At 40.0% G+C, this 71,611-nt stretch overlaps 6 protein-coding genes across 6 annotated transcripts; 5 read left to right on the top strand and 1 right to left on the bottom strand.

Moving 5' to 3' along the window:
- Window positions 1-807: 807 nt before the first annotated feature.
- Window positions 808-3,493, bottom strand: LOC117302078 (trypsin-like). The gene is made up of 4 exons (XM_033785875.1): window positions 3,378-3,493; window positions 2,443-2,714; window positions 1,418-1,560; window positions 808-1,133 (listed from the first exon to the last, which is right to left on the bottom strand). Exons 1-4 carry the CDS (start codon window positions 3,452-3,454, stop codon window positions 945-947), a joined length of 681 nt encoding a protein of 226 aa, XP_033641766.1. The 5' UTR covers window positions 3,455-3,493; the 3' UTR covers window positions 808-944.
- Window positions 3,494-9,841: 6,348 nt separating this feature from the next.
- LOC117302572 (kallikrein-11-like) lies at window positions 9,842-22,495 on the top strand. The gene is made up of 9 exons (XM_033786549.1): window positions 9,842-9,866; window positions 10,729-10,897; window positions 11,419-11,693; window positions 12,522-12,664; window positions 12,942-13,122; window positions 18,574-18,736; window positions 20,368-20,636; window positions 21,344-21,492; window positions 22,088-22,495. Exons 1-9 carry the CDS (start codon window positions 9,842-9,844, stop codon window positions 22,274-22,276), a joined length of 1,563 nt encoding a protein of 520 aa, XP_033642440.1. The 3' UTR covers window positions 22,277-22,495.
- Window positions 22,496-25,618: 3,123 nt separating this feature from the next.
- Window positions 25,619-28,233, top strand: LOC117302571. Its single transcript, XM_033786548.1, has 3 exons — window positions 25,619-25,687; window positions 26,259-27,484; window positions 28,131-28,233. Exons 1-3 carry the CDS (start codon window positions 25,619-25,621, stop codon window positions 28,231-28,233), a joined length of 1,398 nt encoding a protein of 465 aa, XP_033642439.1.
- Window positions 28,234-30,057: 1,824 nt separating this feature from the next.
- On the top strand, window positions 30,058-35,277 carry LOC117302570 (trypsin-like). The gene is made up of 5 exons (XM_033786547.1): window positions 30,058-30,105; window positions 31,196-31,358; window positions 32,420-32,682; window positions 33,434-33,582; window positions 34,595-35,277. Exons 1-5 carry the CDS (start codon window positions 30,081-30,083, stop codon window positions 34,781-34,783), a joined length of 789 nt encoding a protein of 262 aa, XP_033642438.1. The 5' UTR covers window positions 30,058-30,080; the 3' UTR covers window positions 34,784-35,277.
- An 8,434-nt stretch (window positions 35,278-43,711) lies between these two features.
- LOC117302569 lies at window positions 43,712-45,111 on the top strand. The gene is made up of 2 exons (XM_033786546.1): window positions 43,712-44,245; window positions 44,419-45,111. The coding sequence occupies exons 1-2, from the start codon at window positions 43,712-43,714 to the stop codon at window positions 45,109-45,111; spliced, it is 1,227 nt and encodes a 408-aa protein (XP_033642437.1).
- A 1,495-nt stretch (window positions 45,112-46,606) lies between these two features.
- LOC117302568 (chymotrypsin A-like) lies at window positions 46,607-64,720 on the top strand. Its single transcript, XM_033786545.1, has 9 exons — window positions 46,607-46,631; window positions 47,780-47,942; window positions 48,775-49,034; window positions 49,571-49,707; window positions 49,957-50,110; window positions 61,667-61,829; window positions 63,488-63,747; window positions 64,001-64,146; window positions 64,532-64,720. Exons 1-9 carry the CDS (start codon window positions 46,607-46,609, stop codon window positions 64,718-64,720), a joined length of 1,497 nt encoding a protein of 498 aa, XP_033642436.1.
- Window positions 64,721-71,611: the final 6,891 nt, after the last annotated feature.

The following is a 71,611-nucleotide window of genomic DNA, read 5'->3' as shown; positions in this document are numbered from 1 at the left end:
TTGAATCATTATAATTATTCTTCTTTTAAAACCTCTTTGCAGCCATACTAATCTCATTACAAACGCTTTCATATCCCAGCATAGAGCCCAGCCGTCCGAAGGCAACGGTCCCCCTAAGGCAACGGTCCCCCTAAGGCAACGGTCCCCCTAAGGCAACCATTCTCTGCTCTCAAGACCAGATAGCAGAGTCGTGATTTTGTGCCCGGCAAATGAGCGTTTATACGTTTTGAAGACTGTGTGTATCCTTCGACACAAATCAACTGTTTGTTTTCTTTAGTCGTTAAATTATGCCAAAAATGTCACGTTATAAATTCTGTTTTGGGGTTGAACAAAGAACATTGACATGAGTGAGAGTCGAAGCAACGACCTCCGGATTAACGTGCGGTGCTCTACTAACTGAGCTATCTAGCCCATGTTGGCATGGCGGTCTCCCTTTGTCAATATATTGATATATTTATTTATTTTAAAACAAGTAAAAGGTCCCCTTCTGTCAGACGTCAGACTCTTGTGCCATAGAGAGCGGGGATTTGGACAAGGTTACATATCTGATATCCTGTATCGAGTATGCGGGTAAAAACAAAAGAAAATCAAACTCCGAAAAGACTCATCCCAAATGCCGTTTGCTAGTTATATATTTGAATAATTTCTGGTACAATGACTTGCTTAATAGTCACAATGTACCGCTTACATTTGAATTAGTTGCTATGTCAAATGGTATGGGGCAGGCCTTTGCATAGCAACCTATGATCATGGGCAAACCCCGGTATCATTGTGCCATACACATTCGATCACCGTTTCTTGCATAACTACGGAAAAGTTTGCCCGAATTCACGTGTCGTAGAAACTATCTTGAGTCTGAGGAATACAAATTTAAGTGGTAACTTGTGATCAAGCACGTGATTGTACTAGACAATAATCAAATCTAACACCCAGAATGGCTTTATTTAAACACATGTAACGTCTCCGTTGGTCTTTTCATTTATCCAGGTACAGTAGTTGGATATCTTTGTGTATACGCCGGGATACTTTGCCAAGGCGCAACCGATACCCCAGCTGACGATACCTCTAAGGCGTACTTCAGACACATGAGAGGACTTGGCGAAGTTACTGACAATTGGACCACCGCTGTCACCCTGTTGACGAATAATAGCAACCAGAAATCAACGATGAGAAGTAAAAAAAAAAAAAAAAAAAAATCAATGCAGTTCAATGAGCGACTTCTTAAGTGACGCTAGGTGGCAGCAGACTTACCAGGTAAATGCACCGTCCTTGTTTCTATTTCTGTGCGCTTGCTCCTAACAACGTAAACAATTTGAATTTACCTGATAAAGTATGCTGCCACCTAGAGTCCTAAAGTGCCCTATAGACAAAGTTCTTCCAATCGGGAACATTATTTGCAAGTTTTGAAATCACTCACTTGACAGGAACCTTTCCCTCCACTGCTAACACCAGCACAGAACATGTTAGGTGTTAGTTGTTTGAAGGCGTTTGTACACTCTTGAAGACTATTTGCGTACACGATAACCTCATTCAATGCAATAGGAGATTCCATTACGCTTGCTATATCGTAAAAACAAAACCACATATGTCATAGTTAAAGACAACTGGCACACTCGGGTGGGGTTACCGCAAAAAGTAATCACGCTAATTCGGCTTTTCGGGGTGGCTCGAAACTTAAAAAGTTTATTCCCTGGGCAAGGAAAAGGGAAGAGCGGCCGTCTTGTTTTTTTAATAGTCAACTCTGGAAATCGCGTTTTGACGGTGCAAAGCGACCAAGTTGAGTATCCTGAACAACTTTCCCGTGTGGAGACATGCAAAACTTGCAAAACCTTGGGAATTACAACTTTTTGGTGAAAAAGTGACGTCATAATTTGACCAAAAACCGTCGATTACCACCAAAATATAACAGTGGCGGAGTTCAAATTTTCAATGGACACCAGTCTTCTCACTTGGTGTATATCAACATATGCATCAAATAACAAACCTGTGAAAAATTTAGCTCATTGGTCATCGAAGGTGCGAGATAATAATGCAAGAACCGTTCCTGGCAGTTTAAGCAATTTATGTAATCCACCATACACAAACTGACAAACCTTCAGAAGTTTGAGATCGATCAGCCATCTGGGTCACGAGAGAATAGTGAAAACCGATTACAAATTTTGCAGTGCATCGATGGCAAAATATAAACAAATAAAATGCTTATCGAGCGATAAACTCCAATCGCGAAGTTAGATTATTTGTTTCTCATCAAATACGCCATTTCAGACAGAAATATTTCAAGAATGTTTTTAACTATCATCATCATCATTAGACCGTTTAAGTTGTACAAAAATCAGTTATCTTCACGATTTTTGTTTCTTACCAATTCTGTAATGTTCCTTTATATGATGTGCGTAACCAATTGAGGGTATTAATCATTTGTTTCTGATCAATCCTGCTTACCTTTTTCTAGTCTTCCCCAACCGCTAACGAGCATCTCAAGACCTTCCTTAGGGGGGCTAAAGCTAATGCTGATGGGTTGAACATCGGAGTTGTAGACGGCGGGAGTGTCTAGCTGGATTAGGGCTATGTCGTTATTCAAATTATGCCCGCCAGTACCGAAATCAGGATGAAGGATCCATTTGCCTGTAATAACCTGCTGGTTTGGTCCATCGTGTTGATCTCTCTCGTGATACCCGAGACCAACGCGTGCGACAACACTGGTGTCATCAGGGCTAAAGAAAAATACATTCAAACAATTGTAGTCAAGGTGTGACTCAATGTGGGACTTTAAGGACGCTTGATGGCAGCAGAGTCAGCAGCGGGTAAAATCTATTGTTCTCGGTAATCTTCGAATGCTGAGAGATGGAAGTTAAACCTGATCAGTCTGGTGCCACCTTTTTAAGAACACGTTGCCTTGGATCTGTCGAGTTGGTCTTTGAAAAACGTAACCGTTTGTTATAGAATGCATATGATTAGAAAGATATTTTTAAAGTAGAATATAATGATCCACACAAGTATTACTCGAAATTGCGTGGTTTTCCTTAAATAGATCTAGACTAATTTCTTTCCTTCAAACGAGGTTCGACGAAACAATGATAAGCTCTGCAATGTGGATACCCGTAGACGAAAACAGTATGCAGAACAAGTCCTGTGTTGTGTGAATAAAGACCTTCTTTAGTGTGTGGCCATCTTGATTGTTTCCAATTTGAAATTATTGTAACCAAGCCGAGGCTGGAAGGCAAAACAGTCTGGTATGTTTTGTACAATGAATAGAGCAAGCATTACTGTTGACTGGATACGGGGAACATGATCAAGATGGTGGGGTATGATAATGATGTGGACTACCGGGGTGTTATGCCTAAATATTATGAAGTTTGACGTGAATGGATACTTACGCGCAGTGTGCGGCAGTGACAACCCAGTTGTTGTGAATTAACGAGGCCCCGCAGCGTATTTTGATTTTCTTGGTCATGGTCGCGGCCTGGTAGGGTCGGCTGTGTGGGGTAGACTCTTTTCCACCCACGATGAGGGGCCGGGAACCCAAACAGCACGGGATCAACACAGCTGAAAGATAGCAATACATTGACAAATAAGGCCAACGACGCTTCAAACAACTTATCTTTAAAAAAATATCTTGATTTCTTTGACAAGTTGAATTTTTTAATGAAAATTTGTTTAGGTAGCCCTGGCGGCCGCGGCCTTGGACTTTCGTGTTTAATATGTGTGTACAGCACAAAGGAAGAGGCTCTGTATTGGGATAGGGGTTTAGTCAATGTGTGTTTTAGTCAATAACGAGGTTTAGCAGCACGTAACGCGAGCAAACACGTGAACGTGAACGTCAACAAATTGTGCTGTTTCTTGGTGACGCCAACACATTGGGCTTATTGCAAGTTCACGTATGACGTCTGTGCACACGTACCTACCTGACGTAAAATATGGTAATTTCACGTATATGCGAAAACTACGTGAGATTTTAACAACATAATTTGTTGACGTTCACGTTCAATCGGGACGTGCAGCTCAACCTCCCTATTTGTGCTTTAGTCAATCGTGTCAATGTATGTTACTGACATCCCACAGTCTACTGACACGCTCGGCCCACTATACACGAGTACTACGCAGGGCACTCTCCCACCAACCCCATGTCTCAAGGAGAATCAACCAGAGAAGTGACGGACTCTACATTGAAACATCTGAGCCCCTGTACATAGGACCACATCTCTCATTCTTCTGACGATGACTAGTAAGAGCAAGCTGTTCGAAACTTTGAGTCAACTAAGAACTGATCTCCGTGGTAGTGAAGTTAATAACGAGAAGTCCCATCGATCCACATAAAGCGACAGTAGTAGTAGAGAAAGAGATATCCCACCGATTTCCTACCTTTCTTTTCAGAGCTGAGAAATCGAATTCCGAGAAATGTTATTAGCGGTAGCCTGAAGACAAGTCCTCAACCGATATAAGTAATCTACCCAGCAAGTAGTAACACACATTCAAAAACACCCCGTATAAAAGGCATTCAACTACCTTTGGAGCAGCCAACCAAAAGGCACGACCACCAAAAAGAGTGCACTGTCTTATGATACTCAATTAGATCTCGGCCCAATTTCATACAGCTACTTAAGCAGAACATAATTATTGCTAAACAAATTTTTGCTCAGCAAAACAAATAGCAGGATACCAATCACATGTGCATGTGGCATGGTAGAATGGCTGGTAAATCTTATTCTTAACTACCTTTGGAATTTGAGCAGCTCTATAAAAATGGGCCCTGGGCATCATCGTCATCATCAGTTAGCATAATACATTTTTGCACCGGCTGCCTGACTTGAGAGAAGCTTCCAAACAGACCGATGTTGAGCCGCCACTTCTTCCTCTTCCACGGTCCATCCAGTGTCCAGTCAGGAGAGGTCCTTCTGGTTCCCACTGTTCTGTGTTGTCAGGCATGCCTTTTGTTTAATTTGAAATGAAAGGAAATATACTCACCTAGAGCAAAAATAACACACTTCATTGTCACGGTGATTTACGTCGTGTAGTAACAGGCTGTAATAGTGGAACGGGTCGGTCGGTGAAACAAGAGTGCACTGCCTGTCCACAATATTGGCCGAGATTTTATAACGCAAAAATTATCGTCGCCGATAAGACAGAAGAAAGATATCAGAGATGTAACAACACATTGTGTTTTCACAGCACCTTGTTTTAATAGTTCGTTCTGACCAGTTCAATTTGGATGATGAGGGCAAAATGATAAGTCGGCTACACGTGTCCAATTTCCAAACTTTTTGCTGAAGCTTTGGCTGTGACTGTCGTTACGGTTACGGCTGCATCACAATAATAATAATAATTATAATAATAAACGATACTTTTTAAAAAATTCAATGCGCTGGAAGAGTGCTACGGAAAAGAAGATTATGAGAATAGATGTGTTTTTAATTTACTCTTGAATGTATGGAGTGTGTTAGTGTTCCGAATATGACTTAGTAGGGCGTTCTAGCACCGGGGACCAGCGACTGAAAAGGACCGGTCCTCTGCCCTTTTGTGTGTGCGAGGGATTGTTAGATTCTGGCTGGAGTGGAGCCCACTCCGGCCAGGTTTGTTGAAATTTAGCGACTCTGTAAGGTATTGTGGAAGTACGTGAACAGAGAGTGCTTTGTGCATGTTCACTAAAGTTTTGAAGGTGATGCGTTGTTTAACTGGTAACCAGTGTAATTGTTTGAGAAGAGTGGATGCGTGTGTGTATTTGGGTTGCGAGAAAATGATACAAGAAAGGCATGCTCTTTTATTCTGCATCTGCAGTAAATGGCGATTTACTTTTAAAATCAGGGCCCAATTTTATAGAACTGCTTAACGGTAAGCAAATTTTTTCGCTTAACGTAGCAAAAATAATTGCTTAAAACCATTCGGATTCCATGCTAAACGTACACGAGCTTAAGCACGTTAACAATCTGCGCGCGGAGATTTTAGATCGTTTGCTTAAGCAAAACAGAAGAAGGCAGTGTATTTTGCACTGTGTGCATGGCCTAGGGCTGCTTAACGGTAAGCAAATATTTTGGCTTAACGTAGCAACAAAAATTGTTTAAGCGTAAACCTATTTCACCAGCGGTTGCTAGCCTAAGCACGTAAACAAACTGCGCGCGCAACATTTTAGATCGTTTGCTTAAGCGAAAAAGAAGAAGGTGCTGACAAAATGGCGGGCGAAACAAATGCGGAATGCACTCGAGTGGCGATAAAAAAAATTCATCACCTTCTGTGTCTGATATGTATTATTTGTAATGGTTCAAAGTGCCCCTCGAAAGGTTTACACACTAACTTGAAAGTAAACAAGAAGATAGTACATTGTACAGCATGATTCTGAAGCATTTTAGACACTCGTTTATTCGCTACACCTACCATACAAACGCACGTACAATCACCGCTGTGCCGGCACAACAACATCGTTTGCAATGAGTGTTGCACTTTGCGCTGTGTGAATAGGGTGCTTAAGCAAAATAGAGGCTTTAAGGACCCTTTTTGTTTGCTTACCTATGTAAGCAAAAAACCTTGCTTATTAAAGCAAGGGTATGAAATGAAAAACTTGCTAGGTGCACCCGTTAAGCACAAAATCGACCATTACGGGATGCAGCCCGGCGCTTAAACAGGGTGCTTAAGCAATGGGGCTTTAAGGACCCTTTTTGCTTGCTTGCCTCGCCGTTTTAAGCAAAAAACTTGCTTAAGCAAGGCTATGAAATGAAAAACTTGCTAGGTGCACCCGTTAAGCACAAAATCGACCGTTAAGCAGCTCTATGAAATTGGGCCCAGGTAGGGTCCTGTACAGCTACGTGAAAAAAAATCACAAGCTAATTGCTGAGATGGGATTCAGCAAATGACCTTTACAATATATAATATTCCATGGAAGTTTCTCACTTATACTAGACTACCAAGATTTCCCGGTAGCTATTAGGCAGTTCAAATTTTATATTGTCAGCAGCGGGTATCACAAATTATTTATTGATATTATTTAATTTATAATTCGGGGATAAAGAATAATAGTTGTGGTCTCACCCTTACACCGACATGGGTTAGCACTGTATACTCAGTATTATCCCGAGTTATGTTGCAAAAATGCGATCCTTAAGGTTTTCTTTGTTCTGGTGGTGTCCCAAAGATAATTTCTTCAGAAAAGAGAATTATCGAACAATGGAAGTAACCTGATACTATTAAGAGTTTGTGTGTGTTTACATACTATAGTTCAAGCTGATTGTTTTAATCGGTATTTTCACAAGGTCAGTTTCGTGCTATCACAGAGAAAAACAACTTTGTTATCACTAGTAAAAACAGGTCTTATTGACTTGTTGGCTTTGTAAGTGTTTTTTCCACAATTTTATCATCAAATAAATTATTCTCTAGGAAAAATACAAACAATTATATAACAGTAAGGGCATCTTCCCCTGTAAAGTTGACATGTGTCTAATTGGTGACGTTTACCCCGTGACGTCATAACGCTACTTCGTTACATCGTCATATTGAGTGGCGAATAATGCAGAATTGTTCTCTTTTGGTCTAGTGTTTTCTTCGTGTATAACGTCTAGAGTTATGTCACATCAACATATGTGGGCTGGGGGGGGGGTCTGTTGGCTTTTTTGTAGCATTGTGTAAGTTCGAATAATTCAAAACGTAGGTCACTATAAATTTGCTTTTCAGCTGAACGTTAATATATCTGCTGTTTTTTACACTGCATGGTCACTGGCAAGTTTTACTTATTAACAGACTGCTCCACATTTAGAACGAAATCTGTCCAAATTGTTTTTATGCAGCGCCCTCTGTTGACAACATGATACACGAAACCGTGGAGCGCTGTACGACTTTGATATGAATGCAAGTTGTCCTGTGGGCTTGTCATGCTGGCACCATTTTGTCAGTTTGAGATCGATTTCGAGACCTCAGAATTAGTGTTTGAAGTCCCAACATCAAGCATCTGAAAGCAAACAACTTCGTGTGACAATTTCTTTTTCTTCCATTATTATTTTGCAAAGTTGACACGACCAGTTGAGTTCAAAGTTGTACAGGTCTGTTATTTTGTGCATGTTGAGATACACCAAATGAGAAGACGGGTCTATGACAATTACCGAATGTGTCCAGTGTATTTAATGCTCGTGTAAATCTACCATTACCTTTGAAAGGCCTAATTAATTACCAATCATTGTTGTAGTTCATCCATGTTTATGGTTATCCATCATCGATTATGCCCATCTAAATCAGTGTCAAATTAAGACAGAACGGGCAATTCGTCTTGTCCCTTTTGATATATATTTCAACCGGTATGCATTGTTATTACGGCACACTGCATAGGGACAATTGATAAATAATTGCGTTCTTATCAAAGTTGCACAGCGCTCTCCACGATTTCGTAGCATGTTGACAACAGAGGGCGCTGCATAAAATCAAATTGGTGGACAGATTTCGTTCAAAATGTTTTTTTTTAATATTTTTTACCACCGCGGAAAATGCTGTGGAGAAGTCTGTTATTTGGTACAACTTATCAAGAACAAGCAAAGTGTAAAAATCAGCAGTAATAAACGGCTGATCAATTTCATATTGACGCTAGACGCTACACGAAGGAAACACAAGACCAAAAAGAGACAAACTGTGCCACTCATGGGCCCAAAATGTAACGAATGAAGCCAGATGACGTCACGGGATATACGTCACCGACAAATACATGGCAACTTCACATGGGAAGATGCCAATACTGTTATGATGCGATTGGTTTTATTCTTTCTATGAAGAGTAATTAATTTGTTTTGATAAAAATTAATAAATGCTTATTAGGAAAGACTTATAAAAAAAAGTTCATTATAACCTTTTTGTTTTAGTGATTAACGACTATTGTCTCTGTGATAACACGAAACTGACCTTATGAAAATATCGATTAAAAACAATCAGCTTTAACTACAGCACGTAAACAGACACAAACTTTTGGTAGTCCCAGGTAACTTCCATAACTTTCTTTCCTGAAAAAATTGTTTGTACGATATCACTAAGAACAAAGAAAACCTTAAGGGTAGCATTTATCAGAAGAACTCAGTATATTAGCGAGTATACAGTGCTAACTCTTGTCGGAGTAAGGGTTAAACCAACATTAATATTCTTAATCCCCGAATTAAATTACAATTACTGTTTGTATTTTGTTTTAAGTAATGTTTTCCTATTTCCTGTTATTATAACACAGTACCATAATGTTAAACAGCTCTTGTGCTGATTTAAAAAAAAAAAAAAAAAAGTTAACATCAACAAAAACGTTGTGGTACCTACCCGCTGCTGACAATTTAGGATTTGAACTGCCTCTAGCCACCAGGCAATCTCGGTAGTCTAGTTTAAGTAAGACACTTCGCTAGAATATTATTGCTAAGGTTGTTTGCTGAATCCCAACCGAGTAATTATGCTCGTTTTTTCCACAGAGCTCTAGATAGTTTTGATTAAACAGTGCTAACACATGTCGGCACAAAGGTGAAACCGACATTTCTGCAGATGCAGAATAGCAGAGCATGCCTTTCTTGTGATGCAGCCGTAACCGCAACGATAGTCAGAGCCAAAACTTCAGTAAAAAGTTTGGAAATTTCACACGTGTAGCCTACTTCATAGTTTGCCCTCATCATCAACTATGAACTGGTCAGAACGAACTATTAAAAAACGGTCATTACGTGGTGTGAAAACACCATGTGTTGTGACATCTCTGATATTTTTCTTCTGTCTTATCGGCGACGATAATTTTTGCGTAATAAAATCTCGGGCAATATGGTGGACAGGCAGTGTACTGTTGTTTCTCCGACTGATCCGTTCCACTATTACAGCCTGTTACAACACGACGTAAATCACTGTGACAATGAAGTGTGCTATCTTTGCTCTAGGTGAGTATATTTTCTAATAATGTATAACAACAAAAGGCTCGTCAATGGCCCATTTTCATAGTGCTGCTTAAACCCCCAAAGTAGCTAAGCACATCATAATTATGCTTACCAGAACAGGATAAACAGCCAAAGTATCGTGCCACACTAGCACCGAGTGTGATTGCTTTCCTGCTCTTATTTTTGCCGAGCATAACATTGTTAAGCAATAAGATGTTCTGCTTAAGAAGTTATGTTTGGCATAGTGCTACTTGGTACATTACCTATGTCTAAGATGCTGCACTCTTTTTGTAATCGTGCCTTTGTGTTGCTGCTCTAAAGTTGTTGAATGCATTACCGCCTTTTCTGTGCTCAATTTCCATGCGTGTTTCTACTTGTAGACTGTGGGATGTCAGTAACACACAATGACACACTATATAGTGAGGTTTAGCCGCACGGTTTGCAAGCAAAAACGTGAACGTGAACGTCAGAAAATTATGTCGTTAAAATCTCGAGTTTTAAGAATGCGTGAAGTTACCATTTTTAACGTCAGGTATGTACGTGCATACGTCATACATGAGCATGCAATAAATAAGCCCTAAGTGTTGGCGTCACCTAGAAACAACACAGTTTTTTGACGGTCACGTTCATGTGTTTGCTCGGCGCGTAACGTGCAGCTACTAACATCCCTATTGACTTAAACACACATTGACTTAAACCCCTATCCCCATACAGGTCTTTCTTTGTGCTGTATACAGTACACAAAACACGAAAGTCAAAGGCCGCCAGGGTTATCTAAACATTCAGTTTTCATTATGAACTCTTGTTTTAAGATCATTTATTTTAGGCATCTTTGGTCTAATGTTTATGTTTTGCTATATTTCAGCTGTGCTGATCCCATGCTGTTTGGGTTCCCGGCCCCTCATCATTGGTGGAAAAGAGTCTACCCCACACAGCCGACCCTACCAGGTGGGAATGATGTCAAAGAAAATGAAAATATTCTGCGGGGCCTCGTTAATTCACAACAACTGGGTTGTCACTGCCGCACACTGTGCGTAAGTATCCATTCACGTCAAGTTTATATTTAGGCATAAGCACACAATTATCAATCCCCTTATCATCATGGTCGTGTTCCCCGTATCCATTAACAGTATTGGATGCTAGTATTCATTGTACACTAGACTGTTTTCCCTTCAAGCCTCGGCTTGGTTACATTGATTTCAATTTGGAGAAAATCAAGATAGATATATAAAGCTATTCATCCACACAACACAGCCCTCGTCTGCATGTTTTCTTCTTCTTGGGAAAAACCCCATTGTACAGCTTTATATATATATTCCATGAACGTTATTATATTTTACCTGGTGAGTCTGCTACCACCAAGTGTCCTAAAAGTCCCTATTGAATCACACTCTTGACTTTAGCCTGAACGTCTGACGTCATTCTTCGAGGCTCGTGAATAACGCCAAAGACCGGCAGTGAAAACCGGCGTGTAGTATGACTTTTGACAAGGATAAAGACAGGGGCCCAGTCTATCCTTGACTACGTTTGTTTGAATGTACTTTTTTTCTTCTAGGCCTAAAGACACCAGTGTTGTCGCACGCGTTGGTCTCGGGTATCACGAGAGAGATCAACACGATGGACCAAACCAGCAGGTTATAACAGGCAAATGGATCCGCCATGCTGAGTACGGTCTTGGTGGGCACAATTATAACAACGACATAGCCTTAATCCAGCTAGACACTCCCGCCGTCTACAACACCGATGTTCAACCAATCAGCATTAGCTTTAACCCCCCTACGGAGGGCCTGGAGTTGCTCGTTAGCGGTTGGGGAAGATTAGACACCAAAGGCAAGCAGAATTGATAAAAAATACATTATTTCCCCTCACGTGTTACTTTGATTAGAGAACTGTCAAAACGCTCTACTATGTAATCGTGGTTTAAGAATGGGTGCGTTCGATTAGCTTCCCCGGGTCGACCCCGGTGTGTGGCGTTTTCTTTTCCAGGACGAACGTGTGCAGATAACTACCCACCTTCGTCCTGGAAAAAAAATCCGCCACACACCGGGGTCGACCCAGGGAAGCTAAACGAACGCACCATCTTTGTATGCGTTAAAGCGTTGGCCCAAACAAATAAATTCATTCCCACCCGTTTGCCCAATTTGAGCCAAGGCCGTGACTAGGCAGGTAAGGTAAGCGTCAACGTGGATTGTTTCACAAATTGCTCTGACAGTTTTTGTTTCCTTTATTTGAATGTTCAAAGTGTTGGTTGGATATTAATAGATGTTTGTTTCCATGTTTTTCTTGTGTGTATGTGATAAACTTTCAAATCACGAGTATTGAGGGTTGTAGTAATATAAGACAAAACAGCGGGTCGTTTTGCATTGACGCAGAATATGGTTTTTCATATCACCTGGCCTTGCCATGTGAATTGAATAATCCAGATTTCACTTTTTGACAATGCATCCAATGACATCAACCAAAAACTTAAAAGTCTACTTTTATACTATGCGCAGAAGTGCCGCTGTATGATCAAACGAGAACACATGGCAACAACTGTTACTGTTTTACATGTTCTAACCTGTGACGTCAGACTCCTCCTCGACAAGTTATTGGGCTGTAAGAGACAACAAGTCTGATTTGTAGATACCTAATTATGGTATCTTTGTTTTACTATAGCAAGCGTAATGGCAGCTCCTATTGAACTGAATGAGGTTGTAGAGTACGCAAAGAGTCTCCAAGACTGTAAAAAAGCCTACAAAAAAGCAACACCTAACATGTTTTGTGCTGGTGTTCCCAATGGAGGGAAAGGTTCCTGTCAAGTGAGTGATTTCAAACTTTTCAAATAATTGTCCCGTTGGAAGAACTTTTATTTGTATATGGGACACGTTGGGACGCTAGGTGGCAGCATACTTTATGAGGTAAATTTCAATCATTTTGGGTTGTTCTGAGCATGCGCATATTACAAAGAAGAGTGCATTTACCTGGTAAGTCTGCTGCCACCTAGCCCCACTAAAAAAGTCGCTCTTTGAACTGCATTGAAATTTTGTCCACGAATCTTTTCATCACTGATTTGTGGTTGCTATTATTCGTCAACAGGGTGACAGCGGTGGTCCAATTGTCAGTAACTTCGCCAAGTCCTCGCATGTGCCTAAAGTGCGCCTTAGAGGTATCGTCAGCTGGGGCACCGGTTGCGCCTTGGCAAAGTATCCCGGCGTATACACAAAGATATCAAACTACTGTGCCTGGATAAATGAAAAGACAAACGGAGACGTTACATGTGTTTAAATAAAGCCATTCTGGGTGTTAGATTTGATTATTGTCTAGTACAACGACGTGCTTGATCAAAAGTTACCGCCTACATTTGAATTCCTCAAGAAAGTTGCTATGACACGTGATTCGGGCAAACCTCTCCGTAGTAACGCAAGAGACGGCAAAGAATCATACAAATTAATGTGTTTGGCACAACGGTACCGGGGTTTGCTTATGGAGGTTGCTATGCAAAGGCTTGCCCCAAACAATTTTGACATAGCAACTATCTCTATAGTCTGAGTTATTCAAATTTAAGTGGTACATTGTGACTAAACAGTTCATTGTACCAGACAGTATCCAACTTGTAAACGGCATTTGGGATGAGTCCTTTCGGAATTTTTTTATTTTTTTTATTTTACCCGCAGACTCGATAGAGGCTATCAAATATGTAACCTTTTCCATATCCACGCTCTCTAGGGCACATAGTCTGAAAGAAGGGAACTTTTGATTGGTAAAAAAAAAAGTCAAAAACAAAATCAACATAATTATTGACAACATAGGGAGACCGCAAACGAAGAGTCCCACTCTTGTCAATGCTCTTTGTTCAACCCCAAATCAAAGAATTTAGTAAATAATATTTTTGGCATAATTTATAGAATATAGAAAATAAACAATTGATTTGTGTCGAATGGACATCGGTCTTCAAAACGTATAAACGCTCACTTGCCGGGCACAAAATTATGGCGCTGCTATCTACTCTGGAGAGCGGAGAATAGTTGCCTTAGAGGGACCGTTGCCTTAGGACGGCTTGGCTCTCTGGGATATGAAAGCGTTTGTTATGAGATTAGTGGTTGCAAAGATGTTTTGATTAGAATAAGAATAATGATTTGCCTTAATCCTTCTTAGCTGTGTGAATTTTCTCTCATACGTACGTGAACTAACATGGTCATTTAATGAGAGTGGAGTCAGATATTTGATCTACAAAATGAAGGATCCAAGCTCACCGATGATTTTAATTATACATTGTCATAATCACGCCAAGTTCGCCACAAACTCATTGTTGAAGGTATTAAATAAAGAAACAGTCTGTTATGTTGAGATACACCAACTGTGCAGGCTAGTCTTTGACAATTACCAATAGTGTCCACTGCCTTTAAAACTTGCCTTATTTCGTTTGGTTCTTAGCTCATTTTGTTTCTTAACGTATGTTAGGAAACTTACAAAGCAAATTGGCCAGAACTGCAAAGGGGAAACATACTCACCGAGATCCAGGAACAATAACTTCATGGTGTCAGTGATGCTATTATAGAGAAAAGATAATGAGTCGAAAAGTCGGTCAGCAGAAACATGTTCAGAGTTTTTAACTCCTCTTTATGGACATCAGCATTGACGAAGTCACCATATAATGTAAATCTTATCTGTTTTTGAACATGTGGCATATTTCGCATTGACGAAACTGTACGATTAGTCTCAGTCCAAGTCGTTACTGTTACTCTTGTTCTGACGTGGCATACGGCGAATTAAAAGCGGCCATCGAAGTTAAATCATACGAGGACGCTAATGGACTCGTTCCCTTTCTTTAGGCACTGGTCTTACATTCCAAATACAATGTAGTTTAATTGGATAAACGTGCTCTGACGTAAGGGTTCCGAATTTTGAAAGTTGTGATTAGTCCGAGAAGTGATGTTTTGGTCAGTCTTGGGCTTTCGATCGTCTGCACGCAGTGTGTGCATATATTGTGTACACGTAGGTTCACATATTGTATTCACTACTATGAGTACATATAATGCGAGGCTAAAGGGACATCTGGTCAGGCTGGTATCTGGTGTTATATTGATCACGACCCTCGGAGCGTGATGTCAGGGGTTCTTCACGTTTCGCCGTATGAAGGACATGCTATCTAAGGGACAACATCTCCTTCCACAACACTAGCGGGCAAAACTTCGAAAGTGTTTAATCCACAATTCATTGATCTCTATTAGAATGGCAGATTGGTGGCCAATGACATACCGTCATGAAGCACCACACGCAACCCTTTGGTTTGAAGGCCGTAGATAAGTTAGGAAAAAAAAAACTACTCAAACAAATTAAAACAAAATATATCACATAAACAACGCTTTCAAATCGTAGCATCTTGTGGCTGAGGCTATAGTTGCCCTTTGAACCGAGGGGGACGGTTCGGTTGGAGTTCAACCAATTGAGATTCCAAAAAGATTTTAAAAAGGAACAAATTCCATTGATTCGATATCTTGTTTTCCTTAAAATAATGGTATCATTTCGGAAAAACTTTGTAAATTGCACCTGGCTTAGCTGAAACTATGTTATCAACAAACACGATAACAAACAACAAACTGTGTTGTCTGTAGACTAGAAACTTTTATTCTGATGATTTTGTTTAGGTTTCAATCGATTGCAAATTTTAGCGGCTATTGAAACGTAAAAGTTTAACATACCTCACGAAAACGGGCAAGTTGAGTTTTCAGGCTTGCCCTTGCAAGAGATTTACTGACAATGTATTCGATAATACGGTATTTGTAAAATAAATTCACTAGCCCTACTAGGTTGAGTACTATTTGACAACCACAATCCAGTCCCTACAGAGACATTTTACGTTAATCACTCAAGATGGGCACCGATTTAACATTTGTACTTCACCCACCTAACTTAAAATAATGATAACTTCCAGATTAAACTCTCGGCGGCGCTCTATATTTAAGAGCCCCCAAATTAAACATACGGTACAGTTCCCCAACAGCTAATAAGCAATGTTAAACCCCTGTATTAAAGGTGCTTGGAGTAACGTCACGAATTTGTCTGCTATCCAATAAAAGTGGAACCCAAAAGCTATATTATTTTATACAAACAAGTATCGAAGTAGTTTGAGTACTTAAGAGCATTGCACGGCGCTGACGAAACTCAGTAACTGTGAACTTAAAGGGTTTATGTAACTTTTGTGGGACAAAAATACAATGTCCACAGATTAACACCAAACTTATACAGTTTGAAGATAATGATAGTAGAAAGCTTCCCTGAAAATATTACGCGCTGAGGTGCTGTATTTTTGGGAAATGAGTAAGACAATGTCATGAAAATAATTTTCGTCTCATGAGACGAAAAATATTTTAATAATTTACAAACATATTTTCATGACATTGTTTTACTCATTTCTCAAAAACTACAGCACCTCAGTAAGTAATATTTGAAGGGAAGCTTTACACTATCATTATCTTCAAACCCTGTAAGTTTAATGTAAATCTATGGACATTTTGAAAAGGTACCCAAATCCTTTAAAGTCACCTGGAAATATAATTATTTTTTCCCCTTCAAACATTAGAGTGTATGTTTATGAACAATGTAATATATTATTTTTGTAGTAAGTATTGTAACCATTTATATGTTTAGAAAAATAAACAGAGTTTTTTTTTTTTTTTTTTTTTTTGGGGGGGGGACACCGCCTATCCCCTTTTGTGACGCTAATCGAGGCAGACTTTGCCCCGATCGAACATCGAACACACGTACTCGTAGGTACGTGCAAGTCCTACTCGTGGGTTTGACAGTTTCGAAAACAATGTTTTTGTCTTTCATTTTTCCGGTAATGTCAACTAGGTGTATTGCTGCTGGATGCAGCAAAACAACTAAATATGGGGTCAGTTTTCAAAGTGGTCCGGTCCGACGTCTTTTCCATCGCTGAGCAGCCAACAGTCCGAGCCGTCGTGCTTCCTGCATCCGGAATACGCCAACAATTTTGACACGAAGAGAACAGTTTTTTTCTTAAACATGACGCAATTCCAACAATTTTTCCAGCTAGTGGGAAGTCGAAGAAGGTACCTGAAATACGTGACGAACCTATATGAGCATTTGCCTATTGTGAACAAATGAGGGTATTGTTTAAACTTTGAGGGCATGTTTTTAGCTTGCACCAAGCGTCACTATCCGTACAGTAGCCATACAGTGCTTGCAGTCTGCTGCTCCGCGACCGTAGTTCTGTATGTAGGCATCATATTGGTCAGGTTCCCAGACGTAGTGTACGGGGCCAGACTACTAATTTTTTCTCGATTATCGCGCCTCGATTGACGTCACAAACAGCGCCCTCTCGGGTCGAGCCTACTTTTAGAATTGTAGATAAAAATGAAAAATAAGAAGTTACATTAAAATTACATTTGTCCCAACAATAGGACACAGAAGCCATTCAACTCTGAAATGTAACTCCACCGATTATTTGTTTACAGGAAATGGGAGACTATTTTATAGCTAAGGTCACCATTACTGCTGGTTGAATTAGCATGAACTGTAGCTTCTACCAGTTTGGAAACTGCGCTTACTAAATTGACTACCGGACACTTGGCTTTTACCAGTGGGCCTTGACACGCGGGCACTTGATCAACATGCAAATAAAGGCCCAGCTACGATACTGTTCGAGTGCTGTGCGTAATGGTCCATGGCAAAGATAAAGGTTGGCGACACCATTACCACCAACCACACTGTGACCATGTATACACAAGGATCAAATTGTACCTACGTGCTGCACAGAACAGGAAGACATATTCAGCAAAAAGGTTTTAAAAACATTAAAGATAGGAAACTAGTCCGTACTCTAATCATTTCCAACCCAGATACGATTCTCCAACTCGTATATTCAAAGAGCGTGTGGCTGTGAACGTGCCACATGTTAGATAACATTTTGAGGATGATAAAGAAACAAGAAGGTTAAAAGGTCTGTGATTAAACATTGTTCTCCATAACCACGACAGACGTCATCAGACGATGAACGCCTTGTCTATAAAAGCGAGCCGCGGTTTGCATTCCCTTCACTTCAGTCGAACTGAATGATCAACCACTTTGCAACCGTCATCATGAAGGGACTTCTTCTTGCGCTCGGTGAGTTTTTTTTCTTTTATGGACCGTGCACTCTACGTGAGCTAATAATTGTTATAATTAAAAAGCAGACAGTGTATTCCAATAGTAATTTCCTCTTGAAATGGATGGTAAATCTTTCGTATTTATCCTGTGATTGCTAAACGGATGTTAACGTCAAAGCCCTGTTTTTCGCTGGAGTCTGCACATTTCATCGGTGCAAGTTATTCGTTGCGAATTGGTGACTTACAAATTCGTAACGCATTCGGATTCTAAAGAAAGAATGAGCACGGGTTAAGGCTCCGAGTTGGGCTCCATTAGTGATTGGGAAAAGAAAACAAGTTTTGGCACGGGACAGCCCGGAGCAACGGAGTCGTAGATCTGAAAATTACCTTGTGTCTTTTTAAAACTGTGGATTCGGACTTAATAGAACCTGGCTTAAGTCCGGCTTGTGCTACGGTTTGGGCTCCATCAATGATTTTGAAAAACGTACTGTCGGGGTACGGACGGAGAAAGAGTTCGAAACCTTGATTTTGTATGTTACACAACGGCTAATCGAAGTCTTTTTTTTAACCATGCAAGGCTATCACTTTGGTTATTTAACTTGTCATTTATTTCTCTTTAGCTGTGCTGATCCCAAGCTGTTTGGGTTCCCTCATTGTGGGTGGACATGAGTCTGTCGCACACAGCCGACCTTACCAAGTAGCCATCTTGCAGTCAACTAAAAATTTCTTCTGTGGAGGTACTTTAGTGCATCCAAATTGGGTTATCAGCGGCGCACAATGTTCGTAAGTATTCATTGTGGAAGTGTCTTGGCCAAGCGGTTAAGAGCACCATATCCAAACTCGGGTGTTTCTGATCAGCGAAGTGTGGGTTCGACCCAGCCGTGACCCTTGTGTCCTTTTTAAGCAAGACACTTCACCATTGCTTCGTCCTTCGGATGGGACGTAAAGCCGATGGTCCCATCCCATGTGTTGTGTAAACGCATGTAATAGAACCCAGTGCACTTATCGTAAAAAAAAGGGGTTCGCCCCGGTGTTCCTGGCTGGACTGGCAGCATATTTTGTATTTACTTCACATCTCTATTAACTTTTGCTACTCTTTTGTTTTCATCTCTTAGCGCATAGGGACTTCTCTGTGATTGTGATATGCGCTCTACAAAATGGTTCATTATTATTATTACATATTGCGCCACACCACCATGTAAACCATTACATAGTGCTAAGGATTAGGTCCTTGCAGTATTAATACCTGGCGCGTATGTATCCTTTGGCAAAAGGCGCGTTATAAATACGGTTATCATTTTTATAGATTTCGATAGTCATTACAGCGATTACTTAGTATTTTAAGGTAGGATCATCAACTATCACGAAAATAAATTGGTGATCGTTTGTTTTTACAAGTTCATGTTTTGAAAAATTAGTAATTTTGTTTGCTATTTAGGCTAACGTTACACCGTGTTGTTTACTACTTCACATGACGTCACTTCGTAAGTCCACGTCTAAAAAATATGTCTGATTCAAGATGCATTGCCCAGTTTAAGCGTTCCGTGTCAATATCTAATTCACGGAATATCGCAACTACTTTAGCTTGGCGTATGAAGACTATTGAGTTGGTGATGGGTCGTACTTTGACAACGTTATGCTTTAAAGCCATTGGAAACTTTCGGTACAGAACAAAAAATAAAAGTTCACAGATTTACAAATAACTTACAGGGTTTACAAAAGGTAGTAGTGAAAGACTTTTCTTGAAATATTATTCCATGAAATGCTTTACTTTTTGAGAAAACATTAAAACAATACCAAAACTCGATGTCGAGAATTATGGATTTATTTTAAACGCATGTCATGACACGGCGAAACGTGCGGAAACAAGGGTGGGTTTTCCCGTTATTTTCTCCCGACTCCGATGGCTGATTGAGCTTAAATTTTCACAGGAATGTTAATTTTATGTATAAGTTCTGGTACACGAAGTGTGGGCATTTGACAATAGTGTTTACCGAAAGTGTCCAATGGCTTTAAGGTGAAGTTTTTTTTTTTTACAAAAAAACAAACTCTCTGCTCCACAATGAACATAAAAGCGAAATATACTCAGACTTCGACTGTGTCGGCTTGTTGTGCATGGGATCTTTTACACAACATTATTGAAACTACTATAACTACAGCTCCGCAACGAAACTTTCTGTAAAAATAAACAATGATAGCGGGACCCATGAAACCCTCGAACAATTTATGATAATATTCACCGCCAGAAAAGTCAACCTCTTTAAACGAAGACAATGCCGAAATACACACTTTGCATCCCGCAGCATATTCCCCCAAACTAAGTAGCTAATGTACTGTGTATGTCAGGGTAGTGCAAGTGGTTAAAACCGGGTTACACCTTTTTGTTTAGTTTAATATTGTTTTATTACTGACAGCCTTTTTGGAGACGGTTCCAAAGGTAACGTTGGCCTCGGGTACCATAACATTAAGCAACACGATGGTCCGAATCAGCAGTTTATCCAAGGTACTTGGATAATACACAGCCAATATGGTCAAGGCAGTCACTCAATGGATAACGACATCGCCTTGATTCATCTTGACACACCCGCTTCTCTGAACAGCGACGTTCAAGCTATCGGCATTGCTTCCAGCGAGCCCAAGACGGGGGCTGAACTGCTCGTTAGCGGCTGGGGAAGCACTCACCGTAAGTTTACTTACTCCTGCGAAAACAATCTCACTATATAGTAGAGTCTTTGGAGATTTAGTCCACTGTGACTTTTTTGGGAGGCTAGACGGCAATAAACAATACCAGACAAATCCGTTGCACTGGTATCTAGAAGCCTCAATACACCGTGTAAGTTGACCCCGAGAACGTACGAGTTTTTGAAAGAATTTTGATTTCCTAGAAGTTGTAATTTTTTAAGAAAAATTTTGAATACTTTCGCAAGTATTGGACAAAGATTACTTAATAAGTGACCTTTACAGCTTCACGTATGACCTTAACTCAAAAAGGATGCCGCAACGGTACCAAAACGGCGAAAAACTGCGACGTCGTTGTCATTGCTACTATTGAGGCTTCTATAGTGTATTGAGGATTCAGACACTTTCGTCCTTTCGACTGCATACTGCGTAACTTGAATCCCATGCGACACACGGTTTTTTTTATGCGCTGCGTGCAAATTCAAGGCATGTTTGTGTGGATTATTGTATTCTACTTTCACAACATCTTTCCACCCATATGCATTTTATAACAAACGGTTACAAACGCTTTTCAAAGACCAACTCGACCGATCCAAGGCAACGTGTTCCTAAAAATGCGCACGCATCTTTGTGTCACCAACATAATTAAACAACACTTCCTTTGAATTGGTATAATGTTTTTATTTCTGTTTTCTCTTTTGAATGTTGTAGCATCTATCTGGGAACGCCCAGACAAGCTGCAAGAGGCAATTATTTTTAAGAACAGTCCCGAGGATTGTAAAAACGCCTATGGAAGCACTATTATCAGTGATAACATGTTCTGCGCTAGTGTTAAAGGAGGAACTAAAGACTCCTGCCGGGTAAATAATTCAACGTACCGGTCGTGTCCAATAGACCGATCCATTAATCCTCGCCCCATTGCGCATTGACCAATCACAACCCATTGCACAACCAAAAGTCCGACAAGGTCCGACATGTGCGTCCTCTTGGCGCGCGTGGCAGAGTAGTGCAGAATGGGATTTTGAGAGGCTCACGTGTTCTTGCTCACATGTGCGTCGTGGGTGGAGCCTAATGGATCGGTGTATTGTTGCAGCATATAATAATATTGTTACTAAACTTAACACGAATCACAACAAAGTTATTCATGTATAATTGCTGGACCCCAAACAAAGATATTTACTATTACGGAGACCGCCCACATTTGGCTGGCATTGCAACGATACGTTGGTCCGTAGTTCGTTGGTTTAAGTCTCACTTTAGTGTATTTGTCTTTGTTTTAACCCAAATGGTGGTTTTTGCTTGTGATTTTTCTGCCTGAGCATTAGTTTGTGTGTTATTGCGATTTGTTTGAACTAATTCAGAAACGCATTACTATTTCTTTTATATAAAGAACAAAACAGCCACGCAGAGTCTTCGGGGACAACAGGCTAATTGTTTCATAATTTGTTTAAACAGGGTGACAGCGGTGGACCAATCGTCAGTAACTTCGCTGCCGACTCCCACCAGACAGGTGTGCAGCTAGACGGTATTATTAGTTGGGGCTACGGCTGCGCAAAAGCCTCACATCCTGGAGTCTACACCAAGATATCAAACTATTGTGACTGGATTTACCAGAAAACAGGTGGCGAAGTCAAATGTGTGTAAAATATAAATCCAATGCTGTCTAAAACAGCCTTATAAATAGTGACTGATTATTTGTGGTGAATTAAGTTGCACCGTCGCTTAATTAAACCCCCAGGACCAAAATTGACCGCATGCTGACTCGGACGGTGGTTATAAAAGGGATTTTTAGCTCAGACCCTTATGACCCTTTTCTGGGTTATTTTGACTTAGATTTCTGGTCAACCAGGAACCAGGTCAGAGTCCATGAAACCCAGATCGATCCCACACGGGAGTTCTTATTTTAGATTGTAACTCACTGTACCGTGTTTCAGTTTATGACATACGATCATAATAGGGAGAGTAAGTAGATGCAAGAAGCCGTTAAGATTAGCGGTAGACTTCTGGAGATAATTGAAGTTATCTTTTATTTTTCAAATGAATGTGCAATTTTCAAAATAGGTCATAAAATAATTGGCAGGAGTATATTAATAAAAATACGAACAATGTGTCACAGGGCATAAGCACAATTCAAGGAGTTTTAAATTTTCTACAGCGGTACCCATACAAGAAAAACAGGAGTAGAAAAAGAAACAAAAATCCAAATAACAGTGCATGCTGGCACGTACAGCGTCTTGGAACGGAAAAATGTAACTTTTAACATTGAAAGTCAAAATTTTAAATTACCCTAAAATTGTATTTAAACTGTAGTACTTTTGAACAATAAACCAGGTACAAAGTGCGATGAAAATAAATGTTTGGTAACGGTGTGTGATTGTTATTACTTAAAAAACTGCTAGGGTGACTGGCTCCGTCGAAGTGACGTAGTTTCCGAGAAAAAAAGGATATTCCACGAACTTGAGGTCTCGAAATCAAGCATCAAAACACACAACTTCGTGAGACAAGGGTGTTTTTTTTCTTTCATAGTTATCTCGCAACTCCGACGACCAATCAAGCTCAAATTTTGTTATTTTATGCATATGTATGAATTGATCAATGCGCATTAATACTTAAATTTGTAATGACATCAACAAATAAACGCTTAAAGACAGTGGACACTATTGGTGACTGTCAAAGACCAGTCTTCTCACTTTGTGTATCTCAACATATGCATACAAAAACAAACCTTTACAAATTTGAGCTCAATCACTCGTCGAAGTTGCGAGAAAATAATTAAAGAAAAAACACCCTTGTCACGCGAAGTTGTGTGCGTTTAATGGTTGATTTTGAGACCTCAAAATCTAAATCTGAGGTCTCGAAATCAAATTCGTGGAAAATTACTCTCATCTAGAAAACTATGGCACTTCAGAGGGAGCCGTTTCTCACAATGTTTTATACTATCAACCTCTCCCCATTACTCGTTACAAAGTCAGGTTTTATGCTGATAATTATTTTGAGTAATTACCAATAATGCCACTGCCTTTAAATAGCACTTGTCAAGTTTAATCGTTCAGGACTAACTCCACAATTGACGCATAACTGGCGGAATTATCAACCCTGATTGTGCACGAAAAGTTCATGTTCTCTAAGACACCAATACGGTTAAAACGATGGACTTAAAGTTATGTTAAACAAAGAAGTTGTATGGTTAGTATGCGTTGTGGCGACTTGTTCAGTTGTACATAGTTCTGACGTTGCTTGGATACAATGATATAGCCATTCATTGTTCATTTTTATCATGCAATTTATGTATTGTAGCATTACAAACGTCATGCCGATATCTCAGGAAATTCTGTCCTCGGAAGATTCTGCCCCCCCTCGTTGGGAATTACCGTGCTTTCTCAAGACGACGTGAGGTGCGAGGGGACCTACATGCCGCAAACATGTACCTAAATGTCGCCCGGACCTAAATGTAGCCCCAAACCTGTACCTAAATGTCGCCCGGACCTAAATGTAGCCCGAAACATGTACCTAAATGTCGCCCGACCTAAATGTAGCCCCAAACATGTACCTAAATGTCGCCCGGACCTAAATGTAGCCCCAAACCTGTACCTAAATGTCGCCCGGACCTAAATGTAGCCCCAAAACTGTACCTAAATGTTACCCGGACCTAAATGTAGCCCCCAAACTGTACCTAAATGTTACCCGGACCTAAATGTAGCCCCAAACCTAAACCTAAATGCCACCCGGACCTAAATGTAGCCCCAAACCTGTACCTAAATGTAGCCCCAAACCTGTACCTTAATGTCACCCGAGGTTGGAGTGACTTGCACTCAATCGTGATAGACTTGATTCAAGCCCCGTTCTCACTACGTCCCTGTGTTGGGTTTGCGCGCCTGCTGCCTTCCTTGAATGTGGAACCCTAATTCTTCGTTACCCGTTACGACCATGGTAGGCGCATAACGTATCATCGAAAGTTGATAGGGCAGAAATTCGAAGGATCCGTCGCCGGTCCAGAGGTTTTAATTTTCCCTTTGATAAGGGCTCATCAATAGAGTAAACAAGAATATTCATATTTAGCAGTTTTTTTTGTTGCAACATATCAAACGAAAAAGTGTATAAATAAAGTTGTCAGGTTTGCCATTGCACAGGCTGGGACTGACGGGTTATATTTTTCTTGGTAATTATAAAACGAGTGGCTTAAGTTGATAATTTCAACATTAAGCAATTGTTGACTTTCTTCAACAGCTTTAAACACATCTTTAAAGCTTTAAAAAGTCCCCATCAGTCTTTTGGGAAATCCTAAAAACAGTAGGTGGATATCTTGGTGTAGACGGGATGTGTTGCTGTTGCACAACCGAAACCAAAGCTGACAATGTTGTGTAGCTACGCACCCCATTGTGAGCTAGCTGGGAGCAAAGTTGCTAACCAACCGACCACCACCGTCACCCTGATGAAAATTTGCCAAAAAGAGCGGCTGGGCCAATTTTTGTTGAGGTTAATAATTTTTAGAACATTGGAATTTAAGAGTATTGTTCGTAGTCGAATTACAAGACAAGTGAAGTCAAATGTACAGCAGTAAGAGTGGTTATTCACTTTCACACTACACGTACAACGAGAGGTGTGCGCCAGACGGCAGACCCTTGCGATTTGGTCTCGCTTTTCTCAACTTTTCTCAGTGTTTGTCAAGTTGTAAAACCTTCTAGCAACACATCTGAATAAGTGTTCCTGTTATGCTCTCTTTAAGCAACACTGTGGGTAACGTTATGCCCTGGATCTGTAACTTTATATCGGTTCGTTCATGTGAAACTGCTGATCGAGCTATGAAACGCCATTGGAGCTGCTATTTACCACCACTGGTGCATATACTTGTATGCAATCTGCAAGTCTTTTCAACCTGCCCACCTATATGTGACACACCACAACACGACAGGCTGCAGTACAGCAGCAGCAGTTTGAAAGCCATAGAGATAAGCATGTCTCCCCGTGATCTGAGGTTGCCTAAAGATGTGTATCAACTTACTCTTGACCTTGGAATCGGCATACGACATCATGTTCACAGAGGCAGCAGAGGTGGTAAGCAAAAAGGTCGAAATCTGGCTAAATCTGCCAACAATTTAATTTCCAAACCTTCCAGCACATCCTTGTTAACTCTTGGCTTCTTAAACTGCCAATCTGCTTGTAACAAGGCTAATATAATCCAGGACCACATCAAAGACAATAACATAGATGTTTTAGCTCTAACTGAAACCTGGTTCAAACCAAAAGACAACTACGCCCCTGCTTAAGTTACGCCCAGAGGGTTCAAACTAGTCCACGCCACCCAGAAAAGAGAGAAGAGGGGGTGGCGTTGGCGTATTGTACAAATCGGGGCTGACCGCGTCCGTTGCTACACCACTTGTCAACCAGGCGCTTGCGGTCTCTTCGTTTGAACTTACTGAGTTGAACATTATCTTCAACAATAAACACGTGCGGATCATTGTTCTGTACAGACCACCTTCTTCACAGAAGAATAGGGTCCCATTCAGCACATTCGTCAAGGAATTTACTGAAGTTCTTGACAGACAGGCTAGGTCTTGTTCCCTGGAATACCTATTATTCTAGGGGATTTTAACATCCATTGAATGTCAACACAAATGAGACAAAGCTTCTTAAAGATCTGCTACTGCAATATGACTTGCAACAACTTGTTGACTTTGAAACACACAAGTCTGGCCACACCATCGATCTTGTGATTACTCGCCAATCAGATACTCTTGTTCAATCTGTATCTGTATCAGAGTACGTCTCTGATCACCGAGGTATCAATTGTCTACTGAATCTCCAAAAGCCAGAGTACACAAAGCGCCTACTCAACTACCGCAAACTCAAATCCATTGACTTAGACAAATTCGCGGATGACGTCATTGCATCCCCGCTCATCTCAAACCCTGTGACAACCACACACGATTTGACTGATCAATACAATGCTGTGCTCAGTCAACTGGTGAATGTGCATGCACCCATGCAAACACGTCACATCATTGACCGGCCCGCCGTTCCCTGGTGCAATCAGCGCTTCATAGAACAAAAGCGCAGACGTCGCCAATTAGAACGGAAATGGCTCAAATCGAGGCTTACTGTTGACCATGACATTTTCAAAACTCAGCGAGACTTATGTAAGCGCTTCCTCACCGTAGCAAAGACTTTGTACTACAATGAGAAAATAAAGGGATGTGGGGGAAACCAAAAAGAATTGTTCAAGATCACAAATCATCTCACGCACAGAAAACATATCTCCAATCTTCCCACGGATTTGCCTGCACACGCATTTTCAGCATACTTCATAGGCAAGATTGATCAGATCAGAGACGATCTTGCGTCCAATCGTGCGGATCCTGCCCCACCCTCCCTGAGTAGCTCCCGCCCCTCTCCGAATCCCACTCTCACCACCTTGAACCCTGTGTCGGAGCAAGAAATTGCTAAGATTATACAAAGTTCATCACCCAAATCATGTCAACTTGACCCCCTACCGACGGTTATGGTAAAGAACTTGAAAACCACTCTGGCGGTGCCCATAACACGGCTGATTAACATGTCCCTCGCCACCGGTGAAATTCCTGACAGCTTCAAAACTGCTCTTATCACTCCTGTGCTTAAGAATGAATCATTGGATTCCACCGAAAAGAAAAACTATCGCCCAATTTCAAACTTACCCTTTGTGTCAAAGGTCGCTGAGAAGGTCGCCGCAGCGAGACTAAATTCACACTTAGAAGAAGGCAAGCTCCTAGAGAGTCAGCAATCTGCCTACAAGAAATTTCACAGTGTGGAAACTGCCCTTTTGAAGGTCCACAATGATATTATGTGCGCTGTGGACAGCAAAAGGGCAGCAATGTTAGTCCTGCTCGACCTCTCATCGGCCTTTGACACAATTGATCATGATGTGTTAATTTATAGGCTGAGTAATAACTTTGGTATTCAGGGAACAGCTCTAAACTGGTTTCAATCATACCTTACAAATCGAGTTCAAATGGTCAAAATACACGGGGAGTTGTCATCGGAGGCTTCGTTAAAATTCGGAGTCCTTCAGGGCTCTGTACTTGGCCCTGTGTTATTCACCCTCTACACATCCCCACTTGGTCAAATCGCACGCCAGCATAATCTGCAAGCTCACTTTTATGCTGACGACACACAATTGTACATAACATTTCATCCTAATCGCACAGGTAATGACGAAGTCATACATTCACTAACAAACTGCCTGTGTGACTTTCAAACATGGATGCAAGACAATTTCCTGAAACTCAACACTCGCAAAACAAAACTCATAATAATTTCCTCTCCTCCTCTTCAACACAAAATTTCTATCCCACACATTCAAATTGGTGATGCCCAGGTCACACCCAGCACAGACGTGCGTAATCTCGGTGTCATATTCGACCAGTGTATGACCCTTGAGAAGCACGTCTGTCGTGTCTGCCAAATATCTTACATGCACCTTAGACGCATTGCCAAAATCAGACACCTTTTGTCTAAGCAGGCGGCAGAGCAGCTCATACACGCATTCATCACATCCAGACTTGACTTTTGTAACAGCCTTCTTACCGGTCTTCCTCAGGCAATATATGACCCTCGGATTGTAACGTCCGAGCTTCAGGCTAGGGCGCTGTTAGGCGAAATTTCTTCACATTTCCCCTTATGAGTGACAACATTTTTGGGGATAACATTTCCTGCCAAAGCGACTGAGGGCAAACAATCAACAAGCAGGATGGCAGCATTGTGGTCAATACTAGGGCACGGAGCGCCACACAACCCTTTTTGGTTGAAGTCCGTAGATCCTTACGCAAACAAAAGTATATACATACAAATAAATAAATGTATGAATACAATAAAATACAACACTTAAACAACGCTATCAAATCTTAAAGTAGTGTGGCTGAGGAGAGTTGTTATTTTGACCTGAATAAGACGATTCGGTTGGAGTTCAAGCAATTGCTACCCAACAAAGCTTTTTGAAAGGGACAAATTCCATTGATTCGATATCTTGGTTTGCAATAACAATGGTATCTTTTATGAAAAACTTTGTAATTTGCACCTGTTTAGGCTGAACCTATCAACATACACTGATAACAAACTGTCTAGTCTGCAAAAACTTTAATTATGATAAGCGTTTCTATGTTTCAATCGATTGCCAATCGATTGAAACAATGTTTTTATTTTATTCTATTTATTTCTTATTTACCATGGGGAAACCTCTCAGTGAACAATGTTTTTTTTTCAGGGGTGCCTAGCAATTACAAGCACATACATTTTTGTAAAATATATATTAATTTTGTTAAATGTATTTATAAAAACATATTTACTAAAAGCAATGTTAAAAATAGAAAACAGCCACATTTAAGTAAATACTACAGACATACGTCAACAGCACACAATTTTAACAACTAGCAAAATCCACACTAAAGACCAGGATTAGAAATTAGGCCCAGTCAGTAAAAGCACTACACGCCCCCACAGTTCACAATTTCTTGTACTGTACTTTAAAACTTGCTACAGCGCCTGGCAATAGATTATTTAGTGTAGAGGGAGTTGATTCAATGAGTTGACCCCACGATCAGCAAATTTACGCATGGTTCACTCAAATAGAAAAAGGCCATTTATACCTAGAAGCGTTTATAATGTTTTTATTTTATTTTATTGATTATTTTCTATAAGAGCTTATCAATAATGTGATGATTATTTATATTTTAGCGGCTATTGAAACATACAAGTTAAATACCTCACGAAAACGGATAAATTGAGTTGTCAGGTTTGCCCTCGCACGGAGACTAACTGGTTATGTATTCGGTGATTAAACGAGTAACTAAAGTTGACATATTTCAGGAATAAGCATTTGTTGATTTTCTTCAACAGGCTTAAACACAGGTTCAAGTCCCCACAAGTATTTTGGGAAATCCCAAAAAAGTAGTTGGATATCGTTGTGTAGACTCCGGGATGTGTTGCTGTTGCACAACCAAAACCAAAGCTGACAATGCTGTTTAGCAACACACCAGTCTAGTGTGAGCTGAAAGCAAAAGAAGTTGCTGACTCCTGTCAAAAGAGCGGCTGGGCTGACAATGGCGAAGATAAAGCATTGGGAACTTTGCAATAACCAGTAGCGAGACATTTGAACGCCACCGTGACCCTCTATTTTTGGAAAACCCGATCAAGACTAATTAAAAACGTTAAAGACCGGTAACTAGGAAGGAGCCTACTTAGTTATTTCAAACCCAGCTAGAATTCTCCCACTCGTATCCAGAGAGTGTGTGGCTGTGAATGTGCCACATGTTGGATAACATTCTGAGGATGATAACGAAGGTTAACTGGTGTGAGATTAAATCGAAATCTTCATAATCGTACGTGTTACATCTTGTCTATATAAGTGAGCTGACGGTTAGCAGTCTATTCAGTTTACCCGAACTGAACGATCGACCACCTTGCAATCGTCACCATGAAGGGACTTCTTCTTGCGCTCGGTGAGTTTCTTTCCTTTGTTGGGACTGTTCAATCTACGTGAGCTTGAATGTCGAAAAGCGGACAGTGTGTTTTAGTTATTTTGGCCTCAGGAAATAGATTGGTAAATCTTTAGTAACTGTTTACAAAAATAAAATATCAAAAACAAAACATCCGCCTGGCTCATACTTCCTGCGAATGGGAATGCTATGAGATTGTTAACGCCACGACGCCGTTTTCGCTGAGATTGTTTCGCAGTATTTCAGAACGTCGCATTCGCATTCGCATTCGCAGGAAGTATGAACCGGGCCTTCGTTCGAATACGTTCATCCAGTGTTAGGCTCCGGTGTGGCGGTTTCAGTCTTCCGCCGTGTTCAGTTTTCCGGGTGACGTAGCCGGATTTTTCAACACGTTGTCCGAACGGTTTTAGCTTTCCGGCGTGTTCAGTTTTCTGGGTGACGTAGTCAGACAAAAATACCGCTGCGAGTACCCTGGCGAGTACTGTAGTTCAATTCTCTCAGTGACCCCAAATTGTTTCTATTACGATTCTTTTCTGTTTCGTCACATTCTCTTGCCCCATCTTAACATTATCCGTGCGTACAATTTTAAGCAGGTCACACTGCTTGTATACAAAATAAAAAAAAACATTTCTCATTTAAAAATGTAAATTCTCTCATACGATACACGCGTTCGCCGCTCGTTGTACCTCGTGGACGCCGCCATGATAGCTACCGGAGGGTAACAAGGATGACTCAATACGGCACTAAAAATGGACTACTTTCGCTTGGTGTGCGCATGCATCACATGACGTAATGTTACCGTATTTGGTCTTTCGGATAACTTAACACGGCGGAAAGTTGAAACCGCCACACCGGCTTGGGATCCATTAATTAAATAATTAATGTTCTCGGAGTCACGTAACCGAAAAGGGACAATGGGTATTTTCGAAACTGCGGCATTGATATACATGCTTTATCACTACGGACTGAGCTAAAGCCGGAACCCCCAAACCATCTTTCCATTTGAATGGCTAATCGAGGCGGTTGTAATTAACTCTGCAACACTGCTCGTTCATCTGCTATTTAATTTGATATTTATTTATTTCTCTTAAAGCTGTGCTGATTCCCAGCTGTTTTGGTTCACTCATCATTGGTGGCCATGAGTCTACCCCACACAGCCGACCCTACCAGGCAGCCATCATGATGTCATCTAAAAAACAATTCTGTGCTGGCACTTTAGTTCATCCCAGTTGGGTTGTCAGCGTTGCACACTGCGCGTAAGTATTCATAGACTTTCTTTACTACTTTTACGGCAATAACTAAATTTTTAAAGACCTGCTTGAGCGAAAACGATAAGTCGTGTTCCATGCTGAACTTCATGTAAAGTAAAGGGTGTTTAAGAGTAACTATGAATGTAAATATTAATAGTAAACTTGCTGGTACAACCATGGGTAAAATCTCTTATAAGGAGTGGTGGCTCTGAAAAGAGCCGGTTTGTTCTCGACGTTTCGAACAGTATACTCTACTCGTCTTTATGTAAAATGTTTTCAATCAACAAGGAAATCGAGTCATATGACTATAAATATTTTAATTGTAAATACCCTTATTCGGTGCTATTCTGAACGAATCGTGAAAAGCTCTGTTATGTCATCACTCATGTTACGTCATAGTTGGGAGCTCCAACTTGTAAGGCTGCTTTGTTGCAGCGTGGAGGTAGAGCGAATCAAACTCTCAAGCATGACGTCAAAGCATTGTCATTTTTGACGCACGTCAATGCCGAATTAAACCCGAATTTTTACATGGATACTCTTTATCCAGTTCAGCGATGTGTTAAAGGAACACATTGCCTTGGATCGGTCGAGTTGGTCTTTGAAAAGTGTTTGTAATAATATGCATATGGGTAGAAAGATGCTGTAAAAGTAGAATACAATGATTCGCATAAACATGCCTCCAAATTGCACGGTTTCCTTTTACCTCGTCAACTAACACGGTCGGCCATTTTTTGGAGTCAAATTTTTGACTCCCATAAATGGCTGACCGTGTTAGTTCGCACAGTAAAAGAAAAACCACGCAATTTTGAGGCAAACTTGTGTGGATCATTGTATTCTACTTTTAAATTATCTTTCCAACCATATGCATTTTATAACAATCGGTTACAAACACTTTTTTATAGGCCAACTCGTCCGATCCAAGGCAACGTGTTCCTTTAAGGCAATGCATAAATGTGTACACTTTAATTTTAACCCAAACTAATTGGCTGTGCTGAAAGGTGGTGCAAAGGGTCAAAACCGATTGTACATTATTTACTTTTTTGTTCGGTATATTATTTTGTAATTAGCCTTTACGGAGATGGTTCCAAAGACTACGTTGGCCTCGGGTATCATAACATTTATCAACACGATGGTCCGAACCAGCAGTTCATCCGGGGTACTTGGACTGTACACAGCCAATATGATTTCAACTCAATGGATAATGACATCGCCTTGCTTCATCTGCACACACCCGCCTCTATCAACAGCGACGTCCAAGCTATCGGCATCGCTTCAAGCGAGCCAAAGACGGGATTGGAAATGCTCGTTAGTGGCTGGGGAAGCATTGACCGTAAGTTAAACTACTTCTGCATAAAGCGATCTTACTTGAGTCTTTAGAGATTTATTCCATGTGGATTTCTTTTGCAGACGCTAGATGGCAACAAACCTACAACCCCGGCCATACCTCGTTGGGCTCCCTGCCCCCTTTCAATGTTGGTTCAAATTGCCGATTGTGTTCCAATTGCCGATTGTATCTGAGTTACAGTCAACATTGAGCGGGGGGCGGGGGACAATAATGTTTTGAATGTGAATGGGAAGTGCACAGGGAATTGTTGTATACAACGTTAGGAAAGGGTGGCCCAAGCATTTTGGCCGGGATTGTAGCAGACAAATCCATCACGCATTTTACGAACACAATACACAGTGTCTGATGCGCAGCGCAGCATCGGTATCCACAAGCTCAAAATAAAAATGATTAAGTTGACCTCGAGAGCGTACGAGTTGTTTTTGTAGGATTAATCTTGTGCATGCTACAGTGCAGGGTTGGGACTCATGCACTGATGTGGCCGAGATTGCCAGATAGTTATAGCCAGTCCTAGTTGGTATGACAGTTCTCTAGAATTGCAAAGGTCGTGGGTTCGAATCCCACCTAAGTAATATGCCTGTGATTTTTGTTCACATAACTCGGGTAAGTACTGAGTATACAGTGCTACACGTATCGGTGCATGTGGGTAAAAAAAAAAAAAAAAAAAAAAAAAAAATGTTTTTATCCCGCTGCAATTTAACATCTATTAAACTATTTATTTTTTTGGATAATGTAGCAATCGACTGGGTACGTCCAGATGTGCTGCAAGAGGTGACTCTTTTTAAGGACAGTGACGAAGAGTGTAAAATAGCATACCGAAGCTCGGTTATCAGTGATAACATGTTCTGCGCTAGTGCTCCAGGAGAAATTAAAGACTCTTGCAGGGTAAATACACAGTACAATGTACGAGTCGAGGCCAGTTGCTGCATCAATGCAGCTAAACTGGCCAGCTACAACAAGGTTAACCATGTGGTGCGTTCGATGAGTTCCCTGGGTTGACCCTGGTCTGCCCCGGTATGTTGGAATAGCTTTGACGTCATTACAGGGGCTTACCGGTGTGGCGGTTTCAGTCTTCCGCCGTGTTCAGTTTTCCGGAACTCAGTATAGCATATAACAATGGACCCTTCCCATGAAATATGCTAACTACCTTCACGCATGCGCACAGACCCTGTTGGTTGGCAAACGCCATAGAGTTGTGCACTAAGCAGACGTGAATTGCACGCAGCCATTAGCCGTGTACAAAACAGCGCGATATTCACTCATTTTGCCAACCAAAATGTTAGTGCGCACGCGCTATGTGAAATTTACATATTTCATGGGAAGGGTCCATTGACTTCTTTCGCTTGCTGTGCGCAGGCGTTGCATGACGTAATGTAACCGTACTTTGTCATTCGGAAAACCGAACACGGCGGAAAGTTGAAACCGCCACACCTGGTCAGCCCCAAGTGCCCTGCGTGTCGAGTGGGTCACTTGGGGCCTTGCGTGAGGTGCTTACGTCGTCACCACGAAAGGGCGAGTGCGGTCGTTCGATTAGCTCTTGTCACGGGTTAACCCGAGTGAGCACCGTGGGGTCGACCCAGGGAAGATATCGAACGTACCCATAAATGTTGGCCCCACCAGACAAAGATATTGACTTTAGATTTCTTGTAAGCTCAGTTGGCAGAGCGCCGTTTTGCTGGAGGTTGGTCTCGCTTCAGTCAGTTTGTCTCACCAAAATGGTCTCAACCAAATCGTTTTTCTTAATGGTGGTCTTCTCAGCATGATCACTTTTTTTTGTGTAATACAATTTGTTTGACCTTAGTCAGAAACGCAATCAGACTATTTAAAAAAGAAGAAGAAAATACACAAGCGCTCGTCACTTTTGCTTTATAAATTTGGGCTTTATTTCTTTAAATAGGGTGACAGCGGTGGACCAGTCGTCAGTAACTTCGCACCCGACTCCCACCATGATGGTGTACTGCTCGACGGTATTATTAGCTGGGGTAGGAGCTGCGCACAGGTCGGGCAACCTGGAGTCTACACCAAGATATCAAACTATTGTGACTGGATAAACCAGAAAACCAGTGGCGAAGTCAAATGTGTGTAAAACGTAAATCTACTGCAGTGTCTAATAAAGCCTGGCATTCAACGATTGATTATTTCTGGCGATTTATGTTGTACGCTCTAAAACCCTCCCGGGTCACACTTTACCCGCAATCCGGCTACAAGTTTACTCTCTGTGTCTTTTCTGTCTCGGGCTGACGTGCAGAGTGGTTTATAAAAATTGAGCTTTAAAAAAACCAAACACAATTTTATGTAAAGCATCAGTTTGAGACTTTGTACAATGTGTCACAGAGCCTGAACACAGTTCAAAGAGAATCATTGAATTTGCTACAACCAGAAAAGAAGAAGACAAGAAATCCAAATAACTATGCATGTTGTCACGTATAGCGTCCTCGAACGAATGTAGCCTCTTCAAATTACCCTAATGTTTTGTTTAACCTGTTATACTCTTGAACAACTAAACAGGTAAAAAGTGCGATGAAACTATTTGTTTGTTACGGTGCGTTATGATTGTTAGTTTTTTGATCTTTTTAAAACTGTTTGGATGACTGTTAAAGATGCTATGTTAGATTTTTGGCCGATTTGACCCAACATTTTTGACTTGAAATTCATTTTTCATTTAAAATTGATTTAAAACCCATCAAGGTATTTTGATGGGGGTCGAGAAAGTTACAAGCTTTCATTTGAGCCATTGCTCGACAAAGTCCGCCAATTATTAGTAGCAGTGAAATAAAGTGCTCAAAATTAGTTTTTGTCGGGATCCCGACAATATATCACGTGACCAATTCTTATGTGTTTTATAAGAAACGTTTTAATTTGTTTGTCATGGTTCCTGACCATTAAAAGTAAACGTTTTACTTTTTTTTCGCTAGAGCGGGTGATAGTCTTTGAAAAAATGTTTGGGGCACAAAATCTGACATAGCATCTTTAATTAGTTAGTGATGTTTCACTGAATAACGCTGGTTCACTTTTTAGAAACATGTATAATTATTATTAAAGGTTTTCCACCTTGACAAGGTCGTCCAACTATTGACGCCTAGGCCAGATTGATGATTACTTTGTGTTCTTGTGCTGCAAAGCTTTACAAAATACCAGGCCAAACATGTTCCTTTCATTAAAATCATTTATTTGGGACCCCAAGCGGGCTCAGAAAACACAATTAACTCTAAGCTGCCTGTGTTTCCTTATAGATGAAAAAAAAGTTACATTAAAAGTCAAAGACAATATATTTTATGAAAGGAAATGACATATTAAAATGGATACGAAAGAACCTCCGTTTGAAATGCCCACTTACAAATGAAAAAAAAAAAAAAAAAAAAAAAAAAAAAACTACAGCATTAACGAATATCACAAATTAACATTTTAACAAAGAAAAAGAAAACAATAAATACATTATTTTTAATTTTTAAAGAGTCCACAATATTGGTTAAAGACAATGGACACTAATGGTAATTGTCAAAATCCAGTCTTCTCACTTGGTGTATCTCAACATATGCATTAAATAACCAGCCTGTGAGAATTTGAGCTCGATTGGTCATCGGAGTTGCGAGATAACTATGAAAGAAAAAAACATCCTTGTCACATGAAGCTGTGTGCTTTCAGATGCTTGATTTCGATACCTCAAATTCTAAACTTGAGGTCTCGAAATCGAATTCGTGGAAAATTACGTCTTTCTCGAAAACGTACGTCACTTCAGAGGGAGCCGTTTCTTACAATGTTTTATACTATCAACCTCTCCCCATTAATCGTTACCAAGTGTGGTTTTATGCCGATAATTATTTTGAGTAATTACCAATAGTGTCCACAGCCTTTAAAAGGCAGTAACTGAAAAGAAAGGAAGTTAAAGCTGAAGCAAGTTAAGAGTGATTTTAATTTATGCAGTTAAAAATCCACTACGGCCGCCATGGCGTCAATTTTGAATTCCTACAGTGCATCAAACACCTCCACGTTTAAACACTTCAAACTCTGGCATATGCCTACACTTTTGATACACTCTGGGATATTTTGCTTAGTCACTGCGCCATGAGCATCTTTAGATGGATACCGGCGCATTATAAATGCCCATTGTTAGTATTACTATTAAATAAATAAAAAAATATATAATGATGAAATAAAACAACAAAATCAAGAAGAATTTATAAAAAGTAGATTGGTAACTTCTCAAAATTTTCGCAATGTGTGAGAAACTGTCGCAAGGATTGTAGAACATATTAAAAGTTGTTGAAAGCTCAATTCGCCCGAAAATTTTGGCCAATAATGTTAAAACAGGGCTTAAGAAAATGCTACGAAGCCGAAAACACCCCACGTAGCACTAGTAAGGACTTACGCACTCGATTGAAGTTATGGGTGCTTCGTGAATATGACGCAACTCGCTAAGAACGAACTAGTAACACGTAAGTGCTTACTAAGGCCTAAGAAGGCTTCGTGAATAAGGCCCCAGGCCTCGGCGGGTTTAAACCACTAGTTTAAAACCGATTCAACACAGTTTGATTCCCATTCATAAATACATTTTCGGTCAAAAAACATCAACACTTTTTGTCAAAAAGTAAAATAATTGCAAAAGAAATAATTATTCAATGATTTCTTTCAACAGAACACACCTCCACCTATGAAATGGTAAAGCCCTCCGCCGCCCTCGGGTAAACAACTTCTTATAAGGGAATGCTGTGCGCGTCGCTCGTGTCGCATGATGTGGCACAACACTGTACCGGCGGTTGCTCTCGACCGATACGAATGAAGAAACTGTCTTATAAGAACAGGTGCAAGCTCACTGTCACGCCCACGTTTCAACACTTTTTACTGGTCATAAACAAAGGTTTATACACACCTACGTGACGCGCTCTCCACCAATAGGAATAGCGAAACTGTCTGAGGTATTTATGAATGAGAATTAAACCCTTGCTGCTTCTTTGTTTATGGTTACTTTATGCATCTATCGACAGTATTATGAAGAAAGGTCATATTAATAACGCTGCACGGTATTAAGGGTTCTGCTGATTAAAGGTCACGATGGCAGACCATGGGCTTGAGATTTTAATACTTGTTAGTAAAAACGTGCGGAACAGAGGAAGGTTAATCGATAAAGTCGTATTAAAATTCAAGTCCAGAATCGATGAAAAGGAAATAATGTCGTCCTCGTTGATACAACGGAGCCTTATTGCGTGAGCTGCTTTCATTGGTATTTTGACTGCAATACCGTCAAGTCTGTTTAGATTAAAAAAAAAAAACTACACTGAGCAAAAATTAAATTCCCTTTCTCTCGCATTGTACTGGTGGATAAAAATATCCTGTCTTGAGAGAGATAGTAGTGCCCTTTCGTGATGTATCTCACTGCTGTGTTGTTTCTTGTTGGGTCATATACGGCCCTGTCTGCTATCTGCCCTACTGACTGGCAGCGATACGGCGAGTCATGCTATTTTCTGATAACCAAACCTATGAACTGGACTGAAGCAAATGATACCTGCATCAATTCCGATGCAGCTCTAGCTGTGCCGAACTCAAAAACAGAACAAACGTTTGTCTGGTCGATGTTCCTGGAGTTTTTCAACGGGAGTCAGCCTACTGAAAGTCTCTGGATTGGTTGTTATTTCAACCAGGAGGCTGGGGAATGGCAAAACTGTCCATTGAGGAACGCGTCTAACACCTATGAGAATTGGAAGGAAGCTAACCCAGAGAATCATCTGCCTGCCACGGATTGCGGTGCTATGAAAAAAAGTAATGGTGGTCTATGGACAGACAGAAGATGCAACCGAGTTGATTTTGCTATCTGTGAGCTCCAAGTTGACATCACCCCTCACGTTTTCTGCCTTCAGACCGGTCCCAATGGTCGCATCAAGTCCCATTGCCTGGTCGGTCACGTCATGAAGGAGCTACGGGCTGATGGTGTGGTGTTGTGCGGGAAAGCGTGCCGATCAGAGCCCCGATGTCGCTCCTTCAATCTGCTGATGAAGCAAGGTCAAGGGAAGATGGTTTGTCAGCTGAACAACGCGACTCGTCATGAAGTGACTGATGTGGTTGTGCTCGAGGAGGATTACTGTTTCTTCTTTGATCTGTAGTGGACAAATTAACGGTCATGTACGTGCACTTTGTGTGCTACTATTTGATCTGTACTAAACACGAAAATCCTTGCTTTGATCTTTAAAATGTGAAAAAATTTTCGTCATGAATACACCTTTATAAAGATACCATTGTCTTTTCCCTTTATCTGTTTAGCCTTCAAATGATTTTGAAGTGGAAGATTTAAATTGATTCAAGTTTGTAAGTAATAGTCGGTATAGATAAACAGTGCGTGAATGAGACTTCATATATATATTTCATCAATTACTTTTTCTTTTTAAGAAATAATTCATTCAAACAATATTCTGAAAATTGCGTTGAAATCACTGCTCACTGAAAAAGTGAAAACAAAAAAGTAATGTTTTTGTTGCATGTTCATTAAATAATAATCATGTCGCATTTCGATTGCAGCAAGAGCAAAATAAATCAATCTTGAAATTTGGATTAAAATGCTTTAAATTACTAAAAAAAACAATTAATTTATTTGGTTCTAGTACAAATTAATAATCAGTAAGCGTTTAGAATGATAGTAATTTTTCTCTGGTAAAAAAAATAATTCTTATACTGTCCTGTACATCTTTAAAATGTGACCCGCTCTGCCAAAATGGACCATGTGCAAAACAAAAAAAATAAAATAAAATAACATATATGTATAGCCCGAGCCCTAAATGTCACCTGAACCTAAACGTAGCCCCAAAACCTGTATATAAACGTCGCCTAAACCTAAATGTAGCCCAAAACTCAATACTTTCAAAATTAAGTTGAAAACCACATTGTTTAATCTCGCTTATGTGTAATTGGTCTATTTGTCTTATTTTCCTTGCTGTGTGTGGTTCCCCCTTCTGGTGCGCCCAGAGCACCTCATGTAGGTGGATTTTGGCGCCCTATAAATATTCTTTATTATTTTTTATTATTATTTAAATGTCACTCGAACATAAATGTAGCCCCAAACCTGTACCTAAATGTCGCCCAAGTACGTTTTAGGTACATGTTTGGGGCTACATTTAGGTTCGGGCGACATTTAGGTACAAGTTTTGGGCTACATTTAGGTTCGGTGACATTTAGATACACGGTCGGGGCTTCATTTAGGTCCGGGCGACATTTAGGTACACGTTCGGGGCTTCATTTAGGTCCGGGCGACATTTAGGTACACGTTCGGGGCTTCATTTAGGTCCGGGCGACATTTAGGTACATGTTTGGGGTTACATTTAGGTCAGGCGACATTTATTGCTGGTTGGAAAGGCCCTTCTGTCTTTGTTGCATGTTAGAAGTCTGTAGCATTTTGCAATCCAGAGTTGTTATACCTTAAATTACAAACAAACAAATATGCTATTTTTGGTCAAATTAGGTATGAGGAAACAGCCTTGTAAACATTACTTTTACGTACAGGCCTCAAACAAACCAGTTTGTTCATATTTAAAGGCAAACATTTAATGCAATAGAGATTGACAGTGTGTAAATCACTGATGTCAAAAGTGGGATAATGAGAGAAAAACGACAACAAATAATTGTTAACCCTTTCAATATTGACAAGCCCTGTACGTCAATAGGCAAAGCGCAACTTGTGTACCCTTTTTGCAGAGTGAGTCATAAATATGTTTGACAAATCGAATGGGACAAAACGACACCACTCTTCCCACTACTCGGTATATTAGTAGGAATGTATTACAAACGTTTTGTGTATGTCAAAAGTATTACAAATTTATTAAATAATGTGCAGTATAGTGTGTGTTCTTGGTAAAGATTAATTTCATGGTTTAGTTTGTAAAAGAAAAAAAAGAAGATAAATCTATGAAATCAAAACACAAAGTGAACAATGTTTTTAAATAATACATGTTTTGATATCATGCTCAGTCTGTAAAGTCTATGATCTGACTTTGAGCTGCTTAAACGGATTAGGAAGACTGGTTCTCAGTCTATCCGTCGGGATCGAGTCATGCGTACAAGGCAAGGTATCTGGAGTTAATCATAAGCCTCGAAATGTGACGTCATTATTTTGTTTAGGCTGATCGGCTTGTTGCACGAGGCTCGTTAATAAGTCCAGTTAATACCGGCCTTGCCCGACTGTCATATGTATCTTTGACATAGCATTCTAACTCACAATACCGGAGATTTGTAGCAAATACTTTTTGTATCGCAATATCACAACGAAGATTGGAAACTATAGGATTCTTTAAGAGCAAAGTAAGAACAAATAATTTCAAAAAAATATAAAACAAATAGTGTTGGACACAAAGCAATGGATAATGGGACGTATTTTTTATTTTCAATTAAACGTGTTAACACGATTGAACGCTTTGTTAACATTTGGCCGTCCATGCTAACCAGAACGGTCTGGTTTTTTCAGCAAAAAACTTTATACTCACACTTGACATTAAATAAAACAAACTTGAATACAAATACCATTATGCTCACACGGAGCTTCCTCATTCAGCCCATGGTATCGACGGCACCTTTGTAATTGACTAACTTAGGCTTGGTGGTCGGGGTACCATACCAACGAAAAACAGCAATCAGCATGCTGCCATATCAGACGATGATGTCATCGTCAACCAATGACCGTGCAGAAAAACCATGCTGTCTTATAGTTGATTATGTCGTAATGGGAGTTTTGGATTAACGGTGGAAATCGCTGTATCCTGACTGGACTAGGTATGATCCGGTCTCGCTTTTAACATTTCCGGAAAGAGTATGAAACAATCTATCCATATATACTAATTGGGGACTGTTGCCGACATTCCTAACGGGAAAGTTTGGTTTCTTTCCTTTTGAAGCAATTTGAAGTACAAATTGTTCTTTTTAAAATATGAGTTGCACCGATTTGTTTCATACAAAACGACAGATATGCTCTTATGTTTCAATGTACTGCTACATTTTATTATGTCAATACTTTTTAGATAAGGCCGAAAAAGACTGAATTTCAGAAGCCCTTTGGACTAATTAATATTCAAACCGAGGTCACGCTTGAAAAACGATACTCATCATTGCAGATAAATCACAAAGGAAACGAGTGTACTGCGGGTAGACTGGTAACATAAATGGTTACTGCTGTAGCTGACAAACGTACGTCACTTCGCAGCAGACCAATTATAACACCGAAATGGAAGCCTCACGTCACTGCAGGTTTATCCATTGGGCATGTGAGACCAGTACCTGTCTGTATCAATGCAGTTAAAGACAATGGAATGCAGTCTAAGGGAGTCAGTGCTCAAGTGAACGGAACCACTTTTATTGGTCAGATCGCTTCTTCGATAACCGAAGTATTCAATAGGGTACACAAACACAACATTCATGCGTTGAAATTCTGCTGATGCTCGGTAATTCAACTTGCAGTTTTAAAATTTCAAACCATAACACTAGTTTTGCTTTTCAGAATAAATTGAAATGTTGGGAAATAATCACTGTACCATTCTAGTCAAAACATGGTTAACACGATTGCTCTAAATGAAATGTTTGTCTGGGCAATTGTTCAATATTTAAACACCACCACTATATCATAAACTATACAGAAGTATTGAGAACCAATGAGGTATTACCTGATGGTACTAGATGGGGTCAGTGGGGGGGGGGGGGGGGGGGGGGGGAGAAGCATGACTGAAAGGGCCGAATTCATAAAAACTAGCAATTGTTTATATTATAAACACAGGCACCGAGCAAAAGCAAGAGTTCACCTGCTGCATAGTATAACCTGGCAACAGCCACTGACAAGAAAAAGTGATCGAATATTTTGTTTGTCGAAACAAATTAATTTACAATATTGTGTATGGATATTTCTTCTCAATTAATTACTGGTTTGTACACCTTAGGCAGATGAAATTTTCTCTGTAAATCTCAAAATCACGAACAAGCAAGAGGTCAAGCTACCCTGTAAAGGATCTTGCAACTCTGCAAGCAATTGCTGAGTAACATAAGCAAAGGGTTGCTGTTATGTATACGTATTTAGGCAATCGCTAATAAGGGTGGCATTTGCTTGCAAGTCACAGGCTTTAGCTTTTTGTTAAAACTACATCTTTTGCTTGCTAGCTACTGCTTATTCGGCCCATTGATTGGACATCAATCTTGGTCAGTGTTGTTATGTACTAACAGTTTTGGAGAAAAACAAAATAGAAGGGCAAAGTCTAAGTTTGCGGGTTAAAGCTTGTGATAGCCAATCTGCGGGAGGAGGTACTTCTAGAAACTATAAGGCTCCCCTTTGAGCCATATAGGGGTCTCATATTTAGGGCATCCTTAACGCTATACGTTTTTCAAATCAGCCTTTATGGGTGAAAGTTTTACGACCGTTAGCCAGCCAGAACTGAAGTTTCTTGTGTACTGTATACCTAAAGCTTTCCCAAACCTAATCAATATATATTCATAATTCTTGCATTTCCTTTTTGTTGCGTGAAATTAAAAAACATCGTCAAAAAATTACAATTTTCTGCTAATGATAGTTCATTTGCCTTGAATATTCTTGTTCCAAAAAACAGCTGTATGGCCTTTTGGCACCACCATACCCCTCAAATTAATATTGAAAACAAACCACTATCAAAAATGTTATACGTTCGTAAACCACGTCTTAAGAGTTGACCTAATTGGTTTGCTTGTTCTCCCCGACAAAAGCAAAGAACTCGTCTCGTTTTGCATCAAATTTGATGAGTCAATGTTCAAGGGCGATAACAATTATTGCAGTAAGTATTGAGACTGTGACAATTATGTGTGTTTAAAAGCAATATAAAGATAGTCTTTATAACGTGATAAATGTACACAAAAGTTTTCGTTTTTTTTCCTGGCTGATCTCTTTTTTGTTTTGAGTGGTGTTGGAGAGAGATGTACTCAAGAGTTGATGGACAAAACGTCTATGCGTCAATGTCGTGCCCAAAAAGACGCACGACGAAAAAGAAACGTCGTTTCTGCCCTCAAGTTCAATAGATAAAACATGAACAAACAGACAAACGGACTAAGACAGATGCGCTCGTTGTTCGTGCTGCCAGTGCTAACTGATATTGTCAATACTTCTCTCACAAGCGGTGTGTTTTCAATGGACCTCAAACAAGCCATTGTTAGTCCTATCTTGAAAAAGAACAACTTGGATTGTAATGAGTTAAACAACTACAGGCCTAGGCCTGTGTCTAACATCGGATTCAGTGGTAAGGTAATTGAGAGGGCAGCCATTCTCCAGGTCAATGAGTACATCCAAGCAAATAATCTTGATGAGCCGTTTCTGTCAGCTTATACAAATAAGCATAGCACTGAAACGGCATTTCTCAAGGTGAAAAACGATACCACCCAGGCCCTTGATCATAACAGAGCTGCCTTCTTAGTTGCATTTGACCTTTCTCTGCTGCCTTCGATGCCATTGACCATGACATCCTTCTTCACCGCCTGGAACATGGCTTTGGTATCGAGGGTACAGTACACAGGTGGTTCAAATCTTACATTACTGGCCGCCAGTTTAGAGTTACTATTAGAGGTACACATTCAGATAATTTTGGTCTTAACTGTGGGGTTCCACAAGGGTCAGTCATTGGCCCTAGTGTTTTCACTAAGTATTTTCCACATGTTTCTTGTGCAATTCGACGCCATTGGTTAAACTTTCACATTTATGCAGATGACGTGCAGATTTACATAATTGTCAATCCTAAGGTTCCAGGTGACGCAGTTTGTGCCATCTTTAGACTGTCGTCTAGTGTGGAGGAGCTTCGTCTTTGGCTTGCGAACAACATGCTCAAACTTAACGACTCCAAGGCCGAGGTCTTCATTGCTGCCTCCCCACAAAACATGAACAGGCTATCCAACACCACCATACAGATCGGGTCAGCTACAATTACTCCATCTTCTACTATCAAGAAACTTGGCGTCACTTTCGATACAGCCATGACCATGTCAGTTTACGTTACATCGCTGTGCAAATCTATTAACTTTCTTCTGTGGAACTTGGCGAGAATTCGCAGGTTTCTGGACCGTGACGCTTGTTCAAATGCAATGCGGGCTCTTGTACTTTCAAAGCTGGACTACGCCAATGCACTCCTTTTGGGATCCAAGAATAAAGATGTGGCTCGTCTGCAGCGCCTACAAAATCGGGCAGCCCGCATTGTATTCCAGGTTCCACGTCGTCATTCCACATCTCTTCTGTTAAACACTCTACACTGGCTGCCACTTGACAAACGGATCAAGTTGAAAACACTACTCTACATCTTCAAAGCTCTGAACGATCTGTCGCCTGTCTACCTGAAAGACTGCATTGCCACCCATGTACCATCTAGGGAAGGCCTGCAATCGAGCCGGGACGTTACTCGTCTTTCCATTCCAAAGAGTAGCAGGCGGATAGGCGATTGATCGTTCAGTGTTTTCGGTCCAACTCTCTGGAACACATTACCACGTACCCTAAGGTCCTCTCCAACAGTTTCTGCTTTCAAACGCAACCTCAAAACTTATTTATTCTTGTGTATTATAATTATTTGCTTTTGTTTGTGTGTAAAGCGCAATGATAATTTTTTGGGATTTGCGCTATATAAGAGCTGGTTTTATTTATTATTTATTAAGTGAGACGGTTCGGTTGGAGTTCACAGTTGCTATTCAAAAAGTTACCAACAATGGATAAATTCCGTTGATTCGTTATCTCGGTTTACTTCAAATAACAATGGTATCGTTTACGAAAATATTGCACCTGTTCTTGGCTGAACATTATCAACGAACACTGATAACATGCTTGACTCGTCTGCAAACAACTTGAATTGTGATAAGCATTTTTTTCTAAGTTTTAATCGATTGTGAATCAAATAGTTGTCGCATTAAACAGGTGAAATAAAATGTTTTTTATCGCGTTCTTATCTATCAAACCACATGTCCGATTAGTAAATATCTAGCACCAGTATCCATACCTTGTTTGACCAAATTATTATTATTTATTTTTGTTATTTAATCGGCATTAGAGGCAGACAAAATACTTCACTAACAAAACAAAGGTCAGGAACATATGCCCGGCATTAAACAAGTTTACCGAAAAACTGTAACACGAAGCCATTTGATTCTAATATTTTTGGTAAATATACTAACGAACCTATGTTTATTAACATTAAGTCTTTAAAACCGTTATTAACATAAGACAACATACCAAATTCAAAATAACTCACAACAGGCGAAAAGTTAATTAATAAGAATAAATTATACGAATAATGTGGATCTAAAACGGAAACAATGCTAAGTGGGCCCTAGACCGCACACAATAGCGATGGGCGCTTCTCGTTGACTCGTTCGTCCCATTGTCTTTGTATAATATGCCTATCCATTATGGAACCCACCAAGATGTTGAAACAACAGAGACAAATTAACTGGGTGTATTTAAACAGCGTGGAGATGTGTGATCAAAGCAATTAGTTGTCGTTTGCTTTGATAATGGTTGTTGCCAAATGTCTCCGAACGAGAGCGTTGCAAGCCAGTTCCAAAATTCCAACAAAGATTCCACGCAGAATGTAACAGGCAATGTGGCCAGTGGTTGCAGTTGATCACGCAAACTCAACCGCAGGTCCAACAACTTTACATATGGCCTTAACACACCATTCCACAGGAACGAATTCAGAAACGGAACAATATTTCAGCCCAGATAAAAATCTCCCACTCAGAGAGTGACTGGTTGTGAAATGGCATAATGTTAGATACCAATATCAAGTCGACGAAATCGATTAAATTGTAAATTGGGTTATGTGTAACGGTATAATGCCTACGACAGACGTCATTAGGCGATGAACATCTAGTCTATATAAGCGAGCGACGGTTTGCAGCCTCTTCACTTGAGCCGAACTGAATGATCGACCACCTTGCAACCGCCATCATGAAGGGACTTCTTCTTGCGCTCGGTGAGTTCTTTCATTTTTGGGCCTAGCAATCTACATGAGCTTGATTATAATGCAGCTAGTGTTTTCAAATGATTTTATTAGATCATTCTGAAAACTGTAAGTGCGTGAAACGTTTCTCATTATTATTGTGTATAATGTAAGTTAAAGTTTATTTTTCCCGCGTGGACAATCACAGGTACATCTTTTCAGCGATATCTCAGGAGAAGCTAGCAAAAGCCAATGATCAGCCTGGTGTACGTTTATCATCTCTATATAAATCATCCATTTGAAAGTGTTAAATATTCTAAAAATGTTAAGACCTGGTGGTATATTTTCGCCAAACGAATCCACGCACTTTTCTGCAAGTAGCCCGTCACTTACGGGGATGTTATGGTGTCAAAGTTAACGAACAGTTAAGGTGTCAAAGTTAACGAACAGTTAGGTTGAAGTCATAGCTCTATTTCCTTGGCCTCTTTCTGCATTGATACCTCAGAATGGTACATTGTAACCAGTGCGATTAATCGAGGAAAAAAATTATCATTAATATGGATTACATTTTAAATTTAAATAAATATCTCACCAATTTTTCTTGCGTTCTTTTAGAGCTTTTGGTTCTCGAAGCACACGGGAAGTCGGAGACTGTGTTAAAAATTGAATCATATTATTGAAAATCGGTCAGGTTTTTCTATAGGAAGTGTTGCTCTGTAGACACAAGTAAGACCACTTTTGCGGTTTAGTCCCCGACTTAGGCTTTGCTTGGGCGTAGGCTTAATTAGTTGTTGAAAACAATAATACAGTATTGGTACTGAACAATCTGAGCCAACGGGCCCGTGGTTTCGAAACTACGGCTTTGGATTGGGTCCGGCTGTTAGGATCCGTCAATGACTTTGACAAAAGGGCATTGCACGAAACTGTCCATTTGTACTGATCAATCTGAGCCAACGGGCCCGTGGTTTCGAAGCGGCCACATGCCTTTTTGAAACTACGGCTTTGGATTGGGTCCGGCTGTTAGGATCCGTCAATGACTTCGACAAAAGGGCATTGCACGAAACTGTTCATTTGTTTATTAAATGTGTTGTATAACGGCTTTTCGACACTGTGGTATTTTCCCTGCAACACTTTTTTCTATGTTGGCATAACTATTTAATGTGTAATTTGTTTCTCTTTAGCTGTGCTGATCCCAAACTGTTTGGGTTCCCTCATTGTGGGTGGACATGAGTCTGTTCCACACAGCCGACCCTACACGGTAGCCATCATGTACCCGGAAAAAGATCAATTCTGTGGAGGTACTTTAATTCACCCCAACTGGGTAGTCTCCTCTGCTCAATGCTCGTAAGCATACTCACTGAGGTTTTGCATAGGGTTCTTGTGGGGGTCTTTAACACAACAAAATCCACCCAAAGTGTTTCTGTAACAAGAGTTGGGCTCCGGATTGGACCCCCCTAAGGAACGGGAATAATAAAACAGAAGTAGCGGGAGCCACGAATCCTTTCTGTAAGGTTTGGAGTGTGTGTGTGGATCGACCTCTTCACGACTATTGTTTTTGTTATTTTACAGTTATTGAAGTTTGTGACAGATACGAGCGCCTAAGATTTTTTCAACTTCAGAACGTATGTTTCTTAAGGCACTGTTATTTAAAGGCACTATTATTATTTAAAGGAACTGGTCGTTTTTTTGTTTTCATTTAAAAAATTGTTGTAATTATCAAATCTTACCTGTTAAAGAGCAATGGATAGCTGGTGATAGTCTAACAAATTGTGAAAAACGTCTCCCTTTGAAATAACGTAGTTTTTGAGGAAGAAGTAGTTTCTCAGCAAATGTGGATTGATTTCGAGGTCTCGAAAACAACTTCGTGTGGCAAGGGCTTTTTCTTTCATGATTATCTCGCATTTTCAACGACCAATTGAATTCAAACTTTGACAGGTTTGGTATTTTAAGCAGATGTTGAGTTAAACCAAGTGAGCTGGTCTTTGACATTCATCAAACGTGTCCAGTGTCTTTTATGCAAGGGCAAATCAAGTGTTTTTTGGGCAATCCATAAACTTTTCATAATGGGCAAATGTACCACCAAAATAAGTAGCCCAGATTTGACGTTGGTGCAATGTGTCAAAACATGTAAATTTCTCTGTTTGTGTTTATTATCACAACTATTATTTGCTCTTAGCATTGGAGATGGTGAAAGAGACTTCGTTGGTCTCGGGTATCATAGCCTTCAACAACACGACGGTCCGAACCAGCAGTTTATCCAAGGTACTTGGATGGTACACGAACAATTTGATTTTAGCTTACTCGATAACGACATCGCCTTGATTCATCTTGACACACCCGCCTCTTTGAACAGTGACGTGCAAGCTATCGGCATTGCTTCTAGCGAACCCAAGACGGGCTCAAAACTGCTGGTTAGCGGCTGGGGAAACCTTGATCGTAAGTTTATTTTTTTATTTATATTTGTGCCAAACAATAGCTACCCGGCCCAGGTTTTCTGTTTGCGGAGAACATTTTGTAGGCATTATTGCTCGCTGTGAATTGTATCTGGATTGTATGACCGGTTGTTTAACTGTACTGCCACTAGACGGCGGTTTGCCCAGGGTTTAGAGTCGTGCCCTTTCCCGTCTGCGTTCAAATGTTTCCTACTGGGAGGATGAGCTTAGATGTCATGTAATAGTATTGATGCGAATGTAGATTTTGTACCCAATGGATGCAAAATGCAAAATAAATGAGACTGGAATGCGTTACCACCAGAAATCATATCCGTCACCGAAAAATCAACCTCAGAAACAACTTCAAACTATACCGCCCTCAGAAATGGAAGAACGCCGATAACGTAGTCTACACATATGGTAATCGCGCATACCCCCAGAAGACAAAAACTGTTCTTAAAAGAGCGCCCGCACACGGTCAAAGATACGGCGGATTGATAACTAGGTTTTCTTCCTTTTTATTTTGTTTGAATATTGTAGCAAGCACCTGGATTCCTGCAAATGAACTGCACGAGGTTGTTCTTTACTCCAAAAGTCATCAGGAGTGTGAGGATGCTTATGGTGTCCTTCCTAATGGTATGTTCTGCGCTAGTGCTGCAGGAGGAGACGCTTGCCAGGTAAATCCACAAATAAAATATACCAGTCGAGGCCAATTGTTACAGCATATGTTGCTATTCAGCCGGGCACGTATTATGTCGATCACATTTTTGTTTTTGCTGATGACCTTTTTTTTATTTGTGTTATTTTTGTGTGCTTTATTGTTTGAGATTTATAGTCAGAAACACAGTGAGACTCTTAAAAGGGGAAGTAAAAGCCAGTCATGCACTATATTTAGCTTCATTAATTTGAATTTTATCTTTATAAAGGGTGACACTGGTGGACCAATCGTCAGTAACTTCGCCGCCGACTCCCATCAGGCAGGTGTTCTGCTTGACGGTATAGTAAGCTGGGGCAGGGGCTGCGCAGATGATAAGCATCCTGGAGTCTACACAAAGATATCCAACTATTGCACCTGGATAAGTAAGAAAACCAATGGCGAAGTCAAATGTGCGTAAAACGTAATTGATTGAGATGTCTAATAAAGAATAATTTAAACGAGGGATTGCAGGTTAACTTAAGTTGTACGCTTTAAAACCTCCCACACTCCATGTCCCACGAGGCTCGCAATTGTGCACGTTTGTCTCAAGTTGACACGGACAGAATAATAAAAATATTTGACTTTTAACTTGGATGCTAGGTCACTTTGATGAGTTTCTGGTTATTTTGAAACATTATTACTGTAAGTACTTTTACACGAACGTGTCAAACCCTATCGAAACAAGGTCATTACTGACATGATACGTTGTATTTGACAGTGTAGCTTGTTTTGTGTTGTTGTACAATAGACAACAGTTAACATGGATAAATGGAAATCAATTACAAAGATAGGGATGTTCTGCAACAAGAAAATTGAATATCTTATAAGAAACAACCAAGCAAATTAACAAAACAAATAACCAACAAAAACTACAACGATAACCGTGTTTGCTGCCACACGTAGCGTCCTGTAAGTGAATTATAGCCAACCAGAAGTCGAGTATAATTATTGTCCATTTTGTGCAATTCTTTAATTTTGCTGATATGCTTTGTTGACCAATAAACCAGTCAAAGTGTGCGTGGACTTTATTGTTGTGTTACGGCGTTTGGACTTTTATGCTTGATCGTTTTAGAAGTGTTTTGTATTGTGGTGTAAGTTAGACGGTTCTGTGTGACAGTGATTGATTAAGGACGAATTGTTGGTATCGTTGGGCAAAGCCTTGATAACTATTGATGGATGCCCCTTTAGCTATACAATGTGGGGACTTAACATCACAGTTTTTATTGGCCGAATTAACAAGTCCCTTCCATATTGCTGATGGTACTGTAAAATAACGCCAGACACCATCATCTTAAAGGGAGGTACATCTCAAACAGCTACCTGAGCGGAATGTTTTTAACGGATAATGGTATTTTAACATGTCTATAATGCACTTGTTCACCACTTTAATATAATTTGGATATGTGTACACTTCTGAATTTTTCGTAATTATCGATTACAAAATCTGGCCCCAACCTAAAGGTTTTGAAAAACTAAAAACACTTCTGCCGTTGACTGCGCGAGTCAGAGGACAATGCCGCTGACGTCATGTCTGGGAATTTGCTTTTTTATACATCCACGCTGCAACAAAGCGGCTTTACAAATTGGAGCTCCCAACTATGACGTTTTGAGAGTTAATACGTAACGGGGCTTTTCGCAAATCTCCCAAAAAAGCGCTGGATAAGGGCATAAGCGGCTTTACAAATTGGAGCTCCCAACTATGACGTTTTGAGAGTTAATACGTAACGGGGCTTTTCGCAAATCTCCCAAAAAAGCGCTGGATAAGGGCATTCGAAATCTATTTATGATCATATGACTCGATTTCCTTATTCATTGAAAACATTTTCAGTGAAATTCAGCAAAGTTCACGACTTGACATTTTCGTTCAGGCAGGTGTTTAAAACCCTGTCATGGTCCGCCCACTGCACATTGTTTTTGTCTGCTAACAGGTAAAGTGAAGTAAATATTGTGGTACAATCCCCTTAAAAGACAAAGCCGCCTGTTGCTCAAGCACAAAACAAACTTTTGAGCGTGCGGCAGTTTCTCACATGCAGAACTACCTGTCAACAAACAACCTAAATGCAACCTTAAAGAAATCGGCCTGAAGTTAGAAAAGCTTAAATAAGCGTCTATAATGCTGCTGCTGGATGCAGCAAAACAACTAAAGATGGGGTCAGTTTGCAAAGTGGTTCGGTCCGACGTCTTTTCCAGCGCTGTACAGCAACTACTTTGAGCCGTCTTGATTCGAGAGTCTGGAATACAACACACATTTTGACAAAAAGTTCCTTTCTGAAACATGACGCCATCCCAACAATTTTTCCAGCCAGTGAGGAGTCGAAGAAGGTACCTGAAAGACGTGACGAACCTAAAGGAGCATTTGCCAAACGTGAACAAATTCGGGCATTGTTTCAACTTTGAGGGCATGTTTTTAGCTTGCGCCAGGCGTCACTATCTTGTGTTGATGTGCATGCGATTCACCGTGATGGGTAATCCGAGTGGACCGTCCGCAGAGCAGCCATACAGTGCGTGCAGTCTGCTCCGTGACCGTAGTTGTACGTAGGCATCATACCGATCAGGTAACCAGACGTAGTGTACGGGACCAGACTACACATTTTCTCTTCAAATATCGCGCCTCGATTGACGTCACGAACAGCGCCCTTACGTGTCGGGCCTAATTTCAAATTTGTAAAAAAAAAAAAAAAAAAAACTATTTCTTTAGAACCTAAAGTTAACCGTTTGTTCATATTCCACTCATCAAAACACACATTCTAGTGACAACAGCTTTATTTTGACAAAATACCACTTCCAGGTGACTTTAAAGACAGTGCACACAATTGGTAATTGTCAAAGACGAGTCTTCTCACTTGGTGTATCTTAACAAATGCATAAAGTAACAAACCTGTGCAAATTTTAGCTCAATCGGTCATCAAAGTTGGGAGATAATAATGAAAGAAAAAACACCCTTATAACACGGAGTTGTGCGCTTTCAGATACTTGATTGCGAGACCTAAAATTCTAAATCTGAGGTCTCGAAACCAAATTCGTTGAAAATTACGTTACTACAAAGGGAGCAGTTTCTTATAATGTTTTATACTAGCAACCTCTTCAAATTACTTGTTACCAAGAAAGGTTTTGTGCTAACACTTATGTTGAGTAGTTACCAATATTGTCCACTACCTTTAAGATATTATCTTAAATGTTTTCTAACCGGTAACAAAAATCTAATAATGGTTGTAAGGTGCTAGAGTACCGTCAATACATTTCCTTAAAATGTAATCCGAAGGTTATTTAGGAAAAAAGTCGTTTAATTACTCACGAACCAATTAATTGTGTACCCACACACAATTATACAGGGTCGATTTAGCTACTTGACTAGGTCGCCTGTTTTTTTTTTTTTTTTTTTTTTTTTTCTCGGGGGGGGGGGTGGCGTTGGATCAGTTTTTAGTAAGTCATTTTGATAGTATAAGCGGTTATACCCGTACACTGATGTTTGTTAAGCACGGTAAGTTATAAACAGTATTTTGTTATCCCCGATGCATTTTTTTTAAATTGTCTTACTTTGTGCTGTTTTAAAAAAGTAGCAAATTTAGTTTGTTTGTGTGTTTGTTTTATTGTTTGCTTGTTTCTTTCTTGTTTCGATAAAGTGTGTTTTTTAGGGTTTGGATTTCTAAAAAGAATGGTTAAAAAAAAACACTCTTAGTGGCCTACATTTTCTACAAATAGAGACCAGGTATAAAACAAACACCCTTCTTTCAATAATGTGTACATTGTATCACGTACAGTATACAACAATTGAACAAAGAAACAATGGCACATGCGTTTGTTGTACATGTTCCCAGGTGATAACAAACTGTTCCCTTTGGTGAAAACAATTAGGAGAGGAATTGCCAAATGTGTTTCATCATTCGCAAGAAAAACTGCTGTAAAAAAAATAATAATAAGGATCAGGGCCCAACTTCCTAGCGCTGCTTAGCGGCCGTTTTTTGTTTGCTTACTGTGCAATTTCTATTTAATAGCGCTGTTAACCGTAAGCACACGAAAACGCATGCTAACCTTCCGGTGCTTACCGCACGAAAATAAATTACGGTACAATGCAAATCCACGGTAAACACGCAATATGGCCGCCCAATGTTTTTGCTAACCTGTGAAATATGTTACGGCTAAAGCAATTTTTTCTGCTACAGTAAGCACGCAAATTTGCTTACCGTTAAACAGCGCTATGAAATTGGGTCCTGGCCTTGATCGCCGGGGAGCGATTTTTTCCCCCAAACGACATTGCAATATTGTTTTCCCATGACGCTGTGATTGGCTCTTTCCGTCAGATTACGTCATAACGAAATTAGCCTGCTCTTTTACCAAATCACTGCGATGTCGTTTTGGAAAAAATAAAATAAAAAATAAATAGCCCCCGGGGGACTCTAGGGGCGCGTGCATCCTGGAAACAAAGTCACAACAAATAAAAGACGTTGAGATAGAGTTCACAGTCCCCCTTATTTTTACTCGGAAAAGGAGAAAAATAAACGGTGTAAACAAACAAAAACATTTAAAATGTCCAACGTTGCACCAGAACGACAGGCCACCAGAAGGCCGAGTGTTGGCTCAATCGTCTCGTTAAATGCGCATGCACCAATTGGCTATCGAATGATGTTTCCTATATAAACAGCAAATAATCGCATCATGTAAGACAAACGAAATCCCCATGTCATTACAACAACAACAAAATTATTTAAATGCGAAAAGAGGCAAAGTCCTATAAACTGGATTAAGCATAATGTGTAAAAACGCCCCAGCTGGAGTATTATAGATTGTACCAGACGTCATCGTTATGTCCCGGAGTGGGCCCAGACCGCAACCAGTAACGATTTGCGTTTCTCGTTCGTCTCCTCGATCGTTCGTCTCCTGGATTTCCCCTTCTGTTTCATCCTGGCTGAATGATATGGTTGTATTTGAGGGTGTTAAAGCCACAAAGGGCCTAATACCCCGTACCCAGGGAGATGCAGAAACAACCGAGAACGAAGCAAACGAAGGTTGATTTCACAATAATTATTTCGCAAATAAATCGGGTTGAACTGCGTTCACCTCGTGCGAAGCATTCGCTCAAAAACAACCATGTTGCGACAACATTTGCTTCGCATTTGCAAGAGTTTGAACCGGGCTTTGTTAGCTTTTCAATTACTGAAGGACATGTTTAAAGGAACACGTTGCCTTGGATCGGTCGAGTTGGTCTTTGAAAATCGTTCTGTAACCGTTTGTTATAAAATGTATATGGTTAGAAAGATATTGTAAACGTAGAATACAATGATCTACACAAATTTGCCTCGAATTTGCGTGGTTTTCTTTTTACCCTGTCGACTAACACTGTCGGCCATTTATGGGAGTCAAAAATTTGACTCCCATAAATGGCCGACCGTCGCGAACTATCACTATCACATAGTTCGCGACGTAAAAGGGAAACCGTGCAGTTGCGAGTGATACTTGTGTGGATCATTATATTCTACTTTTAAAACATCTTTCTAACCATATGCATTTCATAACAAACGGTTTCAAACGCTTTTAATAGACCAACTCGTCCGATCCAAGGCAACGTGTTCCTTTAAGTATCATCTGAAAACAAACTCGTGCAAACAGAACGATGGGAAAAGGGCAGGTTAGAAAAAGGAGTGATACTATGGAGACATTTGTAGCCAATGGTGATGGACTAAAGGCCTGGTCACACAGGCCCCAATAACGAGAAGGAAAACGATTAGGATAAAAAATGCACGCCCTCGATTGGTTGAATGAGCGTGGGCGTATTCTGCGTGGAGCAATTCAACCAATCGCGAGCGTGCATTTTTATCGTTCTCGTTTTCGTTCTCGTTATTGGGGCATGTGTGACCGGCCTTAAGAGAGCCTTTTTTTATCGAACTGATTTCTTTCCTGCATATTAGCATTGTCACTGTGCTTTTCAATGGGATTTTTTTTTTTTTAATCGATTCAAGAATGGGAATCCCAGACAATGCTTACCACTAAGTGGGCCCCTCAGTCAAAGGTGGATAACATAATCTACACTGTATTTAGTTTCTGAGGTCCTAATTCGACATCATACTGCCTTTGAACTATGATTAAGTTTGATTGATAGAGACAACGAGCGAGATAACAATATCCAACATGACCAGACAAGTATGGGATATTGTCCATGAGGAAATTCGTCCATGAATATTGTAGAGGGCATGGAATAATAATATCCATGATTTGTAGAGGGCCGTGTGAGATACCTTTATCCAAGTTGGTCGGCCAAGTATGGGATAATAATATCTACGATTTGTAGAGGGCCAATAGCAACATATTACTCCACTTATTCAAATGTGCTGAGATTTGATCAGTATTTCCGGAAATTTTGCTAAAAAAATACGTTTCAGCGAAATCTTCAATTTCATGGAAAAAATGTAGTTAGTCACTTTGGAAATACTGGCTGTTAAAGGTGCTTTTTTTATGTCGACCTGGGTTTTAGTGGTGATGAATAGTCCATTGATTAAACGTAACTTGTGACATCAGAGAAAGCTTTAAATACGTGTACTTTGATGATCTTCCAACACCGTGTTTCAAATCGCCGCTGCCCCCACTCCGAGAATCATCCCAGCGCATCATCGCTACATAACAAAGCCTATGGCTGGTTACCCCCAGAGGGGTCCCAGGGTCCCGGTAATCCCTTCACGCTAGCCCGCTCTGTGGGTGCCGCGCCTTTGTTAACAAGGCAGCCCAAAGTTATAATGTGTCAGCGGTAAAGTTAAAAACTAAGACAATATAGGGGGGCCTATATAATTTGAGGCATTCAGATTGTCTAAGTGATTTTATGAATTGTTCAAAACCCCATAGCTGCGGTCTGGGTCATGGGATTTTTCCCTAAAAATAAAGGTGTCCTTAAAGAGAAATTTAAATCGTCCAGCGTATCGTCTTTGCACACATCGCTCAGATTAGTTCAGTAAATTTACCAAAATATGCCTGTAAACATCTTGCTGCCAGTGTTGGTAGAGACGAGTGCTGAATTGAATAGTCGGTCAGCAGTAACATTCTCCAGAAATTCATTTCATTTTTATAGATTTTCAAACAATAAAAAGGTCGTCAGATAATGTTAATCTTATCCATTGATTATTAGCACATGGTATAATTCGCAGGAACGACATGGTACGATCATGATTGTTTGTAGTCTTGATCGAAGTCGTTGCTGTTTGTTTTAGCCTCACGCGACCTTCAGGATCGAGCAAAAAGACATAATAGCCAGGGGATTTTGTCTATCGGCATGCATGTTCCCCATTTAGTGAATTGAAGTTGGCTATCATTCATTCAAACGAAGGCGCTGGTATTCAGGTCCTTCATTTTTTTTTACAGAAACTAACGGGCACCGTTCTTACATGCCCAGTGATTTCATTCGATACAAAATTTTCATTGGATAAACCACATTTTACGTTTTCCATATTTGAGTTATGGTCGGGCCGATGGGTAATATAATTTTTCACTTTCGGCCGTCTACGTGCATTGTGCGCATAATTTTTGAATCACTTTTATGACACTCGATACTATTGGTAATATTGTCAAATACCAGTCTTCACAGTTGGTGTATTTCAACGAATGCATGATATAACAAACCTGTGAAACCTTGTGCTCAATCAGTCGTCGGAGTTGCGAGATATTGATGGAAAAAAAAACCTTGTCACACGTAGTTGTGTGTTTTTAGACGAGTGATTTCCTCAAATTCTAAACTTGAGGTCTCGAAATCAAATTCGCTGAAAATTACTTCTGTCTCGAAAACTACATTACTTCAGATGGAGCCGTTTCTCACAATCATCTATACTATCATTCTCTCCCCATTACAATAAAGGTTTTCTGCTAATAAATGTTTTGAGTAATTACCAACAGTGTCCACTGCCTTAAACATGTGTACATGTAAAGCGAAGGCACACCTTCCAACATCAGGACAGGGTGGTACATGGCGATGTCTTTGAACCTCGAGGTATGACGTCAGATGTTAAGGCTAGGGCACTAACGGACAAAATGTTATCAAATGTGATAGACAATATCTCTGGGGGACAAAATCTACTTTAACACATTTTAGAGACTTAAACTTCACTTTTCAACACAACTCACCGATGTACTTTAGAAGTGAAACAAGGTCAATTAACCCCTTTAATTTGAAGCTCGCAGCGAGCTCTTGAAAAAAAAAAAAAAAAAAAAAAAAAAACACGGTTCGGTTGAAGTAAACCAATTTGCTTTCCAACGAAGTTTTTTTTCTTCAAAAGGGACAAATTTCATTGATTCAATATATTGTTTTCCTTCAAACATCTATAGTATCGCTTAGGGGGAAAATGTATTATTTGCACCTGTTCTTGGTTAAAACTAACATGTTGTCAAAACACACCGATAACAGACTTCTATTGTTTTCATAATCTATCAAAACACATGACTAAAACCACCATCAAACATTAGTAGCAATGATTTGTGTGTACCAACAAACATGCATTTTGAAAACTGCGAATCTTAAAGGACGAATTTAGACAGATTGGTGTGCTTCCAGCAACAGCCAGCTTTTAGTAGGATTTGAAACTTTGAATGGTGGAAATACAATTATCTAGTTGGTGTATGTTGCTATAGACATTCTGCGACAACATTAAAAAACTATTTACCACCTTAACCTGTAGTAAAGTTTAGTCAACGTTAAGTATAACATTCGAAACAACGAAAGTCCAATTTTGGTCGTTAATCTATCCAGAATGTGTGCACTGACCTCACAATATTACTTCACCCAATTCGGTACAATAGTGAAAATTTCCTAAATAAACTCTTGGTGGCGCTCTTTTTTGTAGAGTCCACAAATTAATCATTTGTATATCGAATAATATTTATGAACAAACTAACAGCGGACGAGTTGCCGATAACAAAATGGAAAAAATACAAACATAATATTCATACAGCTCCTGTGTATGTAACGATTTACAATGAAACTTAAACTCTTTGAAAAGAAAATTTAAACAAACATAACACAAATTGAATAAGTAACTATGTGGACGAAAAAACCCAGATAAGCATGCACAAATAATACTGTAAACGTAGGAAGTTTGTTAACAAATAGTGTAAATAAGAAAGGTCCTATGATTAAACCATGTGGAATACTAGATGGCACATTTCTTCTTCTCCGGTACATCAACAATTCTGTGTTCTGCCAGTTAGATACGTTTATACATTAGGATGAATATTGTAATAATTCTGTTTGACTCGATCAGAAGCTTTAGAAAAATCAGTGTTACAACATCCAATTGATCTCTCTGATCAACAGCACGGTAGGCCAAGTAAAACTGAAGCAAGTTTTGTGGAACAATCCCTACATGTGACAAAGCCGTCTATTGCTCATAAATGGCTCACGTATAATTTTTTTTTTTTTTTTTTTTTTTAATAATCTTGGCTACCTGAAGAATTCAAGAAGTCGGCCGTTGGTTCAAAAGCTGGTTAATGTTCCAAACCGGTAATAAAATAACATACATGTAAAGTGCTTAGAGTACCGCCAAAACATCTCCTCATCCGAAAAGTCGTGTAGTACTCAAGAATAATGCGCAGCTCTACCAACCAATGTGAACTAAAGTACCCCCACAGCATGACGTTTGGTCGGGTTGGATACTTAGTTAGGTTGCCTGTTTGGGTTGAATCGTGTCCAACCGCGATGAGTGGGCCCTTAACAACTTGAGGTCGTCACATCTGAAAAAAAATGACAAACTAAATAGCTACCTTGGTATAACGAACAGTATTGCCGGAAAAACGGCCTGGATTGGCAAACCACAACCTGTAGGTTGGGCTGCATGAGCAGCTCGTTATAACCATTTGAAGTCACCTGGAAATAGAACTTGTTTTCTTTCAAACATAAGAGTATATGCTTACGAACAATAAAACAATTTTTTGTGTAATTGTTTGTCACGATTTATATGTTTAAAAAATATATAAAGTTGTTTGGGGGGCTGACTCCGCCTACCCCTTTTGTGACGTCAATCGAGGCAGACTTTGCCTGCAATGCGTATAGTAAACACACGTGCAAAGTACATGTACGTCCGTGAGTTGGTACATTTCAAAAAGTGTTTTTCTGCATTCAGCAGCAATACACCTGGTCGGCATTGCCAGAAAAAAACAAAAACAAATTCTTTTTGAAACGTACAAACTCACGACTTGGTCCGTACATGTACTTTGCAATTGTGTTTACTCTACGCATTACATGCAAAGTCTGCTTCGATTGACGTCACGAAAAGCGCCCTCTCGGGTCGGGGTGTACTCTTAAATTTGTAAATAACATAAGAACTGATTTTTAAAATCCTTAGTTAACTGTTTATTAACATTCCATTCATCAAAACACATTTATTGGTGACAAAAGCTTTTTTTTGAAAAAATACCACTTCCAGGTGACTTTAAATAAACTGATATGTATACTTAACATTATTTTTATATTATAAATTACTCTTTGATTTTTTTTTTCGTGGGGGGTATGGGTCACACCAGAGTTTACATGAAATTCATGAACACTTATTTGAGGAAGGACAATTATTTTTAGTTAAGCCAGTTTGATAATATAAACGGTTCTACCCGCACATCACAGATGTCTGTTAAGCACTAATTCAGAGCGCATTACCAAAGCTTTGGAACTCCCTCCTGGACACTGTAAAACTCTCCAAATCACTCAACACATTAAAGAACAGTTTAAAAACTCATTTTCATAGAGAAGCTTTTTGTTAAGTTTATTTTCTTATTGTGTTGTTTGCTACTTTCATTGCTTGTTGTTCCTTTGTAGAGTAGCGCCATGAGCGCCGCTTGCGACGGATACCGGCGCTTTATTAAGTGTCCATTGTTATCCACGATGCCCTTTTTTTTGTTATATCTTATTTATGAGGTTTTTAAAAAGTACTAACACTATTCCGTTTGTTTAAGTGTGGGTTTATTTCATTGTTTGCTTGTTTCTGTCTTTGCTTCTTTGCGTTGAAGTGTTGTTTTAAGGGTTGGGATTTTTCTTAAGAGAAACATTTCTTATTTGCCTATATTTTATACAAAGAGACACACATATAAAACACCCCCTTCTTTCAGTAACAGTTGTGCATTGCATCCATTACAACATGTGAACAACGAAACGATGACAGATGCGTTTGTTGTCCATGTTCCCAGGTGATAACAATTTTTACCGTTGTTGGAAACAAGATACGGTGCTGGTAATGTTTTCGTTCGTCTCCTGGAATTCCCCTTCTGTTTCACCCTGGATGATTATATTACTGTATTTGAGGGCGTTGGGAGACACAAAGGGCCAAATATCCCGAACCCAGGGAGATGTAGAAACAACCGAGAACGAAACGAACCTCAACCACAAATGACACCCTGAACATGTGTACCCAGGGATCGAGTTCAACAACAGTGCATGCTGCACTTTGTGTTACTCTTAGAAAAAAAGATTAAGAAGACAAATTCAGCAAACATTCAGAACTTTGGCTGTGAAAGTGTCACATGTTGGATAACGTTTAAAAAGGACGATAAGGAGGTTAATTGTGTGAGATGAAATTGAAATCATCACAATCGTACGTGATACATCTTGTCTATATAAGTGAGCTGAAGGTTAGCAGTCTATTCACTTTCAGTCGAACTGAATGATCGACCACCTTGCAAGAGTAACCATGGAGGGACTTCTTCTTGCGCTCGGTGAGTTTATTTCCTTTTTGGGCCTAGCAATATACGTGAGCTTGACTGCCATAAAAGCAGACAGTGTGTTTCAATGATATTGACATCTAGGGAGGGTCTAACTTTGAAATGTACATGTTCCCAAAATAATGACAAAACTTAACTGGTATTAAGCAATGCAGCTTTTTCTAACTTTCAGAAATGAGTTCCTTTTAAACAAAGTGATTTTGTACACAAATATATATTTTTTTTTAATGTTTTTTCTTTCTTCTTTTCTTTGTTAGCTGTGCTGATCCCAAGCTGTTTGTGTTCACTCATCATTGGTGGACATGAGTCTGTCCCGCACAGCCGACCCTACACGGCTGCCGTAATGTTCCCCAATAAAGATAACTTATGTGGGGGTACTTTGGTTCACCCAAGCTGGGTTGTCACCTCTGCCCAATGCTCGTAAGTACTCACCGACTAAAATTACTTTAACTGCGTAAAATATCACCTCTTGAAACAAATCCATACGTCAAAAATTCAAACTTGGTAGTCATTTTATTCTCTTTATGCAAGGAGGCAGCAAGACCGAAAATCAGTATTTTTTCCAGTTCTGTCCTTTGTTTCACCCGTATTTACAGAAGTATTGGTTACCCCAACCCTCTAAGAAAAACAGGTTTCTCAAAAGTCCCAAGTTGCCCGGCGTTACTTCGTATCTCGTCTTGCATTCAAGTGCCTATAACCAACGCCCTTTCCTCGTCTTAATGGTACTCTCACACTGTGGAGATTATGCTAGCGAATGTGCTAACAACAGAAAGTATTTGTCGTTCGCTCAAACTTCGCAACATTCGCCTCCTTATACGAGGATCGGTCAACATAGAAACCGCTTTCTAAATGCCAACTAATGTTGCGGAGACGGTCATTCGCCGTCGATTTCCGTAAGCATTGGTTATGTTGGTACAATTTGCGTAAGCGTTGGCAGACGTTGGTAATCATTCGTGAACAATTCATTAGGTATTGGTAAGAAGAGGGTTGACCGAGAACGATCGAGGGGTGAGAACCGAGATTATTCACTTTCCAAACGCCATTTTGGACGAATTCAACGCGAAATTCAAATTTTCATCTTCGCAAGAACATTTTTTGCCACTCTATGAGAGCAGCAGCAAAACGAAACGCCTCCTAAATTTCAGCGAATGTTGTGAAGACGGTAATTCGCAATCGGTTTTCGTAAGCATTGGTATGCCATTGGTACTGTTGGTAAAGCGTGCGTATTGTGCGTAGTATATTGGTTAGAAGGGGGTTGATGGACGACCGAGAACATTTTAACTATCCAACCGCAACTATTAGGTGATATCAATCGGAACCTCAAATCTATTCATATTCGCCCAAGTGTGAGAGTTGCATCAGTACCGCGAAAGAGGAATTTAAAAGAAACAAAAACCATCTTTTGTTTCCTGTAAACAACACAATGGGTAGCCGTAGGGCTCCCTCAATGGGGCTCACGGCCCAGCCAATAAGAACTGTAAATTTCATTGCTTTCAATCCAAAGTTCCTGGGAAAATTTGTAAATCACCAATTAATATGACATTGTGACAAGGGGCGTTGCAAGTGTAAACGTGTACGTATTTCAGGCGACGCATAAACACTTCGTGCAAGGTACCACCAAATAGTTCTGCATGTGTGCAGTTGTGGACACTATTGGTAATTGTCAAAGACCAGTCTTCTCACTTGTTGTATCTCAACATATGCATAACATAACAAACCTGTGAAAAATTGAGCTCAATCGGTCGTTGAAGTTGCGAGATAAAACTGAAAGAAAAATTATCCTTGTCACACGAAGTTATGTGCGTTTAGATGCTTGATTTCGAGACCTCAATCTCTAAATCTGAGGACTCGAAATCAAATTCGTGGAAAATTACTTTTTTTCTCGAAAACTACTCCACTTCAGAGGGAGCCGTTTCTCACAATGTTTTATACTACCAACCTCTCCCCATTACTCGTTTATCAAGTAAAGTTTTATGCTAATAAACATTTTGAGTAATTACCAATAGTGTCCACTACCTTCAAGTGTCAAAACCGGTTGTTGATGTTGTTAAAAAAAAATTAAAAATTGTTTGTTCTAGCCTTGGACATGGTACCAAAGACTACGTTGGCCTCGGGTATCATAACATTCTGCAACACGATAGTCCAAAGCTTCAGTTCATCCAAGGTACTTGGATTGTACACGACAATTTTGATAAAAGTACCATGGAAAGTGACATCGCCTTGATTCATCTGGACACACCCGCCTCTATGAGCAGTGACGTTCAGGCCATCAACATCGCTTCAAGTGAGCCAAAGACGGGTCTGAAACTGCTTTCTACCGGATGGGGAAGCCTTCACCGTAAGTTTATTTGCCTCTGCAGAATCTATCAATAAAATCGTTGGGGAATTATGCCACAATGACCCCTTTTCGGACGCAATACCGCAACAAACCTACCATACTAATCCGTTTCGCATTTATATGAACAAATACATGGTGTCTGATGCGCGGCTAATAGCACTAGAAATGTGCACCAGATAAGCACGCAGCTTTGAATAACTTTAAAATTGATAAAACCAAATATTTCTGTTTACTTTTTCTATGTATATTGTAGCTGTCTATTGGGAGCGTCCAGAAGAGCTATATGAGGTGGTTGTATTTGCAAACAGTCCAGAGGATTGCAAAAAAGCCTACGGTAGCTCTGTCAATGATAACATGTTCTGCGCAGGTGTCCAAGGAGGGGGTAAAGACTCATGCCGGGTAGGTTATTACTGTTCAGCGTACCAGTCGAGTCAAATTGATGCAGCATGTATTATTATGCTAATAAACTGGCCACGAACTACAACAATGTTTACCATATAAGATGTTGAACCCAAGTTGACTAACAAGGTTACCGCTAACATTGGGCTGGATAGCTTAATTGGCAGAGCTCTCGGTCAAATTGTTATTTAAAACCATTGTTTTACTTTGCTCAATACCTCTTTTCTCGCCCGAGTTATATTTTGTGTGAACGTAATTCAGTTTCTTTTACTTCAATGCGTTTGTCATAAACGCATTAAGACAATATTATTTAACAGAAGAAAACGCCAGCCAGGCAGTAAAATCAGCTACTGTTCATAAATTTTGGCTTTATATCTTTGAACAGGGTGACACTGGTGGTCCAATCGTCAGTAACTTTGCCCCAGACTCCCACCAGGATGGTGTGTTGCTTGAAGGTATTATTAGCTGGGGCATCGGTTGCGCACAAGACACTCATCCTGGAGTCTACACAAAGATATCCAACTATTGTGATTGGATAGACCAGAAAACCAGTGGCGAAGTCAAATGTGTGTAAAAAGTTTATACTGCTGTTTAAATAAAGCCTCACGATTAACGACTGAATAATGCTGGTGACTAAAATTGTAAGCTCTTAAATCTCCTAGACTAGAATTTACCCCAATCCAGCGGCAAAAAAAAGACCCTTTATGCCTTTTCTGGCTCAGGTTGACGCAGAACACAGGTATACAATGTAACTGTGCAACTCAGACTCTACGTAAGTTTTACCCATTTCTAGATTATATTGACATAAACTCCTGGTCAACCATAGACTTGATGACAAGTCGTTAGGCGCTGTCTAACTGTCTGCCGTTCATGCAACAGTCACAGTGCGATTATACACATGCAACGGTCGTAGGTAGTATGTGGCAGCTACTGACTCACACACACATACATACTGGTATCGAGGATGAATGTACCGTCCCCGCAGCTACATCGCGCTGTAACCACACCGCGCTCAACAATTACCGTCTTGACTTCAAGACTAGGGCAACCAAGAAATGGGTCAATCCTGACACGGGGAGTTTTTATTTTAAAATGGAGCTGATGGTACCGTGTTTCAGTATACTATAACATACAGTAATACCAGTGAAGCACAGAAGCCGTTTAGATTGACGGCAGACGTCTGGAGACATCTTTTTAAAAACGATTGTGCAGTTTTCAAACAAAGACACGAATATTACAGTATCATATTTCTTTAGTTTATCAAAACAAAACACAAAATAGGTTATGTAAAACAAACAAAGTGTAAGTTTCAGATTCTGAACAATGTGTTGCAAAGAATGCGCAAAGATCAAAGATTGATGGATTTTATACAACCTGAAAAGAAATACAAAAGAAAAGCTGTACATACTGCCACGTGTGGCATCCTGGAATTGAATTAACTTCTTCAAATTGAATTTTAACATTATCCGACCATTCGAACTAAACTGATATCCTTTGAACAATAAACCAGGCAAAGTGTACATTAAAAGGACTTTTAATTTCTTTATCTTTTTTAGAGCTGTTTTTTTTTATGACAGGGGTTAAAGAGCCAATATTCATTAACGCTCGTTAGGAAAACAATAATTGACTTATTGCCCCATAAATCCCAAGAAAATTGCACCAACAATCGAGAGCAAACTCGATAAGGACCCAGTTCATCTGACGTCATCATCAGAATAATCTTGGATGCACCATTTTGGTGGTCAATGTCACTCAGCATTATTCAGTGTGCGTTCGATAAGCTTCCCTTGGTCTCCCCCGCGGTGCTAACTCGGGTGAGCCGGACCCCGACAAGAGCTAAACGAACGATCTCTCACCGCTTTCGTAGTGACGTCATACAGCTGGGGCCAGTCCCACAGTGACCATTCACTCCACAAGCAGGGCACTGGGGGCTGACCCGGGTGAACCCCTGGAATGACGTCAAAGCTATTCGAACGGACCGGGGGCAGACCGGGTTCGACCCAGGGAAGTTAAACGAACGGTGCGTGAAGTGCGCATAGGCGACGCGGCGTTTACACGTAAACATATAATGGAGGTTTAGCTGCACGTTACGTGAGCAACGTGAACGTGAACGTCAGTTTAAAATTGTATTGCTAAAATCTCACGTTTTTAGCATACATGAACATCCCATTTTTTCAAGTCAGGTACGTACGTGCACACGTCATACGTAAGCAAAAAAATAAATAAAGCCCTAAAAATTGTGTGGTTTCTAGGTGACGTCCCACCTAGAAAAAAAATTGACGTTCTCGTTTACGTTTTTTGCTCACGTAAAGTGCAGCTAAACCTCCCTTGACCACCATTAGTGACGTGGCACAGTCGCCGCGTGTGACGTGGGTGTAAGGGGTCAATAGGGACTACTATAGTTGACTATTGTGGACCATTCGACGATTTTGCCTGGTAGCCAGGATGTACTTTGTGCATAGATAAACCGTAGATACTAGTGGTTGACAAAAGTTCGCTGATCGAACTTGCTCCCAATATCATTGCTTAGGGGTGCTAGTACTGTAAACACTAGGACGCCAGCCTTTTTAACCTTGCTTGACACCGTCAAAATATGAAGGGTTTGAAACTTTGCAGCTTTCTTCAGAAGACGTTCAGAATACTGATCGAAACGTCAAATTGAAACTAACGGTTCCAATATATGTTAACAATTGGACACCATCGGTATTTTTTAGGTGACAGTTTTGATTATAGCCTAAAACACTTTTTTTCGGAGAACACGGTCACTTTTAGACTCCATAAAGTATTGAACTGTGCATTTTTTCTTTAACCGACTGTTTGATTAAAAACATACACCCTGTTTAGTCTTACAAGCCCAGAGTCACTACACAAGAAGGGAGCTACCGCTTTTGGGTGATGTGGAATCATGGATGAAAATAGGTACATGGTTATACATTTTTTTTTTTTCCAAATTGTCACGTACAGAACGAGAAATGATCGATAAAACCATTAAAGGTCATCATAGAAGCCTTTTCAAACAACGAGATATTGCTGTCCAATGCTTTAATAAGAGTATTTTCAGTGACTTTTGCAATGATTATTGATCCGGTCTGCTTATCCATGCAGCACTTAAAGGCAGTGGACACTATGGGTAATTACTCAAAATTACTCAAACTTTTCGTGGTGACGAGTGATGGGGGAAGGTTGAAGGTATAACACATTGTGAGCAACGGCCCCCTCTGAAGTGCCATGGTTTTCGAGGAAGAAGTAATTTTCCACGAATTTGATTTCGAGACCTCAAATTTAAAGCATGAGGTCTCGGAATCAACCATAAACGCACTCAACTTCGTGTGACGAGGGTGTTGTTCTTCTTTCATTATTATCTCGCAAGTTCGAAGACCGATTGAGCTCAAATTTTCACAGGTTTGTTATTTTATAATATGAATATTTTGAGATAATAATACCAAGTGAGAAAACTGGTATTTGACAGTTACCAATAGTGCCCTTTAAATGCGTGTATAAACAACGAACACACACTCACACGCCATATTCCAATCTACGTTCATTAGACATCATTATACACGAAACCTAGAACATTGTAGAACGTTCCAAAAAGTATCATGCAGTAAACGTACCCAAGTACTTAGGACTATAGTTAGTAGTAAAGCCTGAGTAAGTTTGAATGCGACCGTTTAATACCCCCTACAGATTGATAGACAAAGTTAAAAACTAAGGGAATTTCAAATAACAGATGAAAAGGGTATCCATTCACTGTACAAACGAAGAAAATTTCCAGTCCAGACATGTTATGTGTACAGTGTATGTTTACCTTGTACACCGATTTTGGATATTTGACATTCCAATGTACGGTATCTACATGCTAGCTCCATGCGTTATGACAAATTTGCTCAGCAAGAAAAACAAATTTATTTGGACAGACGCATGCAGTCAAGCATTTGAGCATGTCAAACTTATGCTGGCAAGTGAACCAGTTTTGAAGGCTCCAGACTTCACCAATCCATTTAAGTTGTATGTTGATGCAAGTGATGTGGGAGTTGGGTCAGTACTATTGCAGGAAGATGGTAACAGTTTTAATCATCCAGTTTGTTATTTCTCTAAGAAGTTGAACAAACAGCAAGTAACTTATTCAACAATCGAGAAAGAGAGTCTCGCTTTAGTTTTGTCTGTAAAGCATTTTGAAGTATATTTGAGTACTCCTGCCCAAACCATCACTGTGTACACTGACCACAACCCACTTGTTTTCATTCAGAAGTTGAAAAATCAGAATCAGAGACTACTCCGTTGGAGTTTAATCCTCCAAGAGTTTGACATTGAAGTAATTCATGTTAAGGGCAAGGATAACATCATTGCTGATGCGTTATCAAGACGCCTTTAAAGGCGCTCTAGCTTTAATCAGAGTGCGTTTTATTTGTGATGATTATATTCCTCCAAGATGGAGCTATTATAATGTAATTCGTTAATGTATAAATGCGAATGATGAGATTTTATGGTACTGTTTTAGTGTTATGTACTAAATTTCATGCATTTTGTGTACTTTAAATTGGAAAGTTTTTCTTAAAAAACTTTTCCCCAAGGGGGGAAGACTGTTACATATGGGCTTTCTCTCTCCCTTATCCTGTTACTTTTGTTATGACATATTTGTTGGTCTTTAAGAACATCTGTGGTATTTGACAAAACAGGTCAGTCTGCTTCACAATGTGTATTGTTAGATGTTATGCAACGGTCATAATGTAACATTGTGTCCTTAATGTGTTGACACTCCAAACATATTGTTAATGTGCAGTGGACACAATGTTTAGTATAATTGCCCACTGCATTGTGTGATGTTTCTAGCCTATAAAATACTGGGTATGCCTCTTGCTGGGTTACACTCATCACTCCGCCACCACTGAGTCAGCCAGGGGCTCTGCCCAACTCACACATTGATGGGTGTCACCACTCCAACCGTCGGCCACACCATTGTCCAGTATTGGTGTTTCAGCCATATTCCAGTTATAGAGACAGTCAGTCACAACTGTGCTCTTTCTCCTTCAAGTTGATGGCTTGAACCAACCGGTTCTTGCACAGAGACAGTCAGTCAAAACTGTGCTCTTTCTCCTTCAAGTCGATGGTTTGAACCACCCGGTTCTTGCGCTCCGTTGGCCTAAAACCCACGCCCGGTTTTGAGGCTCTTCCTAGATGGCCTTAAACCCACGCCCGGTTTTCAGGCTCTTCCTAGATGGCCTAAACCCATGCCAGGTTTGAGGCATCTCCCCAGATGTATCAATCTTACTAGTGCCAGACGTCAATTTAGAAGAGACACCGTGTAACCAGCACATCAAACCCAGTCATCAAACTTCCGGTAGCTATAATCTTAGGGTCTTTCATTTGAATTGTATTAAATCTGTCATGTACATTATTAATTGTTTTATTGCTTTAAATATTGTTGTTTGAGTATAAAATAAATTATCATCGTGAATATAATCGCTGGTTAGGTTTCACTCTTCCTTGTCAAATGTCTCTGTCGTGCCTTAGTTCCTTTTTGACATTGTAATGAATTATGCGCACGTAACAACGTTCAGTCTTCCGTCGTTGCTCACACAACCACTGAGTACACAAAGCATGTGCATGCATTGTTGGAATTACACGTGAGAAAGTTATTGTAGATAAAATACACCAATCTGGTGGTTTTATCTTCCCTTGAAAGAAATACACTTTTAATTTGTTATCGCCCCCGCTCCTCCTCCCGTCCCGAATCGAAAGCTCCCTTGTATCTCGACTGGGCCACTGTCTTCATCCACAATGGTAATAACAAGTACATGCCACTTAGATCCAGTGATTCCATTGATACAATGATATCATTGGATACAATGTCTAGCCTGAACATCTGACGTCATATTTCGAGGCTCGTGAATAAAGCCATAGACCGGCCCTCCAGCCGGCGTATACATGCCCGTTTGACCGTCATTTCACATTTATACGGAGTCAAACTCTATAGCGGACGTGATAGGAGTGTACTGTTTTGACATCTATTGAAAGGTCACAATACTGTGCACGTTTATCCAATGATTTTATTGTATCTAATTTAATCGCTAGCTCTGAGTAACAGAAAAAGACAAGGGCCAGGTCTACCTTATGTCGTGCAAAGAGGGAAATTATTTTAACACAAGAGGGCGCTATATTTTTACCATAAATATTTCATCCCTATACCGCACGAACTAAACATGGACGCGTACACAAATACGGGGTTTTGCTCGACGCAAACTGAATGATTTCTCCCAGCACACAGATCATGTAAACAACAAGAACGTAATGTGTCCGTATGTTAACGTTTTGATTCTTGGTTTCTTTGTTCAGTGTTTGTATTTATTACACTTGATGCATTGCACTGCTAACATAAGGTATTCTCGGTTAGTTCATCCGTCCCAATAAGCAATTTTGTCCCCGTCCTTTGGAGGATACATATATATTATGATGATGGTGCTGGTCATCAGTTGGATTGCGAGTGACATCGCCCTGATGAATCTGGAGAACTCTACAACAGTCAATTCTAACTCTGACCCCAAACAAAGATTTGAAAGTGCATGTTAGTAGTGTAAGAAACCTTGCACAGTATTAAGTCTAATTTTGGACCTCAACAATAAAGAGCGCCACCAAGAGTTTGTACTGTAAACAATCGTTATTTTAGACTAGCGTGGTGGCTCGTTTCGCAAGGCACCCCGCTAGGTGACTGCATGAATTTGTGTCTAAATATTGTTCAACATAAAAGTGTGGGGCAAAGGAATTGTTTTTCTTCTTAGATTCAGGTGTTTGGGTAAAACTTCTTCTTTCTTCAAAAATCCATTACTTCAAGAGGATAATTTTTGTTAAAACTTCTTGTTATCGTTAAGCTCATCTGTGTTGCTAAAGATCTCGAATTAATAGATTCGTTGAAACGCGTAGCGGGGTATAAATGATACATTTCACAAATGCGGAGTATTTTCACACTTTCGTGTAAAATCATAAATACTTCGAGCATTTTACATCCGCAAAACACCAGTCTCCTTTATAATGGGTTATTTTTCAATGTCTTGGAAGTTTGCCCCTTGAAATGACTGTTACACTGACCTCTGACGACTTAAGAGTTTTTCTTTATAGTTCCTCTTAAGTGTCATTTCGAGGGTTCAAACAAAAATAAAAATAAAACTATACATTTTAATTGTCAACTTAGACACGTCTTCCCACTAGGTGTATCTCAACATTATATGTATAAAATAACAAATCTCTGAAAAATTCAGCTGAATTGGTCGTCGAAGTTGTGAGCTAATAATGAAAGAAAAAAAACCTTGTCTCATGGAGCTGTATCTTTCAGATGCTTGATTTCGAGACCTCAAATTTGAAACTTATGGTCTTGAAATCAAATTCGTGGAAAATTACTTATTTATCGTAAACTACGTCACTTCAGAGGGAGCCGTTTCTCACAATGTTTTATACTATCAACCTTTCC

Source organism: Asterias rubens, chromosome 18 (assembly GCF_902459465.1).
Source record: "Asterias rubens chromosome 18, eAstRub1.3, whole genome shotgun sequence".
Taxonomy (NCBI): Eukaryota; Metazoa; Echinodermata; class Asteroidea; order Forcipulatida; family Asteriidae; genus Asterias; species Asterias rubens.
This window is presented reverse-complemented; position numbering and strand designations above follow the sequence as displayed.

Coding starts and splice junctions, on each gene's coding strand:
- LOC117302568 (XM_033786545.1), top strand. CDS start 46,607: ATGAAGGGACTTCTTCTTGCGCTCG. Junction 47,943..48,774: donor GTCTCCTCTGCTCAATGCTC/GTAAGCATACTC, acceptor ATTTGCTCTTAG/CATTGGAGATGGTGAAAGAG. Junction 63,748..64,000: donor CGGATGGGGAAGCCTTCACC/GTAAGTTTATTT, acceptor TGTATATTGTAG/CTGTCTATTGGGAGCGTCCA.
- LOC117302569 (XM_033786546.1), top strand. CDS start 43,712: ATGAACAAACAGACAAACGGACTAAGACAGATGCGCTCGTTGTTCGTG. Junction 44,246..44,418: donor GTTTAGAGTTACTATTAGAG/GTACACATTCAG, acceptor GTCAATCCTAAG/GTTCCAGGTGACGCAGTTTG.
- LOC117302572 (XM_033786549.1), top strand. CDS start 9,842: ATGAAGTGTGCTATCTTTGCTCTAG. Junction 11,694..12,521: donor GGGAAGATTAGACACCAAAG/GCAAGCAGAATT, acceptor GTTTTACTATAG/CAAGCGTAATGGCAGCTCCT. Junction 12,665..12,941: donor GAGGGAAAGGTTCCTGTCAA/GTGAGTGATTTC, acceptor ATTCGTCAACAG/GGTGACAGCGGTGGTCCAAT.
- LOC117302078 (XM_033785875.1), bottom strand. CDS start 3,454: ATGACCAAGAAAATCAAAATACGCTGCGGGGCCTCGTTAATTCACAAC. Junction 2,715..3,377: donor GTCACTGCCGCACACTGCGC/GTAAGTATCCAT, acceptor ATTTTTCTTTAG/CCCTGATGACACCAGTGTTG. Junction 1,134..1,417: donor GAGGGAAAGGTTCCTGTCAA/GTGAGTGATTTC, acceptor ATTCGTCAACAG/GGTGACAGCGGTGGTCCAAT.
- LOC117302571 (XM_033786548.1), top strand. CDS start 25,619: ATGTGTATCAACTTACTCTTGACCTTGGAATCGGCATACGACATCATG. Junction 25,688..26,258: donor TCACAGAGGCAGCAGAGGTG/GTAAGCAAAAAG, acceptor AATGAGACAAAG/CTTCTTAAAGATCTGCTACT. Junction 27,485..28,130: donor GACAGCAAAAGGGCAGCAAT/GTTAGTCCTGCT, acceptor TTGTCTAAGCAG/GCGGCAGAGCAGCTCATACA.
- LOC117302570 (XM_033786547.1), top strand. CDS start 30,081: ATGAAGGGACTTCTTCTTGCGCTCG. Junction 30,106..31,195: donor GGGACTTCTTCTTGCGCTCG/GTGAGTTTCTTT, acceptor TTTCTCTTAAAG/CTGTGCTGATTCCCAGCTGT. Junction 31,359..32,419: donor GTCAGCGTTGCACACTGCGC/GTAAGTATTCAT, acceptor TTTTGTAATTAG/CCTTTACGGAGATGGTTCCA.